The sequence below is a fragment of the Phaethon lepturus genome, unplaced genomic scaffold (assembly GCF_000687285.1).
Source record: "Phaethon lepturus isolate BGI_N335 unplaced genomic scaffold, ASM68728v1 scaffold4318, whole genome shotgun sequence".
Lineage (NCBI taxonomy): Eukaryota > Metazoa > Chordata > Aves > Phaethontiformes > Phaethontidae > Phaethon > Phaethon lepturus.
Genome location: NW_010556929.1, coordinates 1 through 67982, shown reverse-complemented (window position 1 = coordinate 67982; position 67982 = coordinate 1). Strand labels below are relative to the sequence as shown.

Here is a 67982-nt window from a genome sequence, read left to right as displayed (position 1 = left end):
GGGGGCCCCCCAAGGAAAAAAAAAAAAAAAAAAAAACCCTGCCATAGCCATAAGCTGACCTGCCTGGTATTGGATTCTTCTCTGAGGTTTTTACACAAACAGTTTACTGGAGAGTTCCTTGGGCAGCTCCAGGTCTCTGTCATGCTGGAACTAAGGAGCTTAACATGTCTTACACGACTCTGCAAGTGCCAGGTGCTTTACTACAAAAGTAAAGATATTACAAGATAGATAGCTTATAACTCTGTGCATCTTTTTAATATTCCTTAAACCGATACTTCTTACTTCCTGCCTGGTCAGGGAAGGAAGAAAGTAGAAGAAAATATCTGATTATTTAGTCCTTTGTGTCTCCTTTTTAACCATTAGATTCTACTAACAGTACCTGTAGTATTTGGATATGAAACTCTGCTACATACATACCCGTATTATATATATATTTATTATACATAAAAAAAATATATATAAGGATATGCAAGTCAAGGTAACTTCATTTACATTAAATTAATTTCAGCTTTTTAAGAAAAAACATATCCTGTCCTTTCATTCCTATTCCTGAGGATCCCTCATCGGCTTTACACCCCCAACTGTCCTAAATTTCAGGACATTCTTTTCAGAGTTAATTCTGCCTGCCTATCATGTGGTTTCTCCTCACCTGGCCCACAAAGACAGATGAGGCCTGCTTATCCCCTCACAGTATTAGCTGACACGTTACGAATCGTCAGCCATTACAGCTACTGCTGTGGCTGGCACCCCAGCTGGCATTTATTTCCAGGAGCTCCAGAGCTAGGCACAAGGGAGGACATCACTTCAGTTAGAAAGCAAGCTCTGCAGCACGACTGTAGCACTCTTCCACCCATCCAGTCCAGAGAGGACAAACAAAAGACGCTCTGATACCAGTGGGTGACAGCTGAAATGAGGAATACAATGATGTCACAGGGGACTAGGAGTTCAGCCAGTGCCCAAACGGCGTAGTAGATGAACTCATGGGCAAAACCCATTCTGTCTTCACGTACAAGTCTGTGTAATTAAAAACAAACAGAAAGCAACAGGAAGGACTGTGAAGACATTTGGGCAGAATCGTTCAACAGGACTGCACTCGATGGCATCAGCAAGTCTTTAATAGCAACATTGGCATTCGTCAGGCCATACATCAAATGAACAGCAGAGTTCGATGCAGATTTTTCAAGATGTTCTCACTCCTTTTTGCCACTTGAGCAATGGGCTGTTACTGGTTCGTAGGTTATCATGTCAACAATACAATATGGATCTTATTATGCTTGCTGGGGAATTTCCCAACGCAACAGATTTTCATTAGAACTATGACTGGTCAAAACCAAAAGATTTTGGCCAACTTGCAACGAAAGACAGGACTTTGTCCAGAATTCATCCTGCCACTTTTTCTTTGGGGCATCTAAAGGTATAAAAGATTCCAGCATCTCAGCTTCTGGGGCATTTTACCATAACTAGCACTAATTCATCCACCAGGTCTCAAGGCTTCAGGCTCCTTGCCATTGATTTTGGGGCCTAAGAGAGAGCCTCAGCTACCAGTTCCCTATCAATTTTCCCTTCTCTGTCTGTTTTCTTCATATAGTCCTATTCAAAGGTAGCCCAGATGATCAGCTCAACTTATTTTACATTACATTTCACTTTCTTGGGTCTGTATTTTTAGTTTTCAGAACAAATTATGTTGCTAAAAAATAACAGAGACGCTACAATATGTATAAAGCAAGAAGCTTTCTACTTGGAAGCAAGTTACCTACCACGACAGTGCAGGACAAAAATTGAGCACACTTCTCATTTTGCCTCGCACCAGTGTTATCTTTGTAACAAAGATCTGAGTAGATAATTTCTGCTTCCTGAGATGAAAATTAAAATGTAATGGGCAATATGCTGGGCAAAATAGAACCATACAGTCACGCCATGCACTCGTAAGTCCAATGAATTCTGTTAGACATGCTGCTGAAAGAACCAGAATGAGAATTAGAAGTATTTGAAGATATCACCTTGGGGTTAAAAAGAACAAGATAAATTGAATTTGACTTGTGCCATGAAAAGTACACTACCTAGTGCCCTACCAGCAGAGATCCAGTAAATGAAAGCCGTACTGTGCTTGGGCACCACAGATGAAAGAGCAAATGTCAAGCACATTAATTCCATCCATGTAATTGATTTTTAATATGAAAAGAGAGGAGTAATGTTCATCGTTCACCTGTTTCAACGTATGCTATTAAAATAAATCAACATTTTCGTGAGCTTGACATCTTCAGAGAAGAAAACATTGTGCTTTTAAACAGAGAAATCCCACAGATTCCAATCCCACACATGCTAATGAGTAACAGAGAACAAACACAAGTCTTTGAGGCCCTGGGAGTTAGAATAAATAATGTCACAAGGGACACCACTGGGAAAAACGGGGAGGGCTTCAGCTTTCTTAATTGCTTTAAGATTACACCAGAGAAAAAGAGAAATCCAGATTTTAATCTTAATCAGAAATGGTCAACTTCATCCAACTTTGCACTTTGTGCTATTATTATTATTATTACTTTAATTCCTGTTCTCAGGTGTTGATATCAAATTGAAAGAGAAGAATAGGAAATAGAAGTTGCCATTCTGGAATCAAGAAAGGATTGTAACTGTTACTACACTATACTAAACATACATCTATGACACAATAAAAAAATCATTATTTGCTTAATAATAGCGTCACTGTATAAAACATAGTGACCACAACCCTCTTGGTAAGTCTTCTGAGGATTATAGTAGTTCTCCTCACATGAGTTGTTAAGATGTGAAGCTGAAAGACACAACCCAAAGCTCTTAAGCTGGCTCCTACTGATATGTCAGGTGGCATCAAATAAACAATGAATACTTCAAGTGAATTTCCCATATTATAAGGAATATCAGTGTGGAAAAAAACTACACTGGAATTTTTTTCATAAACTGTCTGACTTCTCTTTGTGTGTGTCCCCCCAAAAAAAGAAGGAATTAAAGTCTTAAAATCACATCATTTGAACACAAGTTCACTATTAAAAAAAAAAAAAAAAGCAGTTTTAGCTAGACAGAAATGCTTCCCTTCCAAACTCTGCAAAATGAAAATTATTTTGATCATTTCTGTTAGGAAGAGGTAGATGTTATTTTCAATATAACATTAATATCGCAGTTCTTAAACTGGAGGAGACCTTTTGTCGTACTGCTGACAGTCCATCGATCTTAACTTCTTCTAAAGCCCCCATCGCACACCTCCGAGCACCACACAATCTTTTAATCTGTTTATCCTTATGGCACCCCTGAGAGACAGCAAAGCAGCGTTATCCCCATCTGCCAGGTGAGCAGATGCAGGGAAGCCAGTCCCGCGCCCACCCGTACCCTTTGCCGAGTTGCGCACCCGATCCCCGGCGCAGGCAGCGGGGAAGGGCTGGAGGTTGCTGCTCAGCAGCCACCTAACCCCACATGTGCCCTGGGTATCGCTGGCACTCACTCGAGCTTTCCCCAAACCACCGGGGCCACGGGTCGCTGGGGATGCTCCTAAGGCACAGTTCCTGCCCTCACAGCTCCCGGCGATTACACCAGAGCTAAACCCTGAGCAGCCAAAAGTCTAAGGGCAGATGGATATCCTGCCGGCAAAGGAGCAGGGAGACATTACCCATGGCTACAGCACCTCCCCAGGATGAGGAAGACCTCGGTCTTTGCTCCCAATTAAGCAAAGGAAAGAATTTAATACCTCTGTCAATCATCTTGGACATTTTCAGTGCAGCTCAGCAGCTACTCATGAATATGGTTCAATACCACACCTCTGCATTTGAGCAATTAAATGACTACAGGAAAAAGCGTAGACAGATAAGAATCCTGTAAAATAAGTATTCACCGCTGACAAGGCCTGTTAAGATGGTGCCTAAAATTTTCTTCTGCATTTCGCTCATGCTTGCCTCTCTGCAGGTAGCTGGTTCTCCCTGAACACGGCATAGGAAACCTGAGCTTTCCACGCGATGCCTGGAGAGACCATGAAGGAGTCAGGTCTTGCCGTGTGAGGGGAAAACCTGAGTGCAAGCACCTCTGAGGGTCCGGCCCTGAGCAGTGTGCGAATAGTAATAGGAAAAAGGTGGCTGAAGGTGAAGCAGGAACATAAATTCAGGTGTTCCTGAATTTGCTCATAAATTCTGGTGTTCCAGCCCCTGGACTACCCTCACTGCTGGGCCGTATAGATTTTTGAAAGGAGATAAGAAGCATTCCTGTCCTGACCAACTGGTTTTTATCAGGAATATGTTCAAAATCTCTTCTCTCAACCATCTGGCAACAAGATGAGCACACATGGGGTGGGAATGTTGATCCATGACATTAGCTTCCTTCACCTCCTCCAACTGATACAACCTCAGAATATACAGTACGAGAGACTGATTTATGCAGAAAGATTAAAATCTTTAAATGTGTTTAGCTTGGCCAAACAACTTCAAAAATGGGAGGTGGCTGTAAGCATTAAATAATTTGGAAGGCATAAAAAGTGAGTAAGGAAATTAACTGGTTAGATTAATCCAAAGGAGCGGAAATTGTCCCAGGTAGTGGTTAGGTACCATCAGTTTATATACTAGACTTACACAGAGATTAAAAATTGCAAAAAGCAATTTTCACCTTCAGCTACCGTTAAGGCATGTATTGCTGGAATAAGACAATGTTTTCTGAGTTTCAGTGTCAAATGGCATAAATAAATGGCAAACATATGGCTGAGAGAGAGAGAGAGGGATTTCACTTCTGTACCAATATACTCAGTTATTAAAGGCCCATGCTGCTGCCCACATCTTTTCCATCCAAAGGCAAAGTGGACTGCATTCATCCCCATTGCCACTTCACCACATTTCACAGAGCTACCTCACAGCTCAGTCTGAGCAAAGCCCCAAGGTTTGTGCATTCACATTGAAGCAGATATCTCCATCAGCAAGCAGCGACTGCTTCTAGCTATCCCACAACACTGTTATAGGTTTTCCTCTTCTTTTTCCCTTTCTGCACGCTCTTCTCCAATTTCCTGTTGTATTTCACAGAATCACAGGATGGTTGAGGTTGGATGCGACCTCTGGAGGTCATCTCATCCAAAGCCTCCGCTCAAGCAGGGTGACCTAGAGCCAGCTGCCCAATACTATGTCCAGAGGGCTTTTGAATAAATATATTTATATTGTCTAAGACCTTTAATCAGAAGCAGGCTCAAATAAAGCCAGCATATATCCTAGGAGGTAAAACAGTAACACTGCTTGGCATACTGATCATTTGAGTTACAGATGTCCTTGGAGAGTCCACTTGTGGTATACTCCACACATAGCAACTGACCATACAGTTCAAGTAAACTTGAATAGTGACTGTTACTGACTGTCATCTAAGTTAGTTTCCCTTTATATTCAGTCTAGAAAGATATACTTGATGAAAAGAAGACCTGCCCCTCTGAAAGGCACCTGAGATCTTAGGTAATCTTGATGGATTGGACCTGAACCTCTCTGCCCCAAAGACGATGCTACAGTCTAAACAGACAATGCTAATGAAGATAAAAAAGGAAAGCCAAGAGCAGGAAAAGATTTGTTTCCCATCTTTCAGGAGGACAATGGCACAAAGAAGACGACAATGGCACAGAGAAGACACAAGCATCAAGTAACTTGCTCTTAGGTCCGTGCTTTGTACATGACCCCAGGTGCCTTGATCACCCAGCTTGAACTCTTAGCCTCTCCCAAACCTTCTTTCTTTCAAAGATATTAAAAGTTATGCTGCTTACCTCTAAAATATGGTTATAAATAAGCATTCCAGACACAGGCACAGATTTATCTGAAAAATCTGTTTGGGCATACTTTACTAGCGCATCTGAAAGCTTTTGCCTTGACTCTTATGCCACAACAGGCACAGGTTTCAATCAGTTTTCTGCATGGCACACACTGCTTTGTTTATAAAAGATTGACTGATCAGAGAAGCGTGCCTCCTGAGCTTAGAAGCACATTAGCAGTAAGCTTTACATGTGAGCATAGGCAATGGTTATAAAGAGCATATTAACATAACAGAATCAACGGGCATCTCACAATCTATTAATGGCTTATTTAAATGTCCCGTGGTTGTTTAATTCACCCATTCTAAGCATAGCCTAAATACAAATCATGGCAGGTTTTTCACATGTGGATGAGACTATACTGAACATCTAGATGTTTTATTCTTGGGTTCTTTTTCTAGTTTGATGGGGTTGACTTACTCAAACCTAAGTAAGTTAGATGCACAATTGCCACTGAAGTTAGGAGCCAGCTACTTGGTATCCTTTAGAAATACCATTCTTCAAATATTTCAGAAAGAAAAGAAAACAGCTGTATTGTGAAAATTGGAGAGTAGTTATCATAAAGGTTGATGCTGACAGAAAATGATCACTTCAAGCTTCTGATTCATACACCTGCGAACGATTAAATTGGCTTTAGTGACAAGTTTTTTTGTGCTCCCAGACAGTTAATTTTAAGCAGAAGTTCATGCGTCATGGATAAAATGGATATAATGTTGGAAATTATGGGACAAAACTAAAATACTATGGATTCCCAGTTCACATTCTTGCACCTTATGTACAAACCCTACTTCCCTTCTCTCTAACCATAGTGCATATTCTTTCTTAGCATATGCAGACACTCCACAACATACACCTGTCACACCTAAAAACCCAGTCCATCATTTTTCTTGACAGTCCCACATAATAGATGTCAAGATCTGAGGTTCCCAATCCATGGTCTGCATGGCATGAGGGTATGGAAAATTCTTCCAGGTGAATGTGTGGGGCAGGTGGCAGCAGCAGATCTTGACAATGGCTGCATGGAGGTTTCCACAGAAGCTGCTGGATAAATCACTCATGGTTCCCAGAGGGCCATCAGGAGTTGATACAAGGAGCATCTAACATGACGATGCCTGTAATTCCAATGCAAACTGCAGGAACTTGGCAGAATGAGGTAGAGAGCATTGGATTAGGATGGAAGAAAGGCTAGATCATGTCTACCCCTGAGGTGAAAGGAGAAGACCAATTAAGAAGGAAGAGGGGTAGGACTGGACTCCTCATTTTGGCAGACAGGAAAGGAAGGGGAGGAAATAGGAGCCAGGGAGTGAACTGTTGTTTAAGAAGGGTGTGTAGAAGGAAGCAATGAGCTTAAGGTTGGGAAGGGAGGATGGGTGGGACTGGAGTCCTGGTTTGGGAAGCAAGCAGGGACTTGCAACCTTCCCTGAAAGCTAGCAACTGCTGCTGCCTTCAGTAGGGGTTCCCAAACAACCAAACCTGGAAACCCCATTTCCATCAAGTTCAGCCTGGGTCAAAGAGAGTAGAAGTGAATTTAAGAATGAATGGATTATGGCAGACAACTCCCTGACCACTCCCCCCTCCCTTTTCTTTTATAGGAAGAGGAATCAAGAGAAAGGCTTAGCTTTGGAAACGTGGCTCCACTCACAACCCATTTAGTGTCAGAACCAACACAGTAAAGCACACCCAGAGGACCAGTGGAGGCCAGAGCGGCTCAGAGAAGAGGGTATCTATCCCATGCTCCTTCTCAGGTATGTTGTTTACCAACATGATGGTTTTACACTAAGACTGGACTGGAGAACAAGTACTGCAGCATAGCTTCCAGGTCCATAAATGCAGAGCTATCATTTGCGGTAAAAAGGAAATTAAAAAAACCAACACGTGTATACTGGAAATGATGCCAAGGAAGAGAAGTCATCAAAAATATATATACTTTTTCCCATTGACCACTAATGGACAATATGAGGATTTGTTATCACTGAAGAAAAGCTGGCCCCTCATCCCACAAATACTTAAATGTATTTTGCCCTAGTTAAGCAGCCAGCTCTTAGCCTTGACTCAGTAGAAATCAATGCTTAAAGTTAAACTCATCCATAAGCATCTGCAGGATCAGAGACTGTGTCCCCATAGTTAGCTTTTTCCAATACAGTTCACAACACTGCCAGAGAATCATATTTAAGGCTGCATTGCAGTATGTCCCATTTAGCTCCTGCATCTAAGGATATATAATTGCCACAAACTATTGCTGAAGATTTGTTTTTCTGATCCCCAGTTATCCTGATCATCTGCTTTCTTTTCTGGTCAAGACATAATTCATTAAACTGCAGGAACTTTGATTTTATTTATGTTCATATCCATCATACTTGCTTTGCTGAATTCCATATGTGTATTATTTGTGTTTCCAAACATTATGCGTATCACATGAGCAATACACTAAGGATAGAAATTACCAGCTCCAAAGGCAAGCAAATTATGTGCATTTCATTATCTAGCTTCGTTAACAGAAATCTCATTGATGAACTCTATTCTAATAGACAGTCAGATAAGCAATCTCATTACCTCAATGAGAGCTGATTTCTCCTCATCTAAATCTCCATTACTTCTGTCATCTCATTTTTTATGTAATTTCCTTCTTACAGAAGCTTTTATGTTAAATTTCCCCAAGCAGACAAGAGATATTATGTTTGATACCTATTGCAAAGCCTTTTATGTGGAATGGAAACAAGTGTAGAAAACCTAGAGGGAAGTTGTTTATCCTCATGCACACCAACTATATATATTCCACACTGCAGATTCCTTCTATAATGAAAACTACATTCCTCTCAGAAGCAATCCCAATTCCAAAGGTAAGGATTAGCAAGATAGCTGCAGGCTCAAAAAAGCTCTTTATATGAAATTTTATTATTGCTGACAATACTGGCCAAAAAAAAATTCCAGAAAGGCCCTACAGATTATCGTCTAACCATATTCCACAGATCTGATGCAACAGTAGCCTCCTAGGGTTCCCTGCTACCCACAAGTGCAAATTTCTTTCTCTCACACACCTATGAACCTCATTGCATTTGTCTTATCAAGGTACAGGTCCCAGAATCTATTTCCAATCAGAAACCTCTTAAAGATGGAGAGGTGAAGCCAAGCCTGAATGGAGTGCAACTTGCATTTGGCAAGTACACATCAAACTAGACTAACCTGATCATTTTTCTCTGACTATCTAAAAAAACTTGTCATGATTAAGGGTGGCAATAAGCAGCACAAAGTCTAGTTGAAGGCCACTCATTAGTGGTGCATCCCAGGTTTGATACTGGGGCCAACACTGGATGTGTTCATGTGTTCATCAATGACCTGCATGTTGAGACTGAGTGCACTCCTAGCAAGTTTGCTGATGACACCAAACTGGGAGGAGTGGCTGATATGCCAGAAGGTCATGCTGTCATTCAGAAGGACCTCAACAGGCTGGAGAGATGGGCCGACAGAGAAATGTAGAGCTCTGCACCTGGGGAAGAGCAACCCCAGGCCCCAGCACAGGCTGAGGACTGGCTGGCTGGAAAACAGCTTGGCAGAAGAGAAAGAAGGGCAGGGGAGGGCCACACAAAGAGGTGACAGTATCTTTATTATGGGCCAGCAACGTGCCCTTGCAGCAAAGATGCCTTAGGAAGAGTGTTGCCAACAGGTGCGAGAAGTGATCCTTCTCTGCTCAGCCCGGGAACCTGCATGTGCCAACAGACAGCACAGAAGAGACATGTTAAGTCAGAGGAAAGTTACTAATTTAGCCCACATTATTTGAACAAATCTTTCCTTATTATTTTTATCACTGATCTTGACACCAAAAAATAAGAACAGTCTAATGAAATTCATGGCTGACAAAGCTGGGAAGAACTGCTAATGGGGAAGAAGACCAAAATGACATCAGAGAGACTGAGTGCTCTTGAAGACTAGCGAAACGGAACTGTGTAAGTAATAGAACAAATACATACAAACTAATAAAATAATCACAGTCTTGCACAGTGAGGAAGCAAAATTTGGAAACAACTGAAAAAATAAAGGACCTAGATTGTAGTTAATCATGGGATGACCTTAAAACCTATGTCAAAACAAAAAGCAGTCCTAAGTAGCATAAATCAAGATAATTAAAAAAAAAAAAAAAGGTAGAGATGTATTAATATTATTGCCACTGCACAAGACACTAAGATGCTACAATGCTGTATACAACTTCAGCAACCTACATTCAACAAAATCTACTCTGCACCAAAAGGGATTTCAGCCTTGGGGGTTAGGGGCACTAAATTAATTAGGTGAATGGAAAAACTTCTTCCTGAATGGAGACGAGGAGAACTCAGTTTATTTTAGCCTAGCAAAATAAAGGCTAGGGAAAAAAATTAAACTCATGAATTGTGTTGCCAAAGAAGAAATCGCTTTGAATAAATTCAATCTGGAAAACAGAAGGTATCTAACGAGCAGACCAGCGAGGTCCTGGAAAATTCAAATAACTCAACAGAAATTAGGGAGAAGAAATTTTGCTAGGCTCAAGATAAAGGCTGAACAGTCTGTGAAATCGATTACAACATGGTGGTCTGTGGTAGCAAGGGACAGAAATTAGCAAACCAAAAGCTTCCATTTAGCCCCCATCTATTAACCCATGCTCTCAATTCCAGTTTCAGGTCTGTGCTTTACGCGCTGCCCCGGACTATAGTACTGGGGCCACCTCTGAGATGCTACGAACTATGCTGGAGACAAGACTAAGTATACAAAGGATAAAAATCAGCAAGTTCCAGGTTGTTTGATCCTACACTGGGCGAGGCTGTGCTAGTTAAGAGGAAGTAGTGAAGTAATTGCCATCTTAAGGCAACTCTCAGCTATATATAGCTTTATATGTGGAAAGGGAGTGATCCTAGAAGTTCTTAGGCTAAGGTGACCACCCTGGACTGAAAACAACAACATTGATCTCTTTACCAGCTGCTCATTTTCTCCTTTTCTGCCACTAACAATGACACAAGTTAATTAAATTAAACTCAGACAGCCACAGACTGTGAGATTTGCTGAATAAAATCAAGAGGCATTTCTTCATTTGCAGATCTAAGTTTATAAAACACAAAGATGCTCAATTTAGAGTGGTCAATAATATTCAGAAAGGCTAAAGCAGTACAGCCTCGGTGATTTAAATGGCGTTGGTACTGCTCCACACCCCTCCAAAATCAGCTCCCTTGTATCTCAGGTTCTGTACCCGAAGGGAATGTATGCCTTTGAAATAATGGTCATTAGCTGTCCTTAAATTAAAGGATAACTCTAATCACTGCATGATGCTGAAGAACAAGGGAGCATGTATGACTCAGATAGGTTCACTTATATATTTAGAGACTCAGAAGAGAAGAGGTTTTGTGCTAACAGGTTAGAAAAACAGTATGAAGAACATCCTGAGGGAAAATGACCTAACAATTGTGTCATGACATGTATTTTAGAAAGAAAAAAAGATTAACTGCTATGGTGAGCTAAGTGATCCTTTAGACAATATTGCAGCAAAGGACCTATTTCCCTGCTGAGTTTTTAGTGACTTGAGAACAAAAGAGTTCACTTAAACACCAGAAGAGTTTGACCCCAACAGCCTGCTCTTGCTGTGTTCGTCAGGTTGTTCCCATACTGACCTTTTGGTTCAGTGCTGTGGTGAAACTCTGACCACCGCAACTTACCACCCGTCAGCTGGCTTTGCAGGGTGGTTTTAGCACAGGCAAACTAGATTCTCTGGGAGAGAAACTCATCCAAAAGCTCTCCTACATCGACCTAGGCACCAAACTCAGCCCAGTCCATAATGGAGACACTAAGTAGCTAAATCACTGCCTTGTCCTTCAGGCAGCCTCAAACCATGTGTGAGGGGGGGATATCAGGAGACCAGATTAAACCTCGTCCAGAGTAAAATGCCCAAACCGTTAACAGTGTTGACATATTAGATGGTGAGCCATCTGCCACAGTCTACTGATTTGCTCCTTTCACACAGAATTACTTGCTTATTTGAACACAGCCACAGAGACAAAAACATTATTTCTCCAGGTGAAGGTTGTGTACTAATAGCTCCATCAGGCCTATGATTGCCATTGGTTTGGTTTTTCTTTTCCACAATGGTGAATAGAAATTCACTTGTACCTCAACAAAGTGACAATCAGTGTCTCTTCTTCTTAGCAGATGTATACCTGAACAAGATTCAACTAATGCAGACTACTGACTGGACATCAGTTTCCCTAGCTGATGCCACTATTAAGAGAGAGAATAATGGCTGCTTCTTACACCAGCAATTGAAACGGTTGTTTGGAAGAATTTCTTTGCATTTTATGATCCTATTGCACAATAGATACTACTCAGAAAATGTAACACCTCATGTCACAGATCAGCAGTGAAGATGACTCCGTTCCCACTACTGAATGATCAAGACTGCTGTGGGAATTAAAAGATCCCGTAACAAGACTTGCAGGCACCAGAGATTAGGTTTAGAGTTCCCCACCCCAGTTTCCATGGGCAGATGTTCGAAAATGTAAATTGTATTTTAGCCTTCAGAATCACCCTCAGTGTCCCCATTACAAAACCCTAATGCATACCTCCATTTCATCTGTCTAGCACTACTATAATTTTATGGCTAAACATGCCTGGGTTTTCTCCCTCAACAATCAGTCTAGAATTACTCTCGCAATATTGCAAAGTCAGGTCATTTCTGATTCTTGTTTCATCTTGTCCATTTTAGTTGCAGCACTGAATCATGTTAACTTCAGACCATGTAATTGCTTGTCCACAAGGAAGGTAAGTAGCCTCAGAAGCCATATAATGCGGGATCCAAATGGGGTTGCCTAAAGCCAAGGCACCCCTGCACCAAGGTACCCAGACACCCTTCCTTGTTCCCACTTCCCTATGTGTCTCTACGCTCAGTGAGTTCTCCCTGCATCCTAATGTCCTGAAAATGAGTTTACTCTGCAGCTGAGCAAAGCTCTCCTCCCTCTCTTGCACACACCATGACAGCCTCACAACCATCCTCTCCTTCCCCCAAGCACTTTCCCCAGACTGCCTTAGCCCAGGATCTCTCGGTCGTGGGTCTGGAACACAGCTTGAAACAAGCTCTGCACTGGTACGGGAAGGCATTATAATGTACCTGCAACAATCACACGGACCTGAAGCGTGGGTCTTACAGCATCTGTGCAACACCAGAGGTCTGAGCAGGCAGCCTCTGATAAAACCTACAGCAGATCCAGGGGATGCTCAAGGTGTCATGACCACCAAGAAACCTTTTCCACAGTACCTCTTGGCTGCAGTACTCAGCGCTGTCCTGGGAAGCATCATGCACGGGAGCTCCAGGGGAGGATAAGGTAGAGCGCTGTGAGGGCGGACTCCTGCAGCTGCCTTCCCACAGCTGCTGCGTGCCAAGCTGCACCGGTGCTTGACCCCTTTACAGTTGCCATGGAGAGACTCAAGTGTACAGAAGTATCTCATCCTCCAACTGCAACAAGATCTGACAGAAAGAAATAACTATTTGTGAATTTAAAGGGGAAATACAATAAGACAATCATGAAAATCAATGTCCAGTGACTGCTGGCACACATGAACTATCCAGCAAAGCTAATCTATCATCCTTCATTATCAACAGACTGCAGCTCTAGCCTAGCCAACCCCTTTAATAAGAAAAGAGAAGAAATTGGGCACAGCTGTGGCACCTTTCTTTTTAAGACTTTCACTTTAAAAACTCAAATACTTTTCACCTTAATGGTCTTCAAACACAAAAATGGATTAAAGCATCATTAAGCCAAGAATCACATTTTCGTGTGCAGTGCAGTTTCTCACAGATTTTGTAAATAGGTTGTTCCCTCTCCCAGCAATGAGATTTCTGCCCCTTGTAATTGTGCTGCAGCTACAGCAAATGGGAGCAGCACAATGATAAGATTGATTCTCTGAGATTGCAAAGAAGAGCTCAAACACCCTCTCCTTCCAAGTGCTACTACTTGGCAATGTTTCTTGAATAAAGAAATACCAGTATATTAAGATTCATTGGGCAGATAGGAAATGACCAAAACATTTTCATTTGGGCTTCAGTCAAAAGTAAACATTTTATGCATTTTTAATGTTTTTTTTTCATCAGTTTATCCTCTTTTTCTGCCAAACTGTGAATTTATGGATCTTAACTAAGTATAGAAATGTTAAACTATTGTTAAACTAAATGTTAAACCACTAATCAACTCTGTAGTCATGAAACAGCCCAATTTTGCAAGCTTGGTCACTGAAGGTAATTTTGGTCAAGCCTCTGATATTTACATAATAGCAGTAATTTATTGAAACTATGGCTTGGTGAACAATCCTGTCTATACTCTTGTGTCAGTGGATGGCTCTCGATTAGCCATTTATGTGCATGTAGCTAAACATGTCCATTTATTATTATTTTCATTTGTTTTAAGAACTTACAAACCTAGCTGGGGACCATTCCCAAACATCACCCATATTTGAGAGAGTTTAGTCTTAAACTAAACATGCAATCTCACTTTTTTCCACTGAGCCTTCTGAGGCAGTTGCGTTGGCGATAGCAGGTAGAGAGAAACAGGCTAAAAGAACAAAGTACAAAAATCAAGTCATGTAAAGTGTGTTATTCTAACCAGAAGATCCCACGGGTAAATGAGTCAGGGCTAGCACTCCTGAAACTAGAGAGGGAAACTGTGCTACAGCACATTTTATTAACACAGACACAGCTTTTTTTTTTTTTTTCCTCTTTTTCTTCCTCCCCCCGGTAAAGATTGAAAGCAGACAGCTGAAAATAAAGTGGTAGGTAATGTCTTTCATCCATCCTAAAGACAGGGAGGTGGCTTAGTCCTGCGGTGATGCAGTGCCATCTACTGATTTCTTCCTTCAAGGCAGAAAGAAAACTCCATCAAATTGCATCTCCAGGTTAAAAACAAACCCTGAGTGACACCTCTGGGTGGGAGAGGGAGTCTGGCAGGCAGCCTGTTGCCGTCACAGGGTGCGGGTGTGAGTCGCCTTCCCTCTCGCAGGCAACAGCTGCCGGGGAGGTTTGTGTTGAAAGCCACCGCCACCTCCACCACCCTCTGCGGGGAGGGGGACGACGGGGACGCAGGGTGCCGCTTCGGCACCTGGCCCCCGGCAGGCCGATGGGCAGCGGGTCTCCCCATGGGCTCCCCGGCTTCAGGCAAGCCAGCGCGCAGCGGCGCTCCGGGTTTAAGGGTCCCCACGGCCCGTGTGGAAGGCGGCACAGCCTCGGCTGACGGAGCTGAGGTTCGCTTCACCCGCACTTCGCTTCCCAGGGTTTAATTAGCTGCTGCTGCGCTAAATAACAGCTCCCAGGAGACAGTGACGCACCAGCGCTGTTACAGGCTGCTGCTGCCTGAAGAAAAGCTGCAGCTCGGTGTCAGAAGCAGCATGGCCACCCCAAAGCAGCCAAGAGTCGCACTCTGCCCCTCGGGCTGTCAGCTGGGGTTGAAAATGTACATTTTTTTCAGTGAGTGGTGTCCAAGCTCTTACTCTGATTTCCAGACTTTTTATCCCTTGGTGTTCAATTTGTTCACATGCTCAGGTTTTCTCTGATCAGTCATGAGAACAGGTGGTGGTGGTGGTGGTGGTGGTGGTGGTAAAAGCAGTGACTAAGACATTACTGTATGATTCCTAAATCCTGGAGAAAAATACCAAATATTGCCAGCTATTCTGATTTTTACCATGAGCTTTGCCACGCTGGAGCTTACCTGTCTGAACTACATATAGCTAAATATAGCTACATCCAAAAGATTTATTGCACAGGTGGGAAAAACTACAAACATGGGAAGGAGCTTCTTTTTTTTTAAGAAAAGTAAAACCAAAATTTCTCAACACAGAAGACTTCACAAACGTGCAGTGATCTCTGGGTGCTGGCAGTTATTCAAAAGCTGATTTATCCCCATCCTTGTGAACCGAGGTCCAGGTGTTGGTGTGGGTGCCTTCCAGAAGCCACGCGTTCCCACAAGCTAAGCACTAGGCTGGTTGCCAGGGAATCCCACATATTTCTGCTTCTGCTTCCATCTGGCCTGAAGAAACCCATCCCTTTGCATTGCTGTGTAGCTGCCCCGGGCCAGGAGACCACTGCAGGCTGCACACAGAGGTGGGGACTGGGGTGCAGTTGCATGGTCTCAAATTTGGGACGTGACCGCTACACGTGTCCGCTGCGTTGGCAGATGCTGATATGGGACTACTGCCTTTCCCTCACCGGTAAATCTATGTTTCATCTTCTTTATGACTAACTGAGAGGAAAATGAGTGAGAGGAAGACTAGCCAACCAGGATTTAGGAGCCTCAAGTATATCTCTGTCTGCCATAGATCATGGTGTCCCTGTGCTTCCCTGGGCATGTGAGGCACAGGGGTGCTGCCTGGCTCCCACATCCAAATGCACTCTCTGACCATGTCCAGTCCTTAATCTGAGGTACGACCCAGAAGTACATCACTCCTGTCTGTTTCCCCTGCCTGTCTTCTCCCCCCGTTCCCCATTCTCCCACAAAGAAAGCCCAAGGTGACTCAGAGGTACCAGAGCAAGGTACTAGAGGGCACAAGGCTCTGCCTTTGAGATGAGGGCAGTTAATAATACTGTCTTATTTTGCAGATGGGGAAAATAAGGACCAGAATTAAAAGCCAGTCATCCAGGGGAGTAAGATAACCAAATAGCCAACAGGACCTTGAGGTTCTAAGCCAGTTCAAAGGCTGGCAGACAGCCGTGCCTCCCATGGCAAATGAGTGGTTCCACTGTCAAATCCAGTGTAGTTACCTGATACATATAATATATAGATAACCTCATATACTAGATATATCTAATAGATATAAAATAATAGCTTAAGGTAAAGCACGTACCTTTAACCAGGGTGTTCCTACCTACTTGGAATTCAAGAAATATCAAATTAGACCTTCCTTACGGGTTTCCAGCCACAAATAATAGAAGATGTTGAGGACAACTTGTTCTGCCAGTCACTGCATCCCACAACCAAGACCTGCTCAGCATGCAACCAGCATGTGAAGGGAGGCACTGCCATTCCTCGGGAATCAGAGGCTGCAACAGGGTTGAAGGCAATCAGGATCAGCACAGGATTGTTTGTTTTATTTTTGTTGAGTTGTGCTCAATGCACAAATATTCCAAATAGTACCGCCTCTATCATAGCTTGTCTAATAGCACCATAAGCCCCAAAATGGGTAACAAATTTCCTGACAACTGAACACAAACTGAAAATTCATGTTTAGAGGGGCATTGTGTCAACAACTTCATGATTCTCACAAGAGAGGATTAATTTTGTGTTTGGAGATAAAAATTAATGGGAGAGCATTAAAACATTGAACATTGAACAATATATTACCTTTCAAAACCGTTAAGAATATTCAAGAACACTAGTGGTACCATTCATTATCACCTCAACAGCCATGTTTTACATTGAAAGTCAAAGTACTGTACTCAAGCATTATTAGGACTTGTTAATACAGCACCAGAATAAAGGAGGGAAGAAGGACTCCTTATGAACTGAAAACATGAGGAAAACGTTCCAGCAATGTTGATGCATTTTTTCTGTGTGAGGACTTTGGGATCAACTCAATACTGGGGAGGAGAGTTTCCCACAGGGAAATTATTTTCTCTCTCATCATTGTAAAAAAAGTGCCAGTGAGGAAGGAACATATTTGTGAAAGGATTACCAGTAACTGTTCTCTCATATTCTTTCAGTGAGAAATGGCAATACATCCCAGCAGGAGTCGGATTCCTGATGCAGAAGCAAATAGGAACTTGTGCACACTTGTGTTTGAGCTAGTTTTTCCTCACTGATGCAGTGTTTAGCTTTTCCCATTGCTAACATTTTTTTCTTTCAACAAGAAATACTTTCCTGAAAACTATAGTTTGCATATTGGGCCATAACAACATCATGCTCATACAGCATCTGACAAGGTCTATTGAAAACAACGGGGAAAGGGCTTCTCGAATGATAAAGGAACAGATCCTGATGGTTTTAATATTTCAAATCTCATCTTTGTTCAGCACTAACATGTAATTCTCAAATTACATGAGGCACAGGAAGTAGTTTTTTGCCCTGTTCTCTCCTGGCAAGCTCCCACTTCGATACCGTAGCCAGGATTGAGTGTCACCTTCGTAAGTGTGTGAAGAAATCCAGGGGAAAGCAGCGAACAACAAGAGAGATCCAGTAAGTATAATATATGAGAAAGGCTTGCATAGGGTAAAATCATCCAGCAATATACAAAAAGCTAATGGAAAGAGGACAGAAGTAATAATATCTTCCTGTCCATCATGGATGGAAGGAAGATGTAATGACCTTCATTTGCAGCTAGGAGAATTCAGGTTGGATGCTAGCAAAAAAGCATTTTAGCAGTACAGGTAGCGATACTGGAATAGTGTGCCTAAGAAGCTGTGGACTCTCCACCATCAGAGGTTTTTAAGGACAAATTTAATAAACATACAGGTGTAATTACTCTGGCCTGAAGCAGTAGCAAAGCCTAGACAAGTTCATGAGGTCCTTCAAGCCCTGTTGTTCCATGAGCCTCTGATATTAAAATTCTAGCCCAGAAAAAATGAGCTTCATTCCAACTGCAAACACAAAATCAAATTACAAGTACAGCCCACTTTCACAGACACTAGTGTAAATCAGGAGGTACTAAGTTAAAGGTGGAGGAATTATGCTGCTGTAAAGCCCCAAAAGATGGCATTCAAGATGATTAAGCTAATGGATTTTAATGTAACACAAGAAAATTTCAATATATTTTTTTGTACCCATACTAGTTTCTTTGTTCTGTTGTATTACGGGTTTTAAAGCAATAATGATATCACCACCTCATTACCCTGGCACCTGAGTACTGTAGCAGGGTGGAAAAAAAGTATTAGCCAGGAGAAAAACAAGCTGATTTGATGCCCCTGTAGCATGTTTGAAACCCACTGACGGAAGGTATGGAGATCAGTATATTCTTTAAATAACTCTGCTTAATAAACCAATTTCTCTGACTTGTGTAGCTAACAGTTCCACACAACTTTCCTTTTTAAATGGCTAATTTTGTACATGGGAAATGTATTAATTAAAAACGGAACCAAAGGGCCTAGCTAAATCTTTAATCTTTCCTGTGCCCCAGTTTCCTCTGTCTGCAACACAGCGATCGTATTTTTCTCACCGCAGATGTCTGCTGGATGATTAGTTGATTAAGATTTATAGGATGCTTTGCATATTCCCAAGTTATTAAATTAGATGGTAACAGATATTCCAAATACCATTTTAGAAATTAATTCCCATCTTTTGGACTTTCGATAGAATTCAGAAAACGACTGGGGGATCTGTTTTTTCTTCCTAAATACACAGGGTCACGCAGCACGACTGCCCTTGCTGAGGCCGGTTAACGAGTGTCCCGGCAGCCTCGGTGGGAGCAGGATCAGCTCACGCTTTCTCTCTTTGCCTCCAGGATGCCTGACACAACCGGCACCCTCCAAACAGGTGCCTTCCCTTCCGCCTTTGCATCCTGTCCCAGGGGAAATCCCTTATCCATCACCTCCCAAAAAGCTGGGCTGTCCCTTCGTACATCTCCAGAGAGCTTTCATTGCATACAGGAGCATTTAAATGTCCCTTCTACTCAGCGTGAAGGGCAAGGTAATCACTACAGCATCGGTTTTAAGGCAACTTACTTACTGACAAGGACCAGCCTAATACCATCTACTGCTAGGTAGAAATCATCCCTTTTCAGGGGTAAAGGGGATGCACAGTCTGCCTAGCTGCACGCATGCCACAGGGCATCACAGACAGTAGTGATTATGTTTAACCCTCCGTGCGTGGACACTCTTACCCTAGAAGTAACAATAGCATTTTCCTGTTTAACCCACTTCTGAAGATAAATGCTGAATGTGAGTAAACTAAGCAGGAATAAGACAGTCATATGCCAGGAGCTAATAAAGGAAAGTTTATGAGGCTCAGCATGAAGACAAGGCCAAGACAAAGTGAGACACACCTGGAGCTATGGATATCAGAAGCCCAGGCTCAAGGCATGAACGAATCACTTTAAAACATTTGCACATGGGTAGCCTGTGTACTAGGAAACGGGAATTTGGAAGCGTGAGGGGGGTTGGACCAGATGATCTTCAGAGGTCCCTTCCAACCCCTACCATTCTGTGATTCTGTGAGGCAATGGCCACTAATTCGCCAAGGGTATCTGTGACGTGGTTTAACCACTTTTGACTGTCAATGTCTTTGATTCAGGACAGCCTGACTTACCATGGGTGAAGCTATTCATACATCCGTAGCTGAGAGGGTATCAAGCAAGGACAGTTCAGTTCCACTGAACACTACAGTAATTCTCTTGAGTGGTGCAATAATTTTGCCATTTCTTACATTATTTGGCAATTGTGTCCTATACTTCTGCTCTAGCAAAGCTCCTTATTTTCCACTGTTTCCAAATATAATTTGATTCTGAAACAAACAAGCATTAAATTCAGGTTATTAACTTTGATTATGGAAACCATAATTTATTTATGTTTCCACTCTTTATTGCCACAACAGGCTATTAAAGAGGCACCTCTGCTTAGCTAAATGTAAGATTTTGTCTTCAGGCATAATAATATCTCTGAGAGTTCCTCGGTTCTAATAAGGTATTTCAGCATATTCTTAAATCTAAGTGTGCAACTTGTCCTCTGAAGTCAGTCAGAATTTTATTTGTTTAAAAATACATCGGTGGTTAACTCAGCATACAGACTTTTTTTTGCCCAATACAATATAGCTGCTATGGCAACAATCAGTAGCACAGGACTTGGTGTGAAAGGCAATGTGTTTTGATTATAAAATGAAGATTCAAACCTTCAGAATTAAATTGTTTTACTAGCAGCTAATATCCCTCCTGTTGACTCAACAGACCGCAACGAGTCTTTATTAGACTCTATTATGCAAATGCTAATCACATTCAAAGCAGGTATAAGAAGGGATATTCAATCCATTCTCATAAGTCTGTAGTTTTATTGTATGTGCACAATATGCATTCGATTTCTGTCTGAAGCTTATAGAGCAAAGAACAAATATAGTATCACCACTGAAAGCAGAGAAATATTCCCAAATAGTCTGAAGAAAAAATAACTATATGGGAAAGAATAAATACAAAATATCAATTAAGACAGAATAGAAAGGGAGAAGTTACTGTCTGGCCTGACGGTCACAGGCAAGTTTGTACAAATTTCTGAAACTGTTTTCTGTGCTGAAAAACCTCAGACCTCCTAAATTGCCTGCTTTTAGGAGATGCTCTCGAGGCTGATCCTGAACTAACTTTTTGGAATTTTATGAGGACAGCTCAGTTCCCCAACAGTGTCCCACAGCTCAGCTGAAGCACAGTTGAGCTTTTGCAGCTTCCAGCTATCCCCTCTGCCCTTTCAGTGACCGTGCCTGGTAGAAAAATGTCAGGTGTCTTTCCTTGACATCACTCCAGGATCATTTTGACCCAGCGTCTTGTTATCACCTGCCACAAAGGCGTACAGGACTTATATGCAAGCTGAATATAGGTTGCTACAAGACTACATCAACAGCAACAGTGAGAACCCAAGGGTGTCTTGGGATTCAGCATGCTCTGATGCTCTGCTTCAAAAGTAAAGCACAGATAACACCCCTGAAATTCAAATCAAATACACCTCTGACAGCAAGAGGCATACACTAATCCTCCATGAGTATGGCTGGAAAAAAAATGGTAGGTAGTTTCCATAACTTATTCCTGTAGGAGTCTCTATTAATTCTGACAGTTTGCATGCAAAAGAACAGTCACTTGTTAATAAAATGAAATAAATAAGTAAAAAGGTTGAACAGTGTTCGTAAATACTACTTCACATTGGTTCCAAAAAGGCACTTTAACTCTGCTTAACTTAGCTAGCTCTGAAATGGTGGGAACTCATGGGTGGAAAATTCTTTTGTCTCTGCTACCTATTTTTGGATTTGTCAAAAACAGTTTCTCATAAAATCAATCACATCACATTGTCTTTTCCTGTTTTCAGCTGATAAAATGTTTATTGCTTTTTCCCATGTTCTTCTTTCATACTGCAGTGCTTATTCCTGCACAGTAACTGAGCTTGTCTTACTTCAGCCAAACTGTGTTTTGTAAAGCCTGAGGTCCATAGTCGAATTCATAATGTTAGAGTCAGGTCTTATGAAACCGTTAGGGAAAAGGGTCCCTCACAGGAGCAACTTTCCTGCTAGATTTTCAGTGCTTTGTCCTTTTGCTGTTCAGTATTTCAAACTTGGAGAGGCAAAGCTAAAAAGCTAAAACCAAAGGTTTCAAATATCAGAACCAAAATGTGATTCAAGAAGTTGATGATCCATAAGTACCATATCTACACATCTTTTGAATACCTCCAGGAATGGTGACTCCACCACTTCCCTCGGCAGCCTGTTCCAATGCTTAACACCCGCTTCAGTGACGAAATTTTTCCTAATATCCAGTCTAAACCTCCCCTGGCACAACTTGAGGCCATTTCTTCTTGTCCTATTGCTTGTTAGTGGGGAGAAGAGACCAACACCCATCTCGCTACAATCTCCTTTCAGGTAGTTGTAGAGAGCGTTGAGGTTGCTTTTCAACCTTCAGCCTCCTTTTCTTCAGACTAAACAAGCCCAGTTCCCTCAGCTGCTCTTCATAAGACTTGTGCTCCAGACCCCTCACCAGCTTCATTGCTCTTCTCTGGACACACTCCAGCACCTCAATGTCCTTCTTGTAGGACAAGAAATAACTGAACACAGTATTCAATGTGCGGCCTCACCAGTGCCGAGTACAGGGGCACAATCACTTCCCTACTCCTGAGGCCAGGACGCTGTTGGCCTTCTTGGCCACCTGGGCACACTGCCGGCTCATGTTCAGCCGGCTGCCAACCAGCACCTCCAGGTCCCTTTCTGCCGGGCTGCTCTCCAGCCACTCCTCCCCAAGCCTGTAGTGTTGCATGGGGTTGTTGTGACCCAAGTGCAGGACCCAGCACTTGGCCTTGTTAAACCTCATACAGCTGGCCTCAGCCCATTGATCCAGCCTGTCCAGATCCCTCCACAGACCCTTCCTGCTTTCAAGCAGATCAACACTCCTACCCAGCTTGTTGTCACTCACAAACTTACTGAGGGAGCACTCGATCCCCTCATCCAGATCATTGATAAAGATATTGAACAGAACTGGCCCCAGAACTGAGCCCTGGGGAACACCGCTTGTGACTGGCTGCCAACTGGATTTAACTCCATTCACCTGGGCTCGGCCATCCAGCCAGTTTTTTACCCAGCAAAGAGTACAACCCATGTAAGCCATGAGCAGACAGTTTCTCCAGGAGAATGCTGTGGGAAATGGTGTCAAAAGCTTTAATAAAGTGTAGGTAGATAACACGCACAACCATTCCAGCCAGTTTTTTACCCAGCAAAGAGTACAACCCATGTAAGCCATGAGCAGACAGTTTCTCCAGGAGAATGCTGTGGGAAATGGTGTCAAAAGCTTTAATAAAGTGTAGGTAGATAACACGCACAACCATTCCATCATCCACTAAGTGGGTCACCTTGTCATAGAATGAGATCAGGTTAGTGAAGCAGGACCTGCCTTTCATAAAACCATCCTGACTGGGCCTGATCACCTGGTTGTCCTGTACATGCCACATGATGGCACCCAAGATGATCTGTTCCATAACCTTCCCCGGCACCAAGGTCAGACTGACAGGCCTGTAGTTCCCCAGATCCTCCTTCCAGCCCTTCTTGTAGATGGACATCACATTTGTTAACTTCCAGTCAGCTGGGACATCCCCAGTTAGCCAGGACTGCTGATAAATGATTGAAAGTGGCTTGGTGAGCACTTCCACCAGCTCCCTCAGTACCCGTGGGTAGATCCCATCTGGCCCCGTAGACTTGTGTGTGTCTAAGTGGTGTAGCAGGTCACTAACTGTTTGCCCTTGGATTATGGGAGCTTCATTCTGCTCCCCATCCCTGTCTTCCAGCTCAGGGGCCTGGGTACCCAGAGAACAACTGGTCTTACTATTAAAGACTGAGGCAAAGAAGGCTTTAAGTACCTCAGCCTTTTCCTCACCATTTGTCATTATGTTTCCCCCCACATCCAATAAAGGATGGAGATTCTCCTTAGCCCTCTTTTTATTGCTAATATATTTATAGAAACATTTTTTATCATCTTTTACAGCAGTAGCCAGATTAAGTTCTAGCTGGACTTTGGCTCTTCTGATTTTCTCCCTGCACAACCTCATGACATCCTCGTAGTCCTTCTGAGTCACCTGCCCCTTCTTCCAAAGGTCATAAACTAAGCTTTTTCCCTGAGTTCTAGCCAAAGCTCTCTGTTCAGCCAGGCTGGTCTTCTTCCCTGACAGCTCATCTTTCAGCACATAGGGACAGCTTGCTCCTGCACCTTTAAGATTTCCTTCTTGAAGAATGTCCAGCCTTCCTGGTCTCCTTTGCCCTTCAGGACTGCCTCCCAAGGGACTCTGTCAACCACTCTCCTAAACAAGACAAAGTCTGCCCTCTAGAAGTGCAAGGTAACAGTTCTGCAGAGCCTCCTCCTTACTTATCCAAAAATCAAAACCTCTATAATTTCATGATTGCTATGCCCAAGATGGCCTCCAACCATCACATTACCCCTAACTGTCTCACTCACCAGCTGTGTCAGGAAGTTCTTCCACACACTCCAGGAACCTCCTAGGCTGTCTCTCTGCTGTATTGTATTTCCAGAAAGACATCTGGGAAGTTGAAGTCCCCCATGAGAACAAGGCCAAGCGATTGTAAGACTTCTCCCAGCTGCTTATAGAATATTTCATCTGCCTCTTCATCCCGGTTGGGTGGCCTATAACAGACTCCCACCATGATACCTGCCTTGTTGGCCTTCCCCCTGATTCTTACCCATAAACACTGAACCCCACCACCACCGTCGTCAAGCTCTAAACAGTCAAAACACTCCCTAACACACAGGGATACCCTACTGCATCTCCTTCCTTGCCTATCCCTTCTGAAGAGTTTATAACCATCCATTGCAGCACTCCAGTTGTGTGAGTCATCCCACCATGTTTCTGTGATGGCAACTATATCATAGTTTTCCCACTACACAATGGCTTCCAGTTCCTCCTGTTTGTAGCCCATGCTGTGTGCGTTGGTATAGATGCACTTCAGTTGGGCTATTGATCCTGCCGCCTTTTTATGGGGAGAAGCCCTAATTCCTACCTGACCATTCTCAGGCGCTTCTGTGGTTTCTAACCCTTGCATCTTTGCTGTTCCCTGGCGCTGTATCCCCTACCTCAACTGAGATGGCAAACCAAAGGATCTCGCTAGCACACCATTCTTCAAACATTGGCATGCTGCCATGTATTGCCAAAGAAGCTTATAACTATCAGAATATATGCTTGCTCTAGCAAAAATCGTGAACACACAGCACTGCAAATGAATTTATTGGTGAAATTCTTTGTAGCATTTGAAAGAAGAGATATCAAATGATCTTAATGCTGCAGACTAAGGCAAACTGTTCCTCAAATAAACAGCAGTCAGGCAGAAAGGAAAATTCATTGCTTGGCTCAGAAGTTTGTGAACACTGAAAAGGAGAGGAGACTTCTGCGGGTGGGGGGAGTTCCTCAGCCTCCTCCCATCCCATCCAAATCAATCAGCACTACAGATCCACACACCCGTCAGGGCTGGTTTATATTTAGAACTTAATAAAGAATAAAAAATAGCAAATCATACACCCACTCTGCTTTGGGGAAACAAATGTGCTAGTCAACGGAAGATATAAATAATCACACGATGACACAACGAAACGCCTCATCCGGTGGCTGCAATGCAAACTGCTGTCCACCAGCCAGCAGAGCTGCTGGATGTTCTCCATTAATCTCTTTTCCAAAGTGATGGATTCTTTTTTTGGGAACTAGCCCAGTTCACCGACAAGTCATTTTTTCCCCTCCATCAGCTGAGATCAGTCACCAGTAACTCATCACTTTTGATCCAGCCTGTGTTCTTCACTTGTAACTGAGACTTTCCAGCAACGATACTGCAGCTGGCCTGCAGGAAACACCTCCGAACTCCCTATTCATAGTCTGGGCAGGGCAAAGGAAGGAGAGAGAAGGCAATCAGATACAGAGTGATAGGAAAAGTGTGATCTTCCTCTCCCTTGATAATGACACCATTTTCTCCCCTCAGCTTTAACCTTTCAAAAACATTCAAGAAGCCATGTGAAAACCTACAGCCCCATGCAAACTAGTTATAGTAAGTCCAAATTTTTAGATGCAAAGCAAAATTCATAGTGCTGGACATGGATAAATAGGCCAGAGAAAGTGAACGTGACCACTCAGCTGCAGGGAAGAGCCAGTTTGAGTTCGTACTACAGTAACTGCAAGCATTTATAAAAAAACCTGCTTTTATGTTCCATTAGATAAGTTGGACAGGCTATCTTGGAAGCAAGAAAACAAGAGTTTTGTGTTCCCAGCTCTCCTGCTCACTCACAATTTAACTTCAGGGAATGTATGAAAAATAAAGCTTTATCGGGGGCATTCATGCCCCCTCCCGCCCAGTTGCTGGTGACAGAGGCAGTAGTGACACTTTTAGACACACATTTGAAAGGACTGAGGGATGCTAAATGCAGAGAGGATGGCAGGTTTACGTGGTGGCTAAGCAGGAGCTTGGGGAAACTGCAACATGAGAAGGCGCTGTCTAAATAAAACTAAAGTCTCGCCTTGTTCATCTAAAGCCTCAGGTAAATCTTGTCCTATAAGTCTATTCAGCTTCACAAGTACTTGCAGACACAAGTGACTGTGCGAGGGCATTAGAAGAGACTGTGGTGTGTTTTTGTCCTGGTAGAATTCCTTCTGGACTACCCCAAGGGACGGGGTCAAACTGGTAACCATTGTAAACCAATGACAGTCTGCCCAGGTGTACCAGCTGCAGATCAAACATCTGTCACCTCAAAGGTGACTGGAGGTGTACAGGGACAGAATAAGAAAAAAAAATGGTGGGTTTATAGGGAGGAAACTGGGATATTTACTGCTTTACAGCTGGCTTACAAGAAAAGAGTGCTCATACGGCAGGCTTGTGCTCTCAGGGAGCTCCTTAGCGGGACGGAAAACAGTCGGGGAGTTTATTTACATGCTCAGTTGCTCTCTCTGACCTCTAATAGGAGCAAAAGCAGCACAAAATGAGGTCCAGGCTACTGTGGAGAATTGCCAGATAATTGGATTTAAGAAAGAGTACATGTGTTTATACACATCCTTCAGTGGTTAACCACTGTATCAAGCAAAAGATACGCTGCCACCTCAGGGGTTAAAACCGACTCATTATCAGAAGGGAGACTACGAAGACCCCCGTGCCATCCTACCATGCGGAATGAGGGGAGGGGGCTGAGCGTGCGCAGACGCCCGCTCCTCGCAGCAGCAGCGTTGCTGTTGCGCTTTCCCAGATACCCGAGACAGCCACGAACTGCAGGACCTTTTGTTAGCTGGGGCATTGGTTCGGTCCCGGATCAAGTTAGTGCCACAGCTCAAAAGCTGGTGCTGCCCAATGCCTTTTTGATGAGCAGCACGAAGTGAATGAGTCGGACCCAACCCTCGGCCGCAACATGGCTGCCGGCACCTTCGCTGGCAGTTTCTGTGCGCAGCGAGAACGAGCTGCTTATTTTCAGTCCAAGCAGGGCCGAGTTGAGGTCCTACTCCAGAAGTTATTGCCTGACCTGCCTCCATTTGTGGAGGAGGAAATTTAGGTCTCTTGGGCTATTAATTCTACCAGCATTTCTTCCTAACTTGCCTACAGTTTCCGCAGAATTAGGTGTGGTGGAGGAAACAAGTCTAAATAACCACAATGCAAACATTTTACAGTAGAAAGAAAGCACCACTCTAAATATAGCACAGAGCCATTACTATAAATTACACGGAGCAAGAACAATGCCCCTTTGGAAGCTGTAATTTCAAGGTAAAATGAGGGTGTTTGCTGAGGAAGGAGTGTATGACCCTGCCCGTATTTCTTCTCCAGAATAGGTGGGGTTGTGTCATGAGTAGGTTGTTTCCACACAGAGCCACTCCTCATGCCCGCGCAGCACGCTCCGCCTCGCCACCGCGGGACAAAGCGCAGCCGCGGCCGCTCCGTACGAGCTGCTCACAGCCCGTTTATCACCGTGAGCCTGCGGCAGGGCGCTGGCGCTGCCAAAAGGCAGAAATAGCAGCCCTCCTTTTATCACCCAAGGCGGAGCGTGTTTCACGCCGCACAATGCGGTGCCAAAAGGTCCATGGATGGGGTGGGGAGATTCCCCTCACCTTTTCACAGGGCTCATCACTTAGACTTGACTGGAAAGGTTTCTCGTTTCCCTGTGTGGTAACGTGACCCTCACCTCTCAGTTCAGGACGTGGTCTTTATAAAGATTAGACCGCGCGGACGCATCCTGAGGAAAGGGTGCAGTGCTGCTCTGCATGACCGCTAAGAACATGAACTGTGTTAACCTTCTGGGGTGCTTGTGGAGGGAAAGGGGGAAAATGAGACAGCCACTGATCCGGGATGTACGGTCACCTTTAAACAATACTTTGGTCACACAGTCTAATGACTGCCTCTTTACCTTTGCCCCATCCCACTCCAGGGGAGAACTGTAGCTCTAAGTGGAAAGTTAAGAGCTGGAGCTGCAGACTTAAACCGTGCTTGGCCAAACTTCCTATTGTGATGATCTGAAGCAAAGTAACGAGAACGGGCTGAGTCCTCCCAACTCTGCAGGGCTGGTCTGAGCTCCCCAACCATGCTCCACCATCCAGAGCAGAGCTGTCTCTGGCAGTAGAGGCACATTCATCTACACTGGAAGAACAAAAGGCTGCATTCAGTGTCCTCCCTAGGACTAGAGAGCACTTTCCTCATTCACACCTCTCCACTAACAAAGTATGGACCAGCCTCCCCTACAGAGAAATAAGAGTTATTCCCATTCCTGCTGTTTCAGATATCAAGTATTTTGTATAGAGATTTGCAGGCTCTTCATACAAAGTTAGACCTGTAGCTATTCAAAGCATGGCAAATTGTTCAGGGCCATGTAGAAAAAGAAAACAGATTTCACACAAGGTTTGCAAAATCCTGGGCAACTTCCAGTTTAGATAAGACAGCGCAACCCTGATTTGGCATGCCCAATGCTTCTGTCCGGACCTTGCAGGGCCTAATTAGTCCATGCCTGATCACTGCTTTGAGTGATCACATTTCTTAAATTTAACCTGGAGAATAGCTAAGTAGGCTGCACATGGAAAGAGAAATAATGCTGTGAATTAATCACACAACTGGTCTGACTTAACCTCAAGGAACAGAGCTCTTTCGAGAGCTACTGAAATCTGACGGCATCCAAATGGCAGTTCCATGTAGTGCAAGCTCAGCCCTTAATGGCTGCTTCCTTAAACCAAAATAAGTTAAGTTCCTACACTGCTAACAGCAGTGAAATCCAAACGAAAATTTAGTATTACTCAGAATATTGCTGTAGATTTGTGATTTTCCTGTCCTGAGTACAAGAGTCAGGAGTTGCTTTTTTTCTGTATTCTGGTAACATGATTCGAGGTGTTCTCAAAGGCAAAAGTCAGCAACACCTGTAAAACCTTTATTTTTTTCTTTTTTGAGCTTCACCTGAGTCTAGTTCTCACTTATATTCTGGCTTCTTTACAGATACGAATTCTCTTGTGGTATAATACCATCTACTGTTACTTTAAGGTTTCTTTATGATTTAGAGGTATATAAATGGATTTACAAGCGTGACCTACAGTGAAATAAGAACTACCCATACAGACTGCCTGAATTAAAGCAGTCTGACCTCCCAGTAATGCATACTGAAAGCTTTCATTCTTACTTTTCTTACCCCAGCTCTGCTCAAACTCATTCCTACCAGATACCCAGCAGCCAGAATACACACCAGCCAAGACCTTTTTCCTTGAGTTCCAGCAAAATCCTGAGCATTTTCCAGGGAGCTTGGAGACCACATAAACCACATTACAACCAAAGAAAGGAATAAGTAAGAACATTTCAGCTAGGAACTTTCTACCTCCAAAGCGACTTTCTTCTCTGGCAAGGTTATTCAAGCCCTTCAGGATATGACTGCACAGGAAAAAAACACCCTCAACTCCCTTTGAAGAAAATAGCTTGCAGGTATTAGAGTATATTCTGCCCATAAATTGCCTCAGCAGCAAAATGAAAAATGCTTCACACTTCCAGATGTAAGATGTGCAAAGAGGCTTAATTAGATAAAGTTCATATACTGCTTTGAAGATGGAAAGACCTCTGAATGAAGTGCTAAGAGCAGATGACCAGAATCCATCTTTTCTGGTTTAAAAAACATAAAAAACAGATTGATGTTGCACAGAAAATGTATGCTAGAAAAATCGTCCAATCATAGGATTATTCATCAAAGTTTTATTTGGAGCCCCAGGGATTGTTTAGATACTGGTACTTCCAAGCTGTATCTCAGTCAGAAATGTGATTTCACTACCTATTTTTGACAGGCAACTCAAATGGGACATTAGAGTAAATATTGCTAGAAGACTATGACATTTTCTTCAACATTCAGGGCTCTCAGTTTTGATGTTTAAAACACGAGATTTCTGACAGCTTCCTAAAAAAGCGATTTTTTTCTGAGTCTGTTCAAGTACCTAGCAGCCCAGCTAAAAATGTTGTTTCTGAAGCACAGTATGTCCATTAAATAATTCATATCACTGACTAACACTAGTGAGAAATGGTATCTAGGAGCAAAACAAGTGAATCTGAGTGCATGAAAGCTCATTTCCAAATATTAATTAGCAAGGAAAGAATGATTAAGCATATTTAAAAATCAGACAGAAATGCACCTCTTGCTGAATTTTGTCCTTGGACAGAACATTATCATCTTCACCTCCAAACTCCATAAACTGCAATAACCCAGCCAAACCTCAGGAAGAATGACTGCAGGAATGACTTTCCTGCCCCAGCGGTGAAAAGCCACATCTCTCAGGTGGAGAAGCACGAGGTGCTTTGGTAAACAATGTTCTAACCCCAGAGGGGAAAAGTGGTATTGATCAGACCTTGGGAGGAAAAGTGAGTCTTAGGCAGGATGACAGCAAAACCAGGACCAAACCATCAGCTGATGATCAAAAGTAGACATTAGTTTGTATCAGCTGAGAGGAACATGACCTCCCTGGACCCTTGTTCTTAAAATAAGGGAATTTTATTATTTAGATGAGTCTATGGTGTTAAGCACTACGAATATCAGGTTGTGCTATAATGAGCTCGGGAATCTGAAAAACTGTTTTTCTTTTAGGCTGCTCATGGAAAGAAACTGAACAGGAAGGTAAGGTCTCAGACCAGAGTGGTATTTTCTTTGGAAGTACGTGGATCAATAGCTCACCTTGCCCTTACTGGAGCAGTACGGAAACTACGTATCTGAATTGCTATGCACATACATGCATTTAACACAAAGCAAAGGTTTGAAAACGTATCACCAACAGAGGAAGCAGCCTGAAGCTCTTTGCAGAGGTCAACTGATTTGAAGGATCTCACAGTGCTGTAGCAGCAAATTTCTCTTCAAATCGCAAACTCTCGTGCACGTGGCTGTTGCTGGATGCTGATTTTCACCCCTGTCCCATATGACTCAAAGCCAGAGACACATTTGATGATCAGAGGCAAAACTGATGCATTTGAAGAGGCAAAACTGACAGCTCTGACAAAAAAATTATTAACTGTAGGAATATAATTATGGGCTACAAAAGTATTGTTTCCATCCTCAAAAACCTTAGTGCAGTTCTGGGAGCAAAACAGCATAGGAAGGAGGTAATTTCCTAATCCAACTCCTAAGACTATCTTATCATAGCTACTCGATGTCCTCTACATGGAAAACTGGCTCCAGTGTCTCCTTGGAAAATGGTGACCGAAATACAGCCATTAAGAAGGATTGAAATTTTCTGTTTTCAGCTAACAAGTATTCATGTGAAAACATGGATATTTTAGCACAAAAATCCCAAATAGAATCCCAGACTGACATTCTGCTATTTCCACCAACAAACATTTTGGCATTCCCCTCCTGAAGACAAATGCTTGCATTTTCAGCAGGTAAACACAGTTAGTTCACTCAAGCCAAGTAAGTGTAAACAAATCCATTTTAAAAAATTAAGGCAAGATTGGAAAATGTTCCTTTTAAAAAAAAAAAATCAACCCTTGAAAATGGTATTTAACAGCTGCGGAAAATGTGACTTTTGCCTGACTTTTGTGTTGGATCAGCCAAACTTGAAGAAAAGCAAGAAATCTCTCTGCAACCGAGGGTAAATCCTCACTTTAATGTGCACTATTCCCGAAGGAGGAGAAAATTCAATTACTAAAATGGCAGCATAATCTTTTCATTATTATTTCAGGAGCTCAGAGTTAATTGGGCAAGTTTAGCACCCTGTGAATGAATATGTGTCCTTACTTCTCCGCAATAAACGGTCTATAATTACTTCCATTTCTCTGAAACTGGGAGATAGCTCTCATTAGCATTGCTCTCAAAGATGACTTTTGCTCTTTTGGGGACTTATACAGGCCCCACCATTACCATTTCTGACCAATCCACGACACCCCTCATACACAGGGAAATGCTCTTATCTCACCTCACGCACAACTGTGCAAAGGTCCTCCATACCTACGGCGCAGGTGCATGGCTCCTTACGCCTCGGTCTCCACTGCGGTTTAGCATCCGTCTCTCTCCGACTCGTGCCCCAGCGGGCTCCTTGGACCAGGCATCCCTGCCCTCACCTGAGCTGAGCTGCGAGGTCCAGCACATCTTCCCAAAGCCCAGGACAAAGACTGAGTGGCCACAACCAGGTGAGGAACCTTGGCCTGATCCACCTGACGGGTCACAACTCCACATCTCCCCCTTTACATAAACAGCAGGCTTTAAACCACAGGCCGTAGCCCGTTCAGGACACTTGTGCTCCCTTCTGTGGGAGCATTTGCATTTCCTAAGAAATGACTGAGGATACCTGGTGCTAAAGGGAAACACCATAAACCAGGTTGTGCCATGGTTAACTCATCATCCAACAGAGAGGACATCTGTGAGGTGTGCTCCACCACCTCCCATGCTTCAGAAGACAAAACTTGCTCTTTGAAATACCAGCCCAGTAGTGTGCATCTGCCCCCCTGGACTCATCACTGACTCCTGTAATTTATTCCCTGCATCTGAACACACACACACGTACACACACACCAGTTGTCTTAGTAAAGCAGGTGTCTCTGAAGCCAAAGGATGTCACAACATCCTTTGTTCAAGGTCTAAGTCCCATACTAGAAGGACTTTTTTCAAAATTCGGAATAATTTTCCTCCCTCCACATCCTTTAAAAGAGATCAGAAATAGATGCACAACACGACAGTAATACCATGTACAAAGGTAAAGATTATTTGTCATTTCAAATTCTGCTTACACTCTGAAATACTCTAAATTCTGCTTTCACTTCTGCTTATACTCTCTGGGATCATGCTGGCTCCCTCATTAATTGCAGTGATGTAGCAGAGCTCATGCTGAGTTCTGCTCTGTTGGGCTGGTCTGGCTGAGCTGGTATTCTCACACTGATTGTGCTTTCGCTCATGATTTCCAAATCTTTTTCAACTGCTCCTTTTCGGAAGGCAGCACCATACACATACAGTTTCTGGATGCATAATTAGCTTTCAGCTACATTAAAATGCATCCAGTTTACCCAGTTTATAATACTGCAGGGATTACGTGTATATATTATAATACTTCCCTCTTTTTCTCATTATACACCACTCTTCACCTAGAGTACAAGTGTTGCCAATAGGGACTTTATACCTTCTAGAACAACAAAGCTGGGGCATTGAGGCACCCTAAGTACAAGCATCACCCTCCAGGTGCAAAACCAAATGCTCAGAAAGGAGGGGAACAGAAGTCAATGAAGAAAAGGTCCCAGTGGCCAGGATTTCCTGCAGCTGTTCTGAGTCTCATCTATTCATTACATTTACCTTTCTACAGCATACTTAGCTACTAACTCGGGTGAGGAGTGGGACCCAGGTCTTCCTCCAGCCTAGGAAAATTTCATCCAGTTTTCATTTTTCACTCTCTCACCACACAGAAAATCCATAGGCTTAATAAGAAGCTTGAAGTCAAATACTTGGACACTTCAGATGGCATCCCTTCTAGAGCTGAAACAAGTGTTGAGCAAACATCCTTCCCGACTGAGCAAAAACTTGTATCTCAGTCCTGAGGACAAGCCTGACAGGAAAATCCTCACAGTTCCCTCAGGATCCCACCACACTTTTTCTCTTTTTAGTTTTTGTTGTTGTTGTACGAGGAAGGTCTTATGGATAAGAGATCTGACTTTACCTGTGAAGCTGAATTTTAAGATATAGCTTTCTGAAGTTCGGAAATCCAAAGCTAAGGTTTTAAAACTAGCCTAGCTTACATTCTAGTTCTGCACATTTAAGTTGTTTGGCATGAAACTGTCTTTGACCCAAACAGTTTTCATCCCTGAGAGTTTTACAAATACTTCTTGTTTTGCCTAAGTTACAAACACTGTTGGAACAGGGACGTAGCTTGATTTGAATATAAACATTAGAAGTGATGTGTCTCCTCTCCACAGAGTCTCCCCAAGCAAAGCTGCTTTTAAGCATTAGACAATAGCTGGAGACAGATACAAACATGCTAAGAAAGGGTCCGAAACAGAACAAAAATAACCCTATGCTAACTGAGAGCTGTAAAGTATGGCAAATATATTACTACCTACCCAAGTAAAGTAATCATCTCACACCAGTGAGATAATCTTCTGGTGTTAAACAGAACTGTACTCGCTCCATCTGTAAGAATTAACAGATGGAGCAACTCTTCAGGTTTTACGTAACAGTAATTAAACAAATCCTCACAACGGCCACATGATTTCATGCGCAAGCCAGGGCAGTCTACAAAAAAAAAAGCTTTGCTGCCGGGTTGGAAAATTCCAGGTCGCATAGCCAGAGCGCTCTGTGAGAGCCGTCGGCCTGAGGCCCTGGATCAGCCTGCCTTCTCCTCCAGGATATCCTCTTCTCTGCGCACGGGGACCGAGAGCAGAAAACGCAGAAACAAAGCAGCTGCAACAGGCACCTTTGTCGTCTGCAGGAAAAAGTTCTTCGACTACTTCATCTGTAAGGTGACAGTTATCCACACACATGGCTATGTCTGAATAAAGGAAATATGGGGAAGTTGATAGCACTTGGTATGTAGGAGAATTCAGTGTCCCCACAGACAGCCCATGGTACAAGCAGGTAACCTCTCTCATGTCGCCTGCTTCACAGCCACGAGCACCAGCAGCTCTCTGTGGGCTGGGACCTGAGGCTGGAGGTGGGCAGGTGAAACCTAAGAATTACCCATTACTGCAGGCAGGGGAAGAAATCTCCCCACTAGGTAACACCCACACAGCCACCCGTGTATATATACATCCATGAATCTCTAATCATCTAAAAGGGCAAGAAATAGCACGATAAGCAAAGCCCTTCAACTGCACTTTAACTGGAGAAGGAAGGAGTTCACCTCTGAGAAACCCTCGGAGCCATGCTGGGCATGGAGTCGCCATCTCTATACCCCTCATCTGGGGGTCCGGCAGAGCTCCATCCCCTCCCCACCTACTACTCCACCTCTCTATAAAATACCTCGGATATCTTGGGCCAGAAACACATAGATGACATACAGGCTTTTATCTCCTGTACATGAAATATATACAGAAATCTCCCATCACATCTAACACCAAGCCAAAATCAACACCTGAAAGAAAATTCAGCTCATTAAAACTGAACCTAGACCAGATCCAGGTGGGGGAAGGAACCTATCCAAATCTACTAATTGTGTAATATTCCATCTGCTGTTGCTGAAAATGCCTGCCCCCCAAACTGGTGAAGAGTTTCACAGCTTTTAGGTTCTTTTGCTCTTCCAAACAGGACTGGGGAGGGGGGGGAGAAACTGGCAGAATGAAACATGCACTGATATAGGTGTTCGTTCCCCTCCCAGCAAAATGAGAGACTTGAGGACAAAAAAACCAACGCAGGTGTTCTGCTGCCACCACATGGTCATGAGTAGACCTAGGCAGAGTTTTAAAATAAAGTGTTTGTGCTTCTTCAGAATACATCAATTCACTAAGCCTATAATTTTTATGTATTTCCTTAACTCATCTCCAGCTGGGGCTACTTGTTCCAAATCCATCAGATGACCGGGTTGCCAGCCCGCCTGGTAGGTCTGCCCTGCAACTGGGTTGATCCAGAGGTTTCAAGGTTCATCACACACTCGGGCCTCAGCTCTGGGGTACAAAAGTTATTTTCAAAACGTATTCTGAAAGAGAAAATCAGCTTTTCAGCCAACTCAGGACACACACAGAGACTCACTCTGGAGTGACATATGGAAGGGGAGAGGTGGGATCTACCGCCCACTCTAAGACCTCTAGAGCAGTCCCTGGCATGACTCACGCAAGGTGGGGACATCACCACCGCTATTTATTCCAGTGACTCCTCTCACCAAAAAGCATTTAAAGAGAGTGAAAAGACTGCCTTTCTGCAGACATAATTTAAAACACCCTGTTGGCATTTTTATTTTTACTAAGCAAAGTGCTTTTTCTCTTTTGTGGAATGTGAACAAGTTTGTGAGATACCCAAATTAAAAAAAAAAAAAAAGCTCTGTAAATTAATGAGAGAAAGTTGCCAGTGGTTTTACATTTTGGTGACAAACATTTCCATCAGTTCTCTTAGGAGTCACTTCCAGTCTTTATTAATGAAGAATGACACCGTCTGATGCAGGCAAATCTTTGTACAGGGATGTGAAAAACACCGTCACTGAGGTCTAGAGGTGACAAAAGGCTGTAATTTTAAAACAGTTAGAGAACAAGTCTTAGGATGATTCAGCCACGTACCATAAAACAGGTTATAATTAAAATGTTTATTATCTCGTTGTATCATGAGAATTTCATGACCCCATGGCCGAATACCGCTTACTAGATTAAAGGGACTGCCTTAGGCATTTAGTGTGCCGCAGCATTAGTCCTTGTCTGATATCAGTGAAGTGCCATATGGATTGGTACATGGAACATACTGCTTATAGTGGGAACAGGCTGATTCCCATTACAATATCAGCCTCACAACGTGCTTGCCACTTCATCCCTCAAGGTAATTCACCAACCACAGGTACAGTCATATATCATCCTTTCTCCAATCTGCCTCAGAGGGACAGAATTTTGAGATGGGAATTTAAAAATTTAAAAAGCTTTAGGATCCATAAGATAAGCAAGTCAACTGGCTTGTGCTGAGTTGATTGGGGAGTCTGTGCTGATGTTCTCATTTAAGATTAAATTCAACATCAGCATTTGGGATGACTGTTTTCAGCTGTCATTGATGTTACTTGACCAAAGTTCAAGAAGAAGATGGCCGCAATAGCATCCTGTGTTCCAGAAGGCCACTTACGGTAACACAAATTACTGTCATTTATTTTACCCTAAAATACTTCCATTGACATATGTCAGTGCTTTATTGTGATGGTTTTGACCTCAGTGAAGAACTCATAGGAATCCTTTGCTCCCTCCCTTCCTACGCCTGAGGCTTTCATCCCACCAAATGGCAAGTTCAGATCTCTAACAAGCCAGCAGTTGGTCCACACCAACCCAGACTGCAGTCTTCGTGCCACCCGATGAACACGTCCCACATTGCTGGACCACACAGTGGCTGCCAAGCCATATTTCACACTGTTGGCTCTTTCAATCACTTCTTCTTCTGTATCAAATGCTACCACACATGTCACAGGACCAAAGATCTCTTCTTGCATACAACAAGATTCATCTTTGACTTCAGCAATAACCGTGGGCAACATGAAATAGCCTTTCTTGTTGCCAGTTGGGAGAGCCAAGGAATCCACTCCCTCTCCGCAGAGGACTCTGGCTCCTTCAGCTTGGGCTTTCTTCACATAGCTCCTTACCTGGGGAAGCAGCAGGAAAACAACACTGCTAAAGGACATTCAAATCCTGAGGGTCCACCTCTCTAGTCTGGGCATATCAACAGGAACCCCTGAATATCTCCAACCAGATCATGTTGCCTTTACTTCCTTCCTAACAACAGCGGTCATTCCCTAGCTTTTTGGTTGTTATACTTCCAGAAAAGTAAGGCTGGGTATTTCTTGATGTAAAATGATTTCTCTCTCTCTCTCTCTCTCTCTCTCTTTTTCTCTCCCAAACAGTTACTAGCCTAGCAGGCAACACTGCTGGCCTTTCTCACTAAGCACTCTCAAAAGGGTAGGGTCCTTGGTGAAAACACAAGTGGTCCCAGAGCCTCCCTTCCTTGTTCCTGGAGTTTGCCACGTATTCCAAGCCATGGTTCACTCATTTACTCAAAGGGATCAGTAACATTTTCCTACCTCACAGGCAGACTTGTTAAATGTTTACATGCCACTAGGATGATGAAGCCACAAATGCTATAGAAAATCTCATCAATAAATAAAGCTGTTTCCATGGCTGCTGCTACCATATGCTATCTTGAACACATAGGACATGCTATTGATCTACTTCTGCTGTTCTGAAATCGCTGCCTGGTTTCTCTCCCTATAGAAACACCACAGAGATACACCCAGGCTTATTTCTCTTTTTCTTCTTTTAACCGCCTTGGTAGGTCTCAGAAGTCCTCTGTGGTGCCACAGATCGAGACTTGTGAAGTGGGTGTTTCTGCCACTCTACTTCTGCGCAGGCCTGGAGAACCTGCTGAGGCATCAGGAAGCATGACAAAGGTTTGTCCTTCTCTCTCTCTGCAGTTTTCGGTCTGCTTCTTGCTTACACTGATTGTGTCAGATGGTTTTGGGATGTGAGCATCTGCTCTCCTGAACTCTGTCTGACACCATAAAAATTCGTTTCATATAAGCCACTAAAGCAGACTATGTTTAACTGTGCACCATATCAGCTTCCCTCTACCCATATGCAACTCCAAATTACTGCAAGCAGTCCTAGGAAACTGTCTTGTACTCCCCAGAATTTGACAAAGAGTGATATAAAAATAAAACTCTTACCTTGTTAACTATCTTATCATGCAAATAAGTGATGTCAGCAAATGCAATATTAAAATCAATTAAAATGTTGCTGAACTGTAAGATTGGTTAGTATAAATTCAGGATTTAAATTTACACATTTTGAATTATTTCACTTCAAATGGGAAAAAAATATTATTTGTCATTTTAAATTATTTTCCCCATGGAGTTGATTCTTCTGGATTAATCACATGATACCAGGCCACAGGCAACTGAAACCTTATGAAAAAGATACCTTAGAATGGCTTTGAACCATCACCCCTCAAAGCTAATCTGGGAGAGGCCATGGTCCTTTCCATACACCTCTGAAATCACCTTTTATAGGCCTCTAACAGATGAGATGAGATCAGGTAAACTCCATGTAATATCACCTTTTCTAGATGCTCTTTACTTATTAGTGCTCCCACGTTGACTGTAGGATCTGAGGGGTTCCCAACCTTCCACTTCTTAGCCTCCGCCACAAACCTCTTCAAAAACTCACTGTATATGCCCCTCTGAACAAAGATCCTGGAGGTGCAGAGACAGATCTCACCCTACCAAAAAGAAACAAAAACAATAATATTAGTTCCCATTACATTGTACTATTGCGTATGAAGAGTCACAACCCAGAATGAAACTTGCGTCCCTGCGTCCTCAGGAATGCAAACTACATTCACCAACACTGCAAAGCAGCATTTTTCCCAGATGAAAAAAAGAAGAAAAAGACAAAATAAAAATAACAGGATTGTACAGTCACTTACTAATGCAACTAAATTTGATTTTTCATTGATTACATGTTGTCTTCTCCAACATTTTCCATAGGAAATGTGATTTTCAGTTCTGAATGATCTGTCTTCATTTCCTGATAAACTCTTTCTAGTACCCAGATATTTTTCTGAACATCTGCCCTGATACAGTTTCATGGCTTTGGTGATCTCTCCTAAGGGTGGTGATGAGGGAAGAGGAAGGTTGATAGAATTTTGGGGGGAGACTCCTAATTTAATTCCAGAAAATCAGTAAGCTTCCCACTTACTTGCAGGGTGGGATTTAAAACAGCTGTTTTCTGGAAGGATAAGCAATATTACCTATTTTGAGAGGGATAATGACACCTTGCTATTTTCTGATGGAGAGTACTAGGAAGAGCCCTTTATTATTTTGTTTCCCTGCTTGTGGAATTGTATTGGGTTTGCATGGCAAAGTTTTGGTAGCGGGGCAGCTGCAGGGGTGGCTTCTGTGAGAAGCTGCCAGAAGCTTCCCCTGTGTCCAGCGGAGCCAGGCCCAGCCGGCTCCAAGATGGACCCACCGCTGGCCAAGGCCGAGCCCATCAGCGACGGTAGTAGCGCCGCTGGGAGACCAGAGTTAAGAAGGGGGAACAACCTGCTGCTCAACAGCAGCTGGAGAGAGAAGTGAGAATATGTGAAAGCAACAGCTCTGCAGACTCCCAGGTCAGTGAAGAAGAAGGGGCAGGAGATGCTCCAGTCGCTGGAGCAGAGATTCCCCGGCAGCCCTTGGTGAAGACCATGGTGAGGCCAGCTGTTCTCTGCAGCCCATGGAGCTCCACGCTGGAGCAGGTGGATGCCCAAAGGAAGCTGTGACCCCATGGGAAGCCCACGCTGGAGCAGCTCTACTCTGATTTGATTGGTAATAAATTAAATCAATTTTTCCCCAAGTCGAGTCTGTTTTGCCTGTGACGGTACTTGGTGAGTGATCTCTCACTGTCCTTACCTCAACCCACAAGTGGCTCATTATACTGTCTCTCCCCTGTCCCGCTGAGAAGGAGAGTGATAGAGCAGCCTTTGCGGGGCACCTGGCGTCCAGCCAGGGTCAAACCACCACAGGAATAACGAAAATCTTTTCATATTTTTTTTATTTGCAGTTTGCCTATGAGCCAGCATCTTGAAACAGACCTTGAAAATTCAGGATTTGGATCCAAAGGTACGTGCACATGCGCACACACACACCGCTTCAGGCACATGCACACCTCCTGCTGCAAACAGGTTTTATACGTTACCGAGCTCGGAAGGTACCTGGTTGGCAAAGCTGGACCTCAGGGTCGTGGGGATGCACTGGGTCAAGTCGGCATCGTCAAAGATGATAGCGGGGTTTTTCCCTCCCAGTTCCAGCGAAAGCCGTTTGCAGTGTGGAGCACTTTTCTCTGTGATCCGCTGGGCTGTCAGCGTGCTTCCCGTGAAGGAGATCAGAGGCACGTCGGGATGGCAGACGAGGGCTTCTCCTGCCTTGGGGCCCGTTCCAAAGACCACATTCACCACCCCGTGCGGTACTCCTGATGGGAAGAAAGGCACACAGTCATCGTACCCTTTCCCTTGCTCTGCGGGTTTCACTTCACTGTGTTTTGTCTGTGAAGTTAGAAAATTGCCAGTAGCTCTAAGGTGGCAAAGACTGACCGTTAACTCATATAGTAGCTGAAATGCATGACGTTTCATAACTCTGGGAGTCACAGGTTAAAAGATAAAACCAATTCCACTGATCAGTGAAGCTTGCCTGACATCCACCATCAGACACTCAGTTTTCATTCATTCAGAGAAGCAGCAGTTGTCCTCCTAGTTTTTCTTAACAGTGCACCAAATACAGCCACAACGCAGCCACTGAGAGCGGATTCTCACTCTCTTACACCCTCGTGGTCCCTTGGCTGGCACCACAGACTTACGACACCCTTAAGCGGAGTGTAGGAGGGGTAAAGGAGGCACAGGAAGACTTTTATGAGAAGGTAGTGGCAAAAACTGAGCAACAATTGGGGTGGGGAGATGGGGTAGTATGAGGACAGGGAGAGATTTTTATTCTCCAGTGCAACATTCAGCTACAGCAAACAGTCTTTCCCAAATTCTTTGAGCACTGTCTGATTTCTACAACAAAAAATCAGTGCACAGTCAAGCATTCCCACCCCATTCCCTCTCCCTAGCACACTACGGGACTTACCTGCTTTCTCCAAGAGTTTGCACATCATCCAAGCTGTGACAGATGTCATCTCACTTGGCTTGGCAACCACCGTATTTCCACATGCAATGGCAGGAGCTATTTTCCAGGTCAACAAATACAGTGGCAAATTCCAGGGACTGATTAAACCAGCTACAAAGCAAAAACACAAAAGACAGTTCAGTCTGCTGAGAGACAAAACTCTGTTATCTAACCTTAAGCAGTTATACACCAGTTCAGATTTATGAAAGGAATTTGGCTGTGGCTTTTATTTCCAGACGATTGTACTACAAATTTGCAGCTAGAAACATTTCTCAGAGGCAGATAATTTTATATGATTTGTGCAAAGGATCCCAAACGTGACCAGCCAAACTCTCTGAATCAAAGCTTTGCTGCTTCTCCAGGGCAGAATCTTTTATTCACAGCAGCTTTTCAGTGTTTTCTAGGAATATTAATGCAAGGTTAGCCATGAAAACTACGTACATCAACTGGTCTGTGGTAACATTCTGTATTAGCCAACAGCAAGTTAAGGTAAAGTGTGTTAGCTCAGATCACTCTTGCTTTGTCTTGCTTTCCCCCCCAACCCCAGTTTCAATACAAAAAAGAGCATGCATAACATACAGTGCATATTTTCCTGATGAATTTTAGCCCAACTTATGAGTTTATCAGTGTACAAAGCACTGTTTCCATAAATTGCTGAATGAACAGAATTTTTCAGTAATTGCCTTTAGGAATACTTTCACCTTATATGTATATAGGAGATAGTGAAAAACAATCTGTAATTGTTAGCTGTGATTGCTCACAAAAGCCACAGAATTTCTTGCTGTTTGATGGAGCAGATGCAGTGAGTGATTTTTCCTTATGAGAGTAATTTTACCAGAAGTATTCATGTCCTACACTGCTCACAAAACTTAAGTAGGTCCTCTAGGTTAGCAATTTTATATTTAAATAATTCAAGTGTGAATGTGGAACATTCATATGTATTTAGATAAAACACCTAATTATGGAATCATTATGATTCCATTACTCGTCGGCTCAGCACAGACACTTTAATTTCCGAAGCAGTTTGCAGCATCTAGTGGCCAAGTTCAGCAATTCCCCAGCTAAAAGCCATTTAGCCACCTGCGTGCATCCCAGTCACAGGCTGAAATCATAGAACCATAGAACAGTTTGGGTTGGAAGGGACCTTTAAAGGTCATCTAGTCCAACCCATTTGCCATGAGCAGGGACATCTTCAACTAGATCAGGTTGCTCAGAGCCCCGTCCAACCTGACCTGGAATGTTTCCAGGGATGGGGCATCTACCACCTCTCTGGGCAACCTGGGTCAGGGTTTCACCACTCTCATGGTGAAAAATTTCTTCCTTCTATCTAGTCTGAATCTGCCCTCTTTTAGTTTAAAACCATTACCCCTTGTCCTATCACAACAGGCCCTGACAAAAAGTCTGTCCCCATCTATCTTATAAGCTCCCTGTTTAAAACAGATGCTTTTTAAGGCATGTAAGCATTCTTTTTACCATGAAGTAACATAAATGATTTTACATAAAGTTGCTCATGCTTTAGCACAGGATCCAGACACAATAAATGTTTTTGAAAAATCCTCTTTCTGTGTCGAGCCACTGCTGAGGCAGATTATCTGCCAAGCTTTTCAGTGTTTCAGGAGCACCATACCAACTCCCACTGGTGCCCTCGAGGTGTAATGTACGCAGCCCATGGTTGCCATCTCGGTGCACTCTGTCGTGTGATGAAGGATGGAAGAGGCAAAGAATCGGAAGTTGTACACGGCCCGCGGGATGTCCACTGTTCTAGCAAACGTAATAGTTTTTCCTGAAATGAAACAAAACAAGCACGCTGCTGTGTTATCATGGGCAGAAACAGTGCTTCAAACTCTGCTCTGAAAGCTGATTTGCATGTTTTTGGGGAAATATTTTTTGTCTTGCACCCAAGTAATCCCTGGCACGGTGCAACCACAGTCAGTGACAACAGCTTCCCTGCAGTAGCGCGTTCCAAATATCTAACAACTGAAGTCAAAGTCAGCAATTCTGAAAAGCAAGAATGCCACGGGAATCCAAAATCAGTGACTTCTGCAAAGATCATGCACATCAACTCTAATTTGCTCCAACAGTTCATACCATACTAAAAATTTGGACCATATCCTCCATTTCAATATTCAACAAGACATAGTATATTTGAGATCAACAGTTCCAATTTTTACCCTGATCCTTTGACTCTGCCTGTGCAAATGCTTCCAGGTCATGTTCAATCAGGTCTGCCAATTTGTTCAGGATCTGAGATCTTTCAAATGGACTTTTTGAGGACCAAAATGGGAAGGCAGCTTTGGCAGCTTTGACAGCAGCTTCCACCTAAAAAAAGCAAAAGAGGGATAGTGAATGTTAATGAAAGGCCTTAGAAAGAATTTCAAAAAATCAGCAGATGAATTCATATTTGAGAGGCTAATAATCCAGATCACATTGTTGGGAAGACTACATCTCTTCAGAGTTGTGACTATTGATAGCTTCTCCATTTTCCGCTTCTCAGGACACTATCCCATAACCCAAGAAGTGTTATTGAAATAGAGTATCTAGAAAAGAAACTGTCACCGTACCTCTTCCTTTTCTCTAAATTTCAGCAACTTGTGGGCCTAAAGGAAATGCCTGGCTGGTCAACTGGCACCAGCAAGTGCCGCTGTCTGAACTCATGCAGAATCTTGTTCCTCATGAGGGAAAGTGCAAGAATCTCCCAAAGCAAATGCAGCCTCAGTCTAAACGTCCACAGTCCTTTCAACATGGGACTTCAGCCACACCAGGCAGTGATAAAGTAATGGGCTGGGGAAGGAACACACTGTTTTGCTAGCATTTGATTTCCCCTTCCCTTTCCTCCAGCCGGTTCAAGCAAGGACTGAGAATAGACATTCAGAGAAAGTTGTTAATCTTACCTGATCACAGCCAGAAACTCATTAATGCCCTCACGGGGCGGGGGTAGCCCAAAAAACCCAACACAAAACAAAAGCTTCTTTCTAAACTCTTGGTGTTTAGTCAGTTCTCTCATCAGATACCTAATGAAGTCTACATATATGAAAGATTATTATATGCATTTATATGGATGCACACCAGTCTTGTCAGTATTTCGCCTGAGATGTATGTAACCGCTGCATGGTCCTTCAGTCTGACCTTTCTGAATAGTGGTGGATTACCAGCACTTTTCTGAAGCAGACTAGGCTTCAAAGAATTAAAATTCACCAGAAAGCTTTCTCTTCCATTAGGCATTTCCTCTGGGCTCCTAAATGGAAGATACCTGCATCTATTAATTTATAAGCAGTTCCTTCTTGATGTTTACCAGTCTCTCAGATTACTAAAGATGGTTACTAACATCCTTCCGTATTTTAATTAACTGCCCTATTTCCCAATTTTTTTCTTCCCATGTATCACTTCTTTATTGCTTCCAGTGTCTAATTTATGCATTAAGGTGGGCTTTTAGCCAAAGCTGTCTTAGCTGGTTTCCCATAGTTCTTGCTCATAAGCTTCTTCAGCTTTTGGAAGTCTGCCGAAGTCAATAACTAGGAGGATGCTGATGTAAAATTAATCAGATCATCCTGACCTCTCCTAGTACGGCCATATTGCTGGTTCCCATGCAGTCACTGAAGGCTCCTTTCCACCAATTCCACAAAACTGAGTTCCAAAGTTGTTCCTCCAGACCAAGTGATGGGTGTTATAAAAACCACCACAAAATCATTTATAGACACTCCGACGATGTTTTACTAAGGAGGGCACGAATGTTTAAGCAGGCGAAAAACCTCCCCCCCTGCCCCCCCCGCCATGCACATCAGAATTTATGGTCTCCCTAAAAATAAGGGCCAGAGTTGGAGGCCCAGAACGATACCGGTACGGAGGCCAAGGTAGAAAATAAACTAAGGCGCAAAGGCCACACGGGTCACTGGCCAAGCTGAGAAACTTAGACTCTACTCTTCCGACTGCAGCTCGACAACCTACTGCTCAGGTGCCGAGGGCAGCGGGCCGCCAGCCACCGGGGCCAAAGCAGGCCTGGGAAAGGGGAACCGCAGCTTCCTGAGCGAGGCAGGTGTGGACGGCACGCTACCCTGAAAAGGTGCACCCACTGTGAAACCGTACCCCTTTGCCAATTAACTTGTTCTTCCACCCTTCCGTCATTAGGTGCCATTGTGGTGCTGCTTCTCGTCCGCCCTCCCCTCTGCGGCCTTCTCCACCAGGTGCTGCCTGCTTCAAGAGAGGGCTGACGTGACGTTGAGGGTACTGCATTTTTAACCCGCCGTTAGGTTTAGAAGGAGGAGGATGATGATGCATTTTCCCAGACAGCAGAAAACTAGCAAAGGAATGAAATGGCAGCAGATCGATCTAAAAAAAAGTAGGCGGAAAAAAAGGAGAGAGATTGGTACAGAGAGTGTATAAAGGTTGAACAGTTCCTTAGCTTGACTAGCAAAGAGCAGCAAAGAAAGTTAAGCCACAAAGAAAACACGCGTAAGAATTCAAGTATGAACTCGTGTGTCTGAAACACTTCCTTCTGCTTTCCTCTTCTGCAGAAGACAGACACAGAGGAAGAACACACAATCCAGGCCTGTCGTAAAAGATTGATAGCAAGATACCCAAAACTGCCCTCAGGACATGATGTTTGCTTTCCCAGGGAATAACACACAGGAGCAAGTTTCTTTAGAGAGAGATTTTATTTTTTTTTTTTAAGGAGATATTTGCCAGGACTAATTAGCCCTCACCAGCCAGTCTTTTAGAGATACAGGACACCCGCTCAGCTTGCTTTGGTGCTGCTATTTGGAATTTAAGACATCTAGGGGACATCTGGGGGACAAATTAGGCCCTGGGAAAAAAAAACAAACCCAAACCTATTTGGTGTTTTTGTCAGAAATCGGCTGAAATGGTCACTGCAGCTGACCTGGTGCTAAATCCCAGGGTCAGCAACAGATTTGCTGTCTGTCTCCATTCTGCCTTCTAACCTTCCACTAAAATTAACCAAGAAAAAAAAAATCCAACTGGATGTTGAGCCTTGCTAGAAACCAGCATCCCAAGTTCTTTGTTTAACCTGGGTCTAGATGGTTATTTTGACATCTCTAGATACCCTCTTAGTAGTATGTGATGGCATCTTCCCCTGCAGCATATTCCATCAGTGACTAGCGGTTGCCAGCTCTGCAAAGCCCAACCTTCTTGTATAGTTGTCTAAAGGCAGGAGGTAAAGCACTCACTGACTTTACAGGTGTTTAAACTGGGTTCCTGCTGCACAGGAACCTACGCACAACCACTGCCTCAGAAAGTTGAAAGCGAAACGCCATTGCTCTTTAGTGTATTTGAGATATCTCTCCAGAGTGGCCAGAAGCCTACTTTTGTCAGGCTGTCCTGGCATTCTCACATCTCTCTCATTTTAATGATTTTGCAAATGAATGAACAGGAAGATTTGCACCTGCACATCAAAGAGAAGTCTTTTCAGGTATAATTAGGGTTAGAATGAACTTACACAGATGTATTCTAGCAAACCCAATCTGTTACTCTTTAACCCCATGGTCATCAGCATCTAGTACAATATTTACCCAGTTGAAATTACAGTGCAAAGGTTTCTGCTGAGAGAAGCAAAAAGAGAAAAGATGTCAACAGCACTGAAACGCAAGTGAAGGGAACAGCTACACTTTTGTTGTTGAAAAGAACAACAGCTTTTGTTTTTTACAAACAGTAGCAATACGTTTGTAAAAAAATTTTGAAAGTACTGTATGCTACTTGTCAATATTTTCCAAGCCTTTTGTGTTACCTAAGCTTTTCTAGTCGTTTCTCTCTCCGGTAAAGCTGAAACACTACGTTGGACACACACTTGCAGGTCCCTTATAAAGTAGCATCAATGAAACAGCAGCTCCCCAGGTGAATGTCACATTGCCCATCCACACCTGAACACGTATAAGGTGCCAGGAAACATTCATCCCACTAGAGAGCGCAGGACTAGGAAACATTACATCGATGCACAGGACAGGCTACATAAGGAAACGTACACTCATCGCAGCCACTTCATCACCTCCACTTAACACCCAACGGCTAATACCAAAACCAGAGAGGTCTGGAAGCTTTTTGCCATCTTCAGGAAAGAGTCAACAAGCCAAAAATCCTTTTAAGTGACAACTGCAAATCATCAAGACACTAAGGCAGAACACGGATGTATACAGTGCCTCTAAGTTTATTTACAGAACAATAAACCCTTTTTTCTCTTACAGATTGTTTATACTTACAGCCAGTCTGAGCATTATTGTTAACTTATGTACAAGACATCTCCCACGGGAGCTGAAGGAGCTCCACTGAAGTTACTGAAGCTTTGTTGATTTACCAGCCTAGGATCCAGCCTGTAACTTTCTAACAGCAAAATGTAAAAAAATAACAGTATTCACTGCTGCAGCAATCGATTACACAGTGGTACAATACAATCAAGAACTTACTCACTTAAGCATTAAAGTCTTCATCATTTTTCTGTTCTCTCACCTCCAGCCTCTCCCACTCAAAATATTAATGTTATATGCATTTAACATTTTCACTTCTTTGTACATTTGGATAGTACTCACCTCCTCTTTGCCACTGTCTGGCACCCTGCAATAGACATCCCCAGTGGACGGATTATAGGAGTCTATGTAGGAGGAACAAGGAACAAATTTCCCACCTATAAAGTTTTCCAGCACTAGGAGAGCCTTTGAGTGAGCCATCGTTAGCCGCTTGCTTCATCTGTGATTTTTCTCCTATGAGGCATCAGTTTAGATTAGTAGGTCTGTACGTATTTGCACAGAGAGTCTGAACTCCTCCCCCTCTCTCTCTGTCTTCCCTGCACCACTCGCTCACGAGTGGGAAAAAACCCTGGCAACAACAGCAGACAAGAGGAAAGGGGGAAAAGTTACTATTTCTGTGACACTTGGATCTCTCCTAGGAGTTGAAGCAGGGAGGCAGGATCAGCTTAGTTGTTAGAAAGGAGCTCCCCTCTGTCTACAGGAAATAAAGTACAGAAGAAGGGGAGAAAAAGAATGGTTTGACAGGGAAATTTCTCCCTATACAAGTTTTTCAAGCTACAGTCTGAAGACATTTTGCAACATCTATACAAAATAATTCAAGACCCAAACACCTAGCCAGGGACCTGCTCCTTACCACCAACAGACACAGACAAAAGGCACTTGGACTAGCATGTCTGCAGCTCACATTCACTACTTTGTCATCATCAACATTTCTCCTTGTAACCCCAAAAATAATGCTTCTGCCAAAACAGAAGGTTTTAAATGTAAGAAACTCTCTTTTTTTCCACCAATATCCCCAGACATCATACACCACAAGCAGCTGAGTGGCCCTTCAATTCAAAACAATGGAGAAGCTCAGTCCTACGTGGTACACTCTGTGGTATGTTGTCAGAAACCCAGTTTTTAAAAAAAGCAGCAAGACACAGGATTTCATGATTTCCCTTCATAGATATTCCAGTGGAAGCCCCTTACTATAAAGCCTGTTACATATAATTAGGTTTTTCTTTAACTTCCCAAGAACCCAAACTGTCCAGTAAGAGCTATGTAAAAGCCATTTTTCTCCAAGAGAGAATACTTTGATTATCAAATTGCTCTAAGGTTGCATGCCACGTTCTTGCACTCCAGAGATATTCAAAACACTACATCCATATTGGACAGCAGTATGTTGTCACCAGGAGATTGTGAATATCTCAATCAGCAGTTTAGAAAGTTTTTGCACCCTAGACCACTGCCAAGCCATCAAATTTCTTGTGGATCAACATGCAAATATATTGTGATTGAATAAAGGTGATATATTTTTGTTACACAACAACAGATCATTTATGCATCAACCAACTAGCGACTCTGGGCAGAGTTCAAATTAGTGCTGAAAGGTAGTGCAGTCATGTTGAAACCTAACTGGATTAGGCAATACCTCTGGCTCTCCCAAGCTACAAACGGGGAAAGCAGGCAGTTGCTTTTCTGTCATCACAGAATACGGAGTCTCAAAACTTAATGCAACCATGTGTGAGAAGGGTTATCAGAGGTTCATCCCATCTCACACTTCCTTGTCTACAAACAGCAAGGAATTCACTGAAGCCTTAAAACTGAAGACACATTCTTCTGCCTGCAGCACTTCAGCTGTCCCCAGACTTAAAAGCAACCTAAACCTTTTCAAGGTTTGAAGGCAAGTTCAAGTGGAATAGGTTCAACACAGGAGCTTGGCAGTACAAATCTCTGAAATCCAACAAGTGCGCTGAAACCTTCACAGCCGGCATGTTGAAACTGCTAAGTATTTAAATGCAATCTCTGGACTACAGAAAGACATAACAAATAGAGATAATTCATAAGCTTCAGTTTTGGCAATAACAGTTTTCAGGTATTTCAGATTCGTAAGATTTTACAGAAGTCATTTCACATAAAGCATTGCTGATACTTCTATAAATGTGCACACAGTCAACAGTACAATTTATTTATGTGGTCAAGTGCAGGTAACTGCTGAATTGGGGCTAAAGCATGCTAAGTGCAAAAAAAGCTACCTACCAAAAAAGGCACGTGAGAAGAGTAGGTATGGACTGTACATGACTTTGAACTAAATAATGATCACAGACTTTTTGTGTTCTTCACTACACAGGGCACAGCTTTACTTCAGTTAACCCCAGTGACCGATGCTCTGGAGTGAGTACTTTAGTTCGTTCCCTACTACACTACTACTATGGTCAAAGTAGAGTTGGCTCCATTCCACACTTGCATACAGGTCCTGAAATACCTGAGGTCCTCTCTCACTTCCTACTGGGGAAAAAAAAAAATTTTTCTAAGTCATAGTAAAGTGTGTCTGCCCTGAGCTTATGCTGGAGGTGGCAGGACCCTCTCTTCAGTTGTGAGTTGCCTGTCTTATTACTAAAAAGCAGGAAGGAGTTACAGCCTTGAGTAAGCACGAAATCTGGCTTTAGCATACATCCCAAGATTAAACTGTCAGCTTTTGTTCAAAAGAGCACTAAGTCTGGATGAAAGAGATATGTATGCGCAGTAGCTGCACTGAGTAACGCGAGAGAAACTGAAATTATTTCCACAGCAAGACAAGTCGCATGCCTGTTTCGCATTTTAACTCATAAGTTTACTCTGAAACTTCTGAGTTATGGAAAGCAAAGAATGATTTAACACAATTTAGAAGTGTTTAAATAACAAAAAATGAAGGAGACAAAAATTATGCTCAGACAAAGTTATTTTATTATTCTTACAGTTTAAAAAATAAAGTTAGCCAATGTTGGCACTGCTTCCACTACACAGCAAAAGAAATAAATTTAAATAAATTTTGGGACAGGGAAAACAAATCTGGCATAATACTGCATGCCATTCTCTTGAAACCAAAGTAAATAGTTCTTTTTTTCCCTGAATATGCATTTAACTCAAACCTAAAAATATATTAGACCAAGAAAGTTACTTTACTGAATTAATGTGCATCAAAAAAGCAAATCAAAGAAAACATGTAAACAATTTATGTCTGGAAGTAAGGAGTTTGTTTCATGATGATATATCACCTTTTTCTCTAACTCAACTTTCTAAGATTTTTCCATCAAGCTCTCTAAGGGCTACATTCCAAATGAGAAACACACAAGATTCTTGAGAATGAGAAGTGCAACAGTAGCAGTTCCTTGTCAGTTGGCATCTTGTTCTGCAGTGGGAGAGACTGATGAAGGGCTCCCCAGGCGTCTCACACCATTTAACTTTAGTCATCATAGTCTTCTCCCCAATTAATTGCACTTGTTCCTTCAACTGAAGTAACTGGATTCTTAAACAGAAGTTTGGATATCTGATTGCATTTTGGTTGGACGGTGGAAGTTCTGGCACCACTGTCATTCTTTAATCTAAAAATATAAGCAAATGAAAAAAAAACCCCGTGGTGAAAAACGAAGTACTACACATGAAATGATCATAGTTTTTTTCAATATGATATAGTGAGCTGCGGAAAAAATAATTCCTTCTGCTCTAAAATTCTCTGGAACAAGGTCACAAGTACTAAAATAGTAATTCCCAAATAACAACCAGAGAGTTATTTAGTTCCCAATTCTACAAACATGGGACATCATAGTTCTAAATAGGACATCATTCACTTTAAGTTCAATTTGATGAAAAATGTGTGCAAGATTAAAGCCCTAATCCTGGATCCTATTTAAGACCAGACAGGATTGTTAACAGCATTAAAGCTCTGTATAGCCCAGAGCCTCTGACAGACGTAGCACATCATTCCTACACACACAGGGAGAAGTCAGAAATTCTCACGCCCTAGTTCCAAGTTTTGACATTAAATGACTCAGCTTTAAGTCTCAGTACCAGAACTTGGTTAATGTGACTAAATTGCTCTCCCTCAGGCCTAGAATTAGAACTTAAACTCTAAAAAATCTTACCATGATTTTTGGATTAAAGTGACAGACAGAGGGACATACATATTTTTTGCTCCTAACAGAAGGCAAAACATTTATATATAGCCCCACAGCCTTTGCTTCCTCTCGCTTACACAGGATCAGAAAATGTCTACAGGCATTGGTAAGACTCAAATGTACAATTGTCTTTAATACTAACAGAAAAAGATCTGGGACCCAAACTAGCCACAGTAAAATTGGCCAACACTTCTTATTTACAAACTACTTCTGGTATATTTATACAGGCAATTAGAATTCAGGAAGACTGATGTATGCTAAAGTAGTGAAGGGTTATTTTTTAACTTGAGAGAGGGGGGAAAAAAATGCACAACACAAAAATTCTGAAGAGAGTAATTTTTGCCCCTAATAAATTTAACAGAACCGTGGCAAGTTTTCCTCACATGTTGCTGGAGTACTGTCTCTTTTTCAGCAGAATTAATTCACTTTTTACGCCAAAGGGTGTAAAACAGGCCTTAACCATAAAAACTAAGTGTTATGTGAAAGTTAACACCATTCCTTTACAGTACAGAAAGTCATTACAAAAATGCCATACCTCTGTAACAACTCCTGCAGCAACAGTGGAACCACTGTAGCGTAACATAAACCTCCCGAGCTCTTTAAAGTCTTTATACAACTCTAGAGCAACAGGTCTTTGAGTTTGTAATTCTATTAGAGCATTCTGTCCTTTAGTCAAGAACCTGCGGGTAAATAAGCAGAAAATTCTATTATAAATACATGCATGCATAAATGAAAAAGAGAACAGTGAATAAATGGAAAAACACCACTTAAAAAGCCAAAAGTATAATGATCAAGCTTGATTTCAAGTGTAACCCAAGCCACCAGACTGAAAACTCACTTGCCTGGAGCATACCTTTTAATAAGGCATCTGAGTTTTCTTTAAAAACTTCTAGAGAAGGGCATCTACCACAACATTTAGCAAATGGTCTTGAAGTTAATTATTTCATTAATACCTGTTTTTTTCCATGTCTAGTAGAAATCAAGTCTTGTTTCAAACCCAGTGACTAAAGAGCCAATTCATTGCTCTATAGAAGTCATGATTTTTCTTCCCATTATCTTTCAGCAACAGTTTCAGACACGCAATTTTTGGAAAAGGAATATTCTGGTAACGTTTTACGTATCAAATAGCATTTCTACCCAAATACAGCTTTAAATAACTAGACTGATGTTCCCGTAGTTTAACTTCTATGGGAAGACTCCCTAAATCTTGTTCTCTGACCCACTGTCTAGTTGAGTTTATTTTAGACAGCAACCCATCTCCAGAATTATACCAACGATCCCATGCGATTACAGGAAGAAAAGAGATAATGTTAAAAAAAAAAAAAAAAAGTCCTTTAAGTTCAGGGCTGGTGATCTAGGATTCACTCCCAATTCTGCAAGTGACCTTAGGCAAGTCATTTTACTTCTCAGGCGCTCAGCATCTACCAAGTGGGCAGGAGGTTTTTCACTTCGTAAAGCGCTCTGAAATCTAAACATGAAACCAACTAAAACAATGAAAGCATATTCTTATAAACACATTAATGCTTCATAACAGAACCTGCTTTATACACTGTATATTAATCAAAAGTCAGCCCATTTCTTGAGTGATTATTAAGTATTCAAAACACTTACTTAGGTTTTTTCTTTGTCACTTCACCAGTGCTTTTGTGCAGGACACTCAACAGTCTTCTAATAATAGCAGGTTCACTTACAGTTTGATAGTGTAAAAGCACCTAAAAATATGTTTTCTTCAGTTATTAAACATTCTGCAATAATCAGAAATCCTAGGTAATAAAAGAAGTTGATGTTTTCAAGTATTTTAAGACTGATTTTTTTAAACAAATGCTTATAAAACTTCTCCCACAGAAGTCTCTGCCTCACATTCAATAACTGTTCCCAGTTCCTAAACTTCGTGATCTCTACAGATCCATCATAAATACATTTTTCGTTCTTAAGTGTTCTGCTTTTGCCACTTCAGTGCAGTTCCATAGCATGAACCGGTATTTTATTTGTTTTAAAAGGTATCTTACAACTAAGTGCATATTATACTCCTACATGGCATGAGCTTTCTAAAAGGACAGCCCAGCCTGACTGTGGTGGAACTCATGTCCTCTGAAATGGCTCAGCTATGTATTAAAAGTCAGTAAGAATATGCATGAGCAGCCACAATAGCCTCTCACATCCTCTTCAAATTGCAGAAGAATCCGTTTCCTCTGGAGAGAGAGAATCACTTCTGGGCACCAAATGCCTCTCATATTCAGGAGGTCAAACACGGAGAGGAAAAGCCCTGAGCAACCTGTAATGAACAGGAACTTTAACAGTGACTTACAGGAAATCCTTTAGTGATTGGAACCTCAATATTGAAGATAAGAACCCGAGCTCTGAAGCGAGTGCAAACTTTAATTGGTTCCTTGGGATCACAGAATACACAGCCAACACTACAAGACAGGAGAACAAGAGAAAATTATATGTATTTTGACATATAAATGTTAATCACTGTACTGGAAAAAGATAAATACTTAAGCAAATCAAAGACAACACCACCTCAATATAATCCGGGGGGCGCGGGGATCAGGAACACTGTATTAAAGCCTGTAACAAAATTAATTGCTAGACAACATCTACAGTATTTTGTGGGTATGCATGAAGAGGTCTGTCTAGTTCAGTGAACAATTACATCCATTGCTAATCAGTTTCTAAAAATGTCACTGTTTCCTGTGCGTAGGTACTTTGAAGAATTAGACTTTCATTCAGAGATTAATTGTTCCAAATCGAGAGCATAAAATATTGCAGGGTGCCCAAAATTGCAGTGCTGCTGCCTCTAACAATTATTTTGTGAAAGGAACATTGTGACCAGGACTCTCAAAACTTAAGCTCTTAGCTGCGCTCATTTCCAAAAGAACCTACGTGGAGTCACAAGAATGCTGCTGCTCATTACAGCAATACGGTAGACTAGACAGTTTTTTCACAGTGGCTAGTTTTAGCCATCTAAAATGAAAGGAAAATCAATCCAACCCAGAAAAACAAGAGGGCGAGCAGCATGATTAAATGTGTACATCAGATGTAATCAAATTTCATCAAGAGGACTTAAAACATCGTACATTTTCTTGACAAACCTAACATTCCTCCAAAAGATGAATGACATCAAGGTAATGAATTGACTCAAGCCTTCATTCAGCAAGTAGAACTAGACTTTTTCCTCCCCTCCATTTACCACAGAGAATCACACCCCATTACAAAACGGCAATACAGAAAAGCCTGTACTTCTCTCTTAAAAGCAGAGCATAAATTTGCAAAATTATTAATGCAAGGAGGTTTTCAAACAGTAGCTTGAAAGTTTGCTGTGTGAAGTCCAACTGTAACGTAAAAAAGATGAACAAATTATGGATCCAATTTTCTAGCCTGAAGAACAACTGACACTTACCTAAAAGCTTGAAACCTACAGACTGAAATAGACACAAAGAGATTTTTCTGTGTCTCAATGAATGTATCAGACCCCCCAAAAAAAGGGCCAGCAAAACATTTACGAAAACAAATGTTACAAGAAGCTAAGTGTGTTGAATAAACAGTTTCCATCAATTCCATTTGTCCAGATTTACTTATCAGTACACAATGGCAGTTGTTTGGATGTTTTTTGTGAGAATGATTTATGATCCGATAAGCTCTTCAAAAATCTTCTGGTTTATTTAGCAATAAGGATTTACTTAATTCAGCAATTAAAATGTCCAAAGATAAGTCTTAAGGAAAAAGGCTTCAAAGGTTACCAGTGTCAGCACTAGGGCAAAGTGTGAAAACTAACAGTATTCTTCGGAGGTTGCCGTTGTACATGTAGCAGATGTTTCTAACGTCTGTACATGCAAGCCAGGTGATATGCATCATTTTGGTTTTAAATATCCTGGTAGCCACATCATTCTTCAAGTAAACTGCTGATTGTTAAGTGTCATAGTTATAAAACTTTTCATTAAAAACAAACCGTTACTTAGACTGAAACCCAGTTTTGCTCACTTGATTTTGATGATATCCATGCCGGTCAAAGTGAGACTAACATGATCTCCTGCTGCAGCCCAATCAACTGGCTCATCATGCAGTGTGATTCCTGGAAATGAGTAAGAACAGAACCTCACAGTGAAGTACCTAGGTTCTGAGCTACAAACAAACAGCTCTGTTTGGGCCATTTGTGCTTCATCAACCATTACTCATCAATTTTCAGTATGAATGGGTTGAGAGTAAAAGCTTTTAACTGAGAAGACTAAAGAAGCTTTTTTTCCCCTTAGTGAGGACTCACTATTCTCTCACCCCACCCTGCACCATAACATGGCTTTATTTAAGCCAGAGGAGGGGACCTGGCACTTGTCACACAGCGCAGATGACGCAGTCCTGAAAATGCCGTAGTACTAATATCTCCGTATCTGCCCCACCCATCCTTTGAGGTACACACACACCCTAGACCGCATCTTTCATATACTTTAATGGTACTATGTCAACTTTCATTTACCTTAAGTGGGTTTGCTGACTCTTTCATAAAAAAGCGTAACTGATGCCTGTCATTCACGACATCGCGTCTATTAGAAAGCATCTTTAAAAGTAATTATATTCTGATTTTGATGTCTTTTATTTGCTTTAAAAGATAACCTGACAGGAGGGTGAGGACAAAACTAATTGCTCCTGACTTAACATTCTGAAGTTTCTGGTAGATACCAAGAAGGAAAGAAAAAAACCCCACTTTTTACAAATACTGCATACATTTATAGGATCTAGTTCTATTTTGCTATTTATTTGCTATTTGCTATTTATTGATTTGCAAATCTGTTCCAAAAACCACTTGTCAAAAACATGCCAGAAAGCATCACTCAACTACAAGCATGTTAAGCACTGTTTTTTAAGTATTGTTGATAATTATTTCAAGTGTCATTCTCACAGAATAAGTGAAACCCAGCCTTTTGAATTGAAAAAATGGAATCCTAATGCACACACTACCTTTAGTAAACATTGTATGATAAATTGAATTATCTCTTCTTTACATTAAATATAAACAATACATGCTTAATGAACTAATACCCCAACCTTCACCTGCATTTCAGCCATACGAGAGGCAGTACAGAGGAAAAACCTCAGAGTCGTACAATGGGGGATACTCAGACAAAATACAGCTTTTTCCATCCTACTTCCTGTACTTGCAAAACAGAGGAGTGACTACAGTAGTCTGACACCCATATTCATCCATGTTATTGTAACATTCTTGTGCATGCAAACAATGTGCCTACAACCATATAAACAGGCACGCTGAAGAACTTCCCAAATTAGCACTGAACAAGCTGATTCTGGAACAGAACAGGACAGTCAAACCAGCACATCACTGAATTCAGGCTAGTTAGATACAGAAACTTATTGATTTATTTTGAGGGCTTAATTTTTTATTCATTGGTCAATGTAGAAAAAGAATAATTTTATATTTCTTTTTGCATATGAAAAAATAACAACTCTGCAGTACAAAGAGAGCAAGCTTAATCAGGCAACAGCTAAACTTTTCATGTCTTGACTTAGCTATTTCTCTTTTCAGAAATCACATGTATTGAAATTTAAATTCAATTTTCTTCTCTTTTGTAGTTGCTTAGGACAATTATATCCCGAAAGTTTGTACATTATGAAAGTATCAGTGACAAATCTCATGAACATGAACATCAAACAGCAGAGATTTAATTCTGAAGCTTTTTCACATCTAATTTGTAAGATTAATTTCTAAAGGTTGTTCAACATCCTCACACTTCCTAACAGCAGTAAAGCTGAATATTCAGCAAAGCTGAATATTAACGATTCCTGTACTGTATATTTTTATAGACATTGCTGGAACTCAGATTTTTTTACAGGTTCTTTATAAAGCAGTGTCAAAAATCATTAGGCTATAACACTTGGAATACCTGATATGATAGAAAAGGTAAAAAAAAAACACATGCAAGATTTCACATACTCTTCATAGACATATTTATACAGACACAGTCACATCTAAAGAAATTCGTTTTATGCTTTCACATTTTATGTTTGACAGTTAGTATCAGTTTGACAGTCTGTTACCGTTTCAGTAACTGCTTCTAGCCCAGTATTGACCTGAAAGTAAACACGCTTCTGAAGGCTGTACCTTTTGCAGTGCAAGTTTCATTGGGAGGCATTGCCAGAAGTCGTTCTCCAACTTGAATATAGCCTGCTTCTATTTTACCAGTCACACAAAATCCTGATCCTTGGTCTGTAATGAACACAGCAATAATTTCAAAAAACTTCATAATAAGGTCAATTTCCCATCACAAGTTACCCCTTCAGCAATACATAGATGAGCTTTTAATATAATGAAGATGGGTGTCCCCCCGCCCCAGCAGAGTATTCAGTACTTGCAAGTTAGCCAGTTGTGCATCATAATGAAAATGAAACATTAAATTCAAAACCTCTAGGTCTTATGTTTTTCAGAACTAAGGGAGAAATATCCTTCTTTAAACAAATGTAGGTACATGAAGAAATATTTTTTAGTTTTTCAGTATTAGATTAAGCCCCTTAATTTCTAGCAATTTTATTTAATTCATCGGTTTCTCACTACGGTGACAGATAAACATACCACAGACCTCTCATAAAAATGCTCATGCATATAGGTACAAGTTCCTATGCCATTTACTGTTCAACTGAGTTAGAATCATACATGCTCTGTCTGCATATTACTGTTACTCCTGGAAAGTCAAAGATTGATTCAGTCCTATTGAATATGAGGAGCTATTTTAACTGTAGATGACTTCAGTGTTTATGAATAAAAGATCTGCAAACTTTTTCTTCAATGTCACAGAATCACAGAATCATTAAGGTTGGAAAAGACCTTTAAGATCATCAAGTCCAACCATCAACCCAACACCACCATGCCCGCTAAACCATGTCCTCAAGTGCCACATCCACACGTTTTTTGAATACTTCCAGAGATGGTGACTCCACCACCTCCCAGGGCAGCCTGTTCCAATGCTTGACCACTCTCTCAGTAAAGAAATTTTTTCCTGATATCTAGTCTAAAATATGTCCTAATACTCTGTTCATTATTTGAATGATATGTCAGTATTTTCAACATGTGCACATACACCTTAAGAAATGCCTCATCTCCTTAGCACGTCTTTGCAGGTCTGTTTAAAAAGAATCCTCTGAAGTGATTCTACAATGACATTTTCAGTATCCATACAAACAATGAATATACCTTTTGCTGAGCATTAGAATTCAGTGATAAGCAAGCATCTTGGTATTTTGTGTGTCACATTAGATTGAAAGCTTAATTTAAAGCTGAATTCAAAAGAGCAAGTTGACCTCAAAACTTGAGGTTACACACTACCAACTTGCCCTTTTGCATTCATCACCAGTATTGATGAATGCTTCCATCTATCTAGCTGGAAAAATATCACCAGTATGCCTGCAAGCTAATTTTCCTCTATTCATTCCAGCAAATGAGACGAATGCAGTCCATTAACAGATGACATGTTGGATGTCAAAAGAACAGAAAACTGGAGAAGCAGCTACTTGCTAGAAAAAGAATCCCCAAGTCATGGTACAAACACCACCTCAACAAGGTACACGAAAGAACCTGAAGCTGCCTCTGCAAGTACTTGCAGGCAACTGGAAATGTGAACTGGTTCCAGGCTCCCAAACACTCGCAAGCACAATCAACAGCCATTTCCCTTTTTTTTCCACATCACCAGCTATGGCTTGGTAAGCCAGTGTGGTGTTTGAAGCTTCGCCCTCTCCCATGCTGATTGCTGCCTGCAAAGTGTCAAGTTCCTTCAGCTCCCCATGAAATCAATGCAAGTACAAAATGGATAGTGGGGGACAGAACCATGGCATAAAAAATGGCCTGATTTCTGTGTTTTCATGGTACTCAGGTTCTGCCAGGACATGTTCTTTGTCCTCAGAATTTGGCTGCTGGACAAGGCTTCTTTAAAAGTCAGGTCAAGCCATACCCTAGACAGCATTATAATACGATAGGTGGGGACTGATGCAGCGGTGAAGGAATTTACAGCGACTTCTTGGATCAGGAGATAGTTTGCCTGGAGAGAATATTAGGAGGGCTATGGAGGACAACAGCTAAAATCAGGCTGAGGTAGATGAATCATATGTGTGGGTAACCTTGATAAAGAAAGGGGTTTTCCAAACTATGCAAGAGTACACTCAGCACTCTCACTTTTTACACAATTTTATGGACAGCTCCTCCTGAGCATGCACAGGCACTGGAATAGAGCAGAGAACAACTGTTGCTTCATGTACTCGTACCTGTAGCTACTTCCTCTGGTGGCATCTAAGTTAATTAAGTTTTGAGATCACAAAGTAAGAAAAAAAAATAGCCTAAAAAACACCTAAAAGGCCACATTTAGTGATAAACCCTGTATATGTAAATTGAGTCCCTTCCAAAGACATTAAGAGCATACTTTACCCAAAAAAAAAAAAAAAAAAAATCAAGACTTTTCCACAGAACAGATTTAGTCAAAATTGCTCATTTTGTGAAACTCAGCTCAACACAAAAATGGTTATTGCAACAAAAAGTTGTGATAAGATTTTGAAAGACCTCAATCAATAATCCTAAAATACCTTCCCACAGCTCACAAAATTAAAAACAAAAAAAACCAAAAAAAAACAAAAAAAAAAAACCAGTGACAGCCTAGATGACAAAACTAGCAGTAACACACTAGGGTAAATTCTTATGCAAAGTTTCAATATTTAACATTATGGCTTCAGTACCTTACGTCAGCTAATCCAGGGCATGTACAGCATCTAGTGTTCTCTCAAAAATCCACATGAAAATTGCACAAAACTGATTTTTCCAGTTACAATCAATATTTTGATCTGGCTTGTTTGTACTTCCCCTAAAAATCCCCTATACATAAAAGTTGAATTTCTTTTAAAATATGAATTTCAATAATAATATTTGACTACAATTATTTACAATATTTCAAATCATGCTGTTATTATTTTGCAACATTTCTTGAGGGACCTATGAAACGTTTCAAATGGGATGAGTGTTACAAACCTTATTTCTTCTAAATTACCTGTAAATGTAAATGCATATAACCAAAAAAATTAACAAGTTTACCATGAAAACCTTAAGGGCTTAAGACAGTCTATTTTCTCCAGACAATGGGAATAAGACCTCGTTATAGTTATTTGCTGTCCATATCTGCATTAGTGCTAGGGAATAGCTAGCTACCTTTCATTAAATCCTTGGCTGGTTATAACAGTCTCCTCCCCCACATCTTTTCTTTCACTTCACCCTCCCACAAATTTTTATATGAAAATGAAGGAATTTACCATTATTTACAGCTACAACAATGAACATAAAAGGAACAAGTCAAATTTTTTTTTATAAATCTAGTAGTGAAAGGTAAAAGCGCCCAAAGTCACACTTGCAAAAAGTTTAAGAAACATTCATTTAGGCAACAAGAACCAGTTTGTGAAAGAGAAACTCCCAAATTCTGTCCCACAGAACCATCAACTCACTACTTAGCCAATTAGCTGATCATGCAGATTTTCTTCCTCAATTTCTTTTCCATTGTGTTTCTCCTTCAGCGGTACTATCTAAAACTTGACAAAGAACAGTGCCTGAAAATTTACTATTCCTGTTCAAGACTACCAATACACATAAAGCTCCTACTTTAAGTCTTACTTATACATCGTTTTTCAACACTTGTGTTAAATATCGGTGAAATGATGGTGAAAATATTATAAAAACAACCAACCTTTAAAAACATCAGCAACACACAACCTAAATGGTTTATCCACTGATCTCTGTGGTGGCTTGAAAGAATCTGCAAATAAATTGATAAGACTCTTAGACTTCTCACTTAGGGATAAATCAACTATATTGCATTCCAACGACTTTGTCCCACATTTCCCCCAAAATGAAAGTTTTGACATACACAGGACTAAGATATACTAGTTTTTAAATGAGGAAAATTGCACTCACCAATTTGCTCTAACAAACACTTTCCTTTATACCAATCTGTGAGGTCACTTGACTGACCCCTTGTGACCAGATTTTCACCACCAAGGCCACTCGTTGGGATATAAGCCACATCTGATTCCTAATTAAGAAAACAAACGGACATTAAGCATACATTAACAACAGGATCTTCTATCAGAAGCAAGAGGCACATTTTTTCAGTATTATGCACCTAAGCTATAAAAGAACAGTTGGCACATTCCTATTTCCCCTGGAGAAGGCAGTAGATCCATTTCCCTTTTGTTTATCTCTTGCCTGATCACAGTGCTCCAACAGAGTTGGAGATACTTAAACATGATGATAGCAACATTAACAACTGGAAACTGAGTTCAGGTAACAAACTCCATTCCATATTTGGCAAACTTTGTTTTGAATTGCTGGTTTATGCATAGGGATTTCAGGAAGGCCACAGCCAGTCCACAGGGATAGTAGTTGGAATTGAGGAAAAAGGAGAATAGTCAAGAACAGCAAATGGAGAGTGTTATTCTGAGTTCATAGTCCACATTGACAGCTGCTCTGGTATAAAACTCTCTACTGTCATTCATGTAATCCCGAACATTAACATATACGACCCTTGGTCTATTTTGCTTTGTAGACAACAATCCCAAGAAACTACAAATGAGATGACTGCCCCAAAGATTCAACAGAGCTAAACAAAGATGATGACAGAAAGAGTACTGAAGAACTGACTAACCTTATCCAGGGCTCAATGCACACCTTGCCAGTAAGAAAAGGAATCTGCCATACTATGTGCACGTAGTAGTAGCAGGGAAGTGACACAAAATAACCTGACTGGAAGAAAAGCTCATCATACCCAAATGCCTGAACAAAGCAACAAAGACCTCATAAATTTACATTACCTTAAAGCCAGCTTGTTTAAGAAATTGGCCAAGCTTACTCGTAATTTCCTGAAATCTTTCCTGTTGCCAATTGACCTAAAATAGAAAACAGATTATGATAATAAAATTTTAGGTTTTTAACCATGACTTGGACATACAGCTGCATGTCACCAGTTCTGTAGTACCTGTAGGTGTTCTTCGCACACAGTACCCAATGAATTTATAACTATGAAATTTATAGGTGGATCAGGTGGATTCATAGTTGAATACGTAAGAGCATACACATTAACAATTACTGATAGCAAACAATAGACCATTTAATTTGCAAGCCCCTTCAGTTTGATTTGTCCTTCAACAGCACCTTTTTTTTTTTAAGTTTACACAAAATTCAGATTCAGCAAGAATATAGTAATGATGTGAAACACAACTAGTAATATCTAACACACCTTACAGATTTAAATAAAGCTCTTGGGGTCTTATCAAAGAATCACAGAATCTTTGGGTTGAAAGGGACCTTTTAAGGTCATCTAGTCCAGACCAGAATGACCACCAAGATGCCCCTGCATATGCCACTGGGTTAACTGCTGATGTGAGATTTTCACAAGTACAAGAGGGACCCCATTTTAGCACCAAAACTATCCTTCTGTGTCCTTTGAAAACACACCCGTAAATAAAAAGAAAAGTATTGTAAAGTCTAAACACAAGAGACAGACCTGAGAATCAAAGAAAGAAACAATACTTCATTATTGGTTTCACAACGTTGATCCTTAAACTTAGGGTCCACAATCTTAGATGGAAGCCCTTCAATTAAATTAAAAAATTAAGCATGTACCTGGTCCATTTTATTGACTGCAACAGCTAGCTGTGTCACTCCAAGAGAGCGCACTAATAATCCATGTTCTCGAGTTTGTCCACCAGTCTCAAACCCTGCTTCAAACTCTCCTCTGCTAGCATCTACAACCAAAATAGCCACATCAGCCTAGATTAAAAGAAAAGAAACACAATCAAAAGCGATTAAGAGGTGGAAATAATCTGGGTAAATATGTCAATCAGCAATATTTCACACAAAATTTACTTTACATGGGAGGAATCCCGATGTGCTTGAAATGTAATTGAAACTGCTCTGTCCTACCTGTGTCATGCCCACTTCAGTGAGATATTATGTCATCTCATGTCATAAACCACCATTTTCTGTTAAACACAAGCCAACTCTTGGTTTTAAGAACCTGTCCTCTTCAAACTATCCACTATGAATGTGCTGCACAGATCTCAACTATACAAAAGTGGCCCTTGCTCCAAAAGCTTAAGAACGGGTATGAGCACAATGTCCAGTTCTCCCTGCCTCAGTCTGGACACCTTCATAGCAAGAAGATGCAAAAATTACAGATAAATCACCTCACTATATCACTGGGACAACTGGTTGACTGCATGTTGGATGTCGATCCTTCACAGTCCACTCACACTGGAGCATGGCAAAATCAGGTGGAAAAGAGAAAGCAGCCTATTTTATCACCTAGGCAAATTCTCTGCCACAGCATTAAGAGCAAATAGATATCACACAGTCTACAGCACTGCACAAGAGTCAGCATGTAAGCACAGGGAGAAACCACAGATTTTGCTGTTAGCCTTAAATGCTGCTAATATTTCTTCTCCTTTTCCTGCTTTGGTGTTAAGTAACAGCCAGTTAGACCATCGTCATGTATCAAGCAATGGCAACGGATGTGAACAATAAAGGTACTGCTGTCAAGAAGCAAGAAATTGTAAGACAATTTCATAGGACTGATGAGATGGACATAATGGAAAGAGAGGAGAAAAAGTTCAATCTTCTCCCTTCCTTACACACTTATGCTTCAGGATGCCAGGAGAAGGAACAGAGACAGCACATTGTCCTGGCTCTGAATTCCCTCGCCCTGTCTTAGGCGTGAAATCCCCACAGCTCATACAGAGACGGTGCAAGTGTGAGAACGGGAAAAGGATGAGGGATGATTTTCCCCACAGCTATCAGTCTCCAAAATGCATTGTGGTGAACTTCTCCCTCAAAAAAAAGGACATCCTGTATTTTCTAAATTATAAAAACCGTACCTGGGGACTTACGTGAATTAACCATATGTATCAAAGGACAGATCCTGGCCCTGATAAGGCTGATTTGCATTTTGCATAACAGCAGTTGGGGATTCACCTCCTAACAGAATTCTCCACGATAAAAAGGCATCAGAGCCATTTAGAAGGTTGCTTTCTTCCACCCCTTGCTTCAGCATTGAGCCTACTCTAATAGGCAACAGAAACTTGCAAAGTTTCAGTAATTTCTTAACAGGCTTCAGAACACACCAGCCCCCCACCATCCTGAGAGCTGAGGGAACATAGAGATACCAAGTCATATTTGGCCAGCCCCATCTTCTGCTGAACTGATACAACTGCTGCTTGATCTGCAAGTCTTCTAACATTTCTGTCTGTATTACTTTTCCCCCAAAAGACAAACCAATTTAAACTAAAGTTGTAAAGAATATGGTGTGTCTGAGATGACATTTTCCACTGTTCTGAAAATAAAGATCCAGTTCTAATTTTAAAACTCCTGACCTTCCTACAATATATGCTCCACAATATAGATGACTGTACAGGCTCTACACTAATTTGCAAACTTCTGACTATTCTGCAGCCTAACCACTGGGTCACAAGGTCTGAATTCTTACCCAGGCTGTGCTTCAGAGCTAGAGCACAATTTGGAGCAAACAAACTACAGTATAGTTCTCTCTCTGTAAATTCATACTAACAGTACCCATCCTTACTGAGATCTTAAGATGAAATTCACATTTCAGAATGTAATGACATGCACAAAGCAAAAACCTCTACAACAGTAGCTTAACTTCAGAAAAAAAAAAAATCTTTGATTACACCGCTACTTTGGAGAATCAATTCTACTACTTAAAAATGGGTGCCTTTAAGTGGAAAAATTTTCAGACATTTTATGTCATGTAATCACATGTTATTCTTCCTCCACCCCCCAATTTACTATTTCCATAAATTAAATAACTAACCTATATAAGAATGGTAATATTCTGAACTCAATGGGAAGCGCCCAATACTTTTGACTTTACCTACTGTTCCTCAACAAGTGGCACATAGTCTCTGCAAATGTCCTATTGACAACACAGATGCACTCTGCATAAACTTTGCTATGTTATGTTTTGTCATCCCGTATAAAAAATAGAAGAATGCCTTTTGTTTGACCTCTCCAAATCTTTTCTTCTTTAGGCTCAAAACCAGTTAAAATCTTTACCTAGAAAACCACTTTGACAGAACTTCTTGAGTAGAAATATGGCACATTTCAAAGCTCAAGTCTGATTTCATCAAACTGCAACTTAGTATCAAAATTACTTCCCTAATAAAACTCCCAAAAAGTTAATGCCCCAAAACAAGAAAAGCAACTGCCTTTAAAGTTAAAAAAATACATTCTTTTTTTAAGTTTAGAAAACTCATGAAAAACTCAAAGATATCTTAGCACCATCAATGATTCCATTTCATCTTGGATTTTAAAAGAAGAAGAAAACCAATTTAAGAAAAAGGTACAAATACTAATGCTATTGGAAAAAGAGTTTTAAAACACTATCTCTACCTGTGCAGCTCCTGTGATCATATTTGGAATGAAGTCTTTGTGGCCTGGAGCATCCATCAGTGTAATTACTTTAGTCTTTGTCTCGAATTTGGTCATACCCACATCCATTGTCACTCCCCTTAAACAAAGCATACATTCGACGCACCATTAAAACTGCTTTGAAAGCTTCATAGAGATACAAAGTAAGCTGTTAAAAACACAATCATGATATTATACACTTCATAGGTTTCATCTGATATAGCCTGCACAAAAAAAAATGTGAAAGAAATCTGCTTGCTGGAAAAGCAGACCTCTAGAGTTGCCTTTCAGTAATTCTTGTCGCAAAGAAACAAACACCCAGAATTCACGGTACTGATTTCATGCACCCACAGACTTGTCCCAACACGCAGTGCAAGAACATGAAAATTGTACTACATATTTAAATCATTACTAATTCTACTTGTAATACTTAGCTCTTCAGAAAAAGGCATCTATACGACTATAGGAATACAGTTATATATTTGCAAAGCTCCATCCACATGCAGAACTACTGATTATCAAGGAGGGATCGCAGCACTTCGACTCAGTTCTACATCTCACTAACAATCACATGTTCTGCACAGCACATAGGATAGGATTCACCTGATCAAATGCAAACGCCTATCATGCACACGTCTGTGTCTCGGTTAGTCATCTGCATCTCCAGATGATTAAGACAGACAAGCACTTTCAAGGGACAAAACTTCTCACATTAGCACAGGCAGTTAAAATATGCTACTTCCAATGACAGAAAAAACACAACATAACAACTCCCTCAAAACTGCAAACATTTACAGATGGCTCCAGAACATATTTCTTTAAAAATACAAAACTCAAAGTAAAGAGAAAACAGAATCAATCAAAAATACCAATTCAGAAAATTTTTCCCTTAAAAGTTACAATGTCTCTTCTGAAGAGAAGTCTGTTACCTCAATGAACAACTGTTGGATACTAAAAAATTCATAGACCAAGGGAAACCACTTTTAAGGCTCATGACAATTATTCCACAAACTGTACTTTCTGTTAACATTTTACTCTTCGCAGGCAATAAATACTTGTCTCTATTTCCAGTTCCACATGTTAATTACATCCTATCAAAGGTAGCTTGTCTTAAGAAAATAACATACTTAATGTGGTGCTTAATTTTCTATTACAGATCTGTGAAAGGAATTGATCTTCAAAGTTTGTCTGTTTTACACCCAGCTACATCTACGGGGATTAAGAAAAAGACCTTCCCCCCATCAGCTTTTCCTCTTTTACATCCTTAGACTATAACGTCGCAACAACACTACTACTACAATCTCGTCAGCCTCATTAATGTAAGGCTACTTTTAAAATTTGTGTTTGGTCACTTCGGGATTGTTCCCCCCTTCCCTGTACCCGCACCCTCCCCAGACCACCACCACCA

General features: G+C 41.6%; 2 protein-coding genes across 4 annotated transcripts; both read right to left on the bottom strand.

The window, feature by feature from the left end:
- Nucleotides 1-37171: 37171 nt before the first annotated feature.
- Nucleotides 37172-48438, bottom strand: ALDH8A1 (aldehyde dehydrogenase 8 family, member A1). 3 transcript variants are annotated; one of them, XM_010292601.1, is made up of 7 exons: nucleotides 48260-48438; nucleotides 43895-44042; nucleotides 43351-43506; nucleotides 41685-41834; nucleotides 40775-41031; nucleotides 39140-39301; nucleotides 37172-37673 (listed from the first exon to the last, which is right to left on the bottom strand). In XM_010292601.1, exons 1-7 carry the CDS (start codon nucleotides 48395-48397, stop codon nucleotides 37221-37223), a joined length of 1464 nt encoding a protein of 487 aa, XP_010290903.1. In that variant the 5' UTR covers nucleotides 48398-48438; the 3' UTR covers nucleotides 37172-37220. The 3 variants fall into 3 exon arrangements, with proteins under 3 accessions (XP_010290903.1, XP_010290906.1, XP_010290904.1); XM_010292604.1 differs by lacking the exon at nucleotides 39140-39301; XM_010292602.1 differs by lacking the exon at nucleotides 41685-41834 and having other exon boundaries at nucleotides 48260-48404.
- Nucleotides 48439-50885: 2447 nt separating this feature from the next.
- On the bottom strand, nucleotides 50886-66674 carry HBS1L (HBS1-like translational GTPase; the record flags this gene model as incomplete). Its single annotated transcript, XM_010292605.1, has 11 exons — nucleotides 50886-51543; nucleotides 52652-52796; nucleotides 53728-53828; nucleotides 54425-54533; nucleotides 56101-56191; nucleotides 58232-58336; nucleotides 61842-61910; nucleotides 62069-62186; nucleotides 62965-63039; nucleotides 63776-63922; nucleotides 66557-66674. Coding segments are annotated over 11 exons (1090 nt in total), but the record flags the coding sequence as incomplete, so codon positions are not given.
- Nucleotides 66675-67982: the final 1308 nt, after the last annotated feature.

Excerpts from the sequence above, each read along its gene's own strand:
- ALDH8A1 (XM_010292601.1), bottom strand. The coding sequence starts at position 48,397 with ATGGCTCACTCAAAGGCTCTCCTAGTGCTGGAAAACTTTATAGGTGGG. Across the intron at positions 43,507-43,894 it reads GGCAGAGTCAAAGGATCAGG|GAAAAACTATTACGTTTGCT; the intron begins GTAAAAATTGGA and ends GTTTCATTTCAG. Across the intron at positions 37,674-39,139 it reads GTAAAGAGCATCTAGAAAAG|GTAAGGAGCTATGTGAAGAA; the intron begins GTGATATTACAT and ends CTGCTTCCCCAG.